The sequence below is a fragment of the Peromyscus leucopus genome, chromosome 17, assembly GCF_004664715.2.
Source record: "Peromyscus leucopus breed LL Stock chromosome 17, UCI_PerLeu_2.1, whole genome shotgun sequence".
In the NCBI taxonomy this organism is placed as follows: Eukaryota; Metazoa; Chordata; class Mammalia; order Rodentia; family Cricetidae; genus Peromyscus; species Peromyscus leucopus.
Genome location: NC_051077.1, coordinates 55,951,354 through 56,012,301, shown reverse-complemented (window position 1 = coordinate 56,012,301; position 60,948 = coordinate 55,951,354). Strand labels below are relative to the sequence as shown.

Here is a 60,948-nt window from a genome sequence, read left to right as displayed (position 1 = left end):
GTTTATATGGTGGATTACATTTACTAACATTTATATGATAAACCATCCCTGCATCTCTGGGATGAAATCTACTTGATCATGGTGGATGATATTTTTGATGTGTTCTTGGATTCTGTTTGCAATTATTTTATTTACTATTTTTTATATCTATGTTCATAAGGGAAATTGGTCTGTAATTCTCTTTCTTTATTGAGTCTTTATGTGCTTTGGTCATCAGGGTAACTGTGGCTTCATAAAATGAATTGGTTAATGTTCCTTCTGTTTGTATATTGTAAAATCCTTTGAGGAATATTGGTGTTAACTCTTCTTTGAAAGTCTGGTCAATATGGGACTGAGGTCTTCATTTTCTTACTTAGCTAAGGGACTACTCTCTCTTTACATGTGGCTTCACGCATCTTCAAATCTAGAAGTGACACCTTAAGTTCTTGTTCCACTTAGTCTGTTCTAATTTCTGATGCCACCCACAAGAGAAAATTCTTTCATGTATATATAAGATTCACAACACAAACTCTTCAGCCTACAACATAACACAGTTGCAAAGTGTGCTATCCCATCATATTCTCTTCCAGGAACCAGTATAGAAAACTATGGGGACAACTTTTGGAGTCCTCCTGCCTGCAGCCCTACCCCCAACAGTTTTCACCCTCTGAAAAGCTTCTCTGTCTCCTCCAGCACCCTTGGGTGACACTAGTTTTGTGAAGTACCCCCATGCCATTTCTCCTATGTGTTCTGTCCTGCCTCCTTCCTCAAGAAAGTCCCCAAGACGGCCCACAGCCCTGACACAGCTGAACACACTGCAGGACAATGCCATTCTCAACCCTCCCAGGTATTTACCTGGGGTCTTCTCTATATCATGTCCTTCCATGTCTTTACCTGGGGTCTTCTCTATAGCATGTCCCCCCCTGGACTGTGCTCTTAAACCTCAGAGACTGCAGATAATTGCCCTTCTTACTTTTACAGGTGATGCCATATCTATCTTCCATAACTCAGGATGAGATGTCTCCTATGCCCTGCAGCATAGAGAGTATGGGTGCCAATGAGAAATGGAAGCTATTGCTGTGAGGACAGGGAGAGCACTAATTTCTGCAGGAAGCATAAAGATAGCTGCACAGTTTCACACCAGCTTTGCTGGACCTTGGAGATCTTGGGAACATGGTTTGTTTTCAAGAAAATAACCAGGAGAATGGAGCCTGTAAGGGGAGAGGACAGGAACAGAGCAAGTAAGGCACATGTGTGGTTCAGGATAGGTACTCCCAAGCTGTCAGATGGTGAGTGACTTTCAAGGAATTACACAGCCCTAGCTACTGACATGCCTCAGGAACCCTGTGAACCCTGAGATAGAGACAATGGGTGCATACTAAGGATGAGTCATCTTGTAAATGGTAGCCAGAGAGCAGGTAATACTAGTCACACTCTCTTCTGTGGCTTCTTAGTTTGTGGTCATTTTATTATCCAAGGTTCCCTGTTCTGTAACTGTAGACAGCAAGATGTGGTTTTGTGTGCCCTTCCTATTCACACAAATACTCTGAGCAAATTCAATTGAATGGAAAGCTGCACCCAGAAATGTTTCCTGGTGTAGAAAACTTGTCAGCAAACAGTCTTGTAAGTCATAAGATGGTTCTTCCAAGATGACACCCCAAAATTAAAAAGTTTTGAGGACAAAAAAAATGTCTGGTCAAATTTTGAGTTGGAGTTGGAACCTTCTGGTCCTGGGCTTTTTTTTTTTTTTTTAATTTATTTATTTATTTATTTATTTATTTATTTATTTATTTATTTTTGCTGACAGACTTGTAATGACTTCTCTTTCACTAGTGATTATAAGTCTATTTAAATTTTTTTATCTGATTTTCATTTATCTATGGAGAAAATTATCCATTTCTTTTAGAATTTCCAGTTCAGTGGAGTATAGGTTTTGAAAGTATGTCCTTGTCATTCTCTGGTTTTCTTCATTATCTCTTGTTATGAACCCCTGTAGATGTAAACAACCTTCTTATTATAAAAGAAACACAGAACCAATGCAAAGAAGAAAGCCAAGAGGTCAGAGCTAAGAGCTAAAACCTTACCCTTCCTCCTGCGGTGGTCCTACTTCTCCAAACCAGAGCTACTTCCTGTGTGTCTGTCTTTTTAGAGTGTTTCTGTTCTGCCTTCCCATTGGTTGTAAACCCAACCACATGACTGCCTCGTCATGGCCTGTCTGTATAGACCTCCAGGTTTTCTATGATTGGTATTGAGATTAAAGGCATGTGTATCCAATACTGGCTGTATCCCTGAACACACAGAGACTTACCTAGCTCTGCCTACCAAGTGCTGGGATTACAAGCGTACACCACCACTGCCCTGCTTTCCTATGGCTTGCTAATAGCTCTGACCCCTGGGCAACTTTATTTATTAACATACAAATAACATTTTAACACAAATAAAATATCACCATATTTCCCTTTTTCTATTTTAATAAAAAGGAAAAAGCTTATAACTAACATAAGAATAACTATATACAAAAGTACAATAACTATATACAATATATACAAGTAATAAATACCTAAACAATGTCTAGTTCATTTGTATTTGACAAATTTAGAGAAAATAATTCCATTATCTATCCTATTGTATCTAATTCACTTTCCATCCTAATTAATCTTCAACTATAACTAACTAATCTTCAATTCCCTTAGAGACCCAAGAAGGAAATAATATTAGCTAACAAAAATAAAAACACAAAGTACATGCAAGCAACTTCCAAAAAATTGTGAGTTGACAGAAACAGCCAGCTGCCTGGACAGTCATCTGAGGTTTCTCGAGACGTGTTGGGGCATCATCTTCAGCCTATAGGCTTAGCATATCTGACAGACTCATTTGTAAAGTAGGATGTACACAAGGTCAACAGTTCAACCTCACATTGAGTGAGAGCAGTCTATATACCAGAAACACCTGAATTCCACTAGTGTCATGTCATGATTCAGGATTTTAAATTCTGGAAATTGTTGATGTTTTTTTAATTCAGCTGTCTATTCTTCTTGGCTATGTGTGTATGTGGCTTCATCTCAGCATCCCTATCTTCTCCACATCCCTCTATTAAATGCCATTCTACTATTGAGAGGCATGAGCTTAATTACTCTTCAAGAATAACTGTTTCAGCTGCTGTCCCATTGCACAATAGAAGCCATCAGCCCACTGCCTATTAAGCTGCCTTCGAAGAAAAGGGCACTGTACCTTTTCCGGATTGTGAAGGCCATTTCAGGGATGGTGCCATATTGTCCTGGCCTCAGAAGATGCCTTTTGATAAAGCCATAACCACACTTGTTTTGGCAAGAATCAGTAGTCCTTTATTTTGTGTCCTGTCTGTACTGTTTGTCAGCAGTTGATTTGAGGATGCTTTGTTGTCCAGTGGCTAACTTTTGCCACAATGAAAGTTAACTCCAATTGCAGTTTTTTCAATGCCCATATTTTCTCTAAAGTAGATTGGTACTGCCAGGACCCGACATGTCTCATAGTCATGACAAAAAAGAAAAATTTTCTAAGTTATTAAAACATTTTAAATGCCATATTCTGTAGACAAGAATTTGAAGATAACCCGTCTATCTAAAATATATCTATTCAATATTGAAAACATACCTAATATGACTACAAGTTCTATTATAATGTCTAACTGCTAACTTTCATTTCTTTATATCCTAACAGTTGGTAATAACAACATTCAAGGATCAGAAAATTGCATTACATTGTTAAATGAATGGTATAAGTACAATTAGAAATACACATATAGCATTTTCTAATACCAATTTCAATATATATAATTTGTATACAATATAAAACAATCCAATCCAATGTAAAGTATTTACATTTTTCTTTTCTTTTCTTTCTCTCTTTTTTCTAACAAGAACCTTAAATCTAATCTCCTTTGCTTAGCCCTTTTCCTAACTCTTGACAACAACTTGTAACCAACCCCCCTAATCAACAAAAATTATCCTAGACCCAAAACCCATTAAACGACCAAAAAAAACCACCCACCCCACACGACCTCTTTGGGAATGTGGGTGTCGTATTCTTAAAATTGCTTCCTGCTGGGTATGGGTGAAGGTATGTTTATCCTGAAAAGAAAAATTTTAGGTTAATTGTCAAATTCTAGGAAAGGTAACTATATCCTTCATTATTCAGTCTGTGTATAATGCCAAAGTTCAGGGTTTATCTCAAATCCTTATTCAAGTAGTCTTTGAGACTGGATCATCTCAACTAGTCATCTCAAAATTGCTCTGAGCACTTTGTAGTTCAAAGCTGTCTGTAGATGATGTTTGTCAGCTTAGTGATGTTATTATTGTCCACGTGGCAGTGTTGTTGTTGTTGTGGGACCCCATCTTCTTCCTGGAGACTTCAGTTGATGTTAGGCTTGGCCGTGATTTCCTGCAAAAAACTGATAAGAGACTCGAACACAAAGACCTATATATGCAGCTAATTGAAGCATTTTTTCTTTTTAGAATTAGTTAGTACTCTGTATGACCACTCATATCTTAACAAAGTTTAAAATGTATATATTAATCTTGTAAATTTTGATATAAAATTCATACTTTAAGAAAAGTTTAAAGAATCAGAATAGAATCAAAGAGTTAAGATTAGTAATAGAATACTCCCTTAATTAGTTTGGCTTTTCTCCTGTCCCATTACAGAAAATGTCTCTTTTCTTCTGACATGATACAGGGAGTTTGCATTTTCCTTTTAACAACATGCTTGAGTTTAAAGAAGGAGAGAGCCATTCTCCAACTCCAAAGTCAGCTTTAAATTTTAATTGAACTGGGACTATTAGAAGACCAATAGTGTTAAATCTTTAAAGAAAAGCAGAAACAAACATTTAGGAAGACATAAAACTTTTTTTATTTTTAGAAAGGCAGTTTATTAATTTCCAATATATTCATGTCAAAAATTACTTAGGATGGTTCAAAGTAGATATTCCAAGCCCATATGAGGCAAACTCACATGTTCTGACTTATATAAACAAGATAAAAGTTGGTAGTCTAAAGCTGAAAAATCATTAATATAACTCTTCAAGCCATTTAGGTATTTTTCTTAAATATGCACTGTTTTCATAAAATAACTATTTTAATTATCCAAGTTGCATCATTCTATTTCTTTTATTCATATATATATATATATATATATATATATTATAAATTTTATTTTATTTTACAATACCATTCAGTTCTACATATCAGCCACGGAATCCCTTGTTCTCCCCCTCCTGCCCCCTCCCCTTCCCCCAGCCCACCCCCATTCCTACCTCCTCCAGGGCAAAGCCTCCCCGAGGACTGAGATCGACCTGGTAGACTCAGTCCAGGCAGGTCCAGTCCCCTCCTCCCAGATTGAGCCAAGCAGACCTGCATAAGCCCCAGGTTTCAAACAGCCAACTCATGCAATGAGCACAGGACCTGGTACCACTGCCTAGATGCCTCCCAAACAGATCAAGCCAATCAACTGTCTCACCTATTCAGAGAGCCTGATCCAGTTGGGGGCCCCTCAGCCTTTGGTTCATATTTCATGTGTTTCCATTTATTTGGCTATTTGTCCCTGTGCTTTATCCAACCTTGGTTTCAACAATTCTCGCTCATATAAACCCTCCTCTTTCTCACTAATTAGACTCCCGGCACTCCACCCAGGACCTAGCCGTGGATCTCTGCATCCAGATTCCTCAGTCCTTGGATGGGGTTTCTGGCATGACTATTAGGGTGTTTGGCCATCCCATCACCAGAGTAGGTCAGTTCCGGCTGTCTCTCGACCATTGCCAGCAGTCTATTGTGGGGGTATCCTTGTGGATTTCTGTGGGCCTCTTTAGCACTTTGTTTCTTCCTTTTCTCATGTGGTCTTCATTTACCATGGTCTCCTATTCCTTGTTCTCCCTCTCTGTTCTTGATCCAGCTGGGATCTCCCGCTCCCACAGGCTCTCTTTCCCTCGACCCTTGCCCTTCATTACTCCCACTCATGTCCAGGTTGTTCATGTAGATCTCAGCCATTTCTCCGTCATTGGGCAATCCCCGTGTCTTTCTCGGGGTCCTGTTTTCTAGGTAGCCTCCCTGGTGATGTGAGTAGCAGTCCAGTCATCCTTGTTCCACCTCTAGTATCCTCCTATGAGTGAGTACATACCATATTTGTCTTTCTGAGTCTGGATTACCTCACTCAGGATGATTTTTTCTAGATCCATCCATTTGCCTGCAAACCTCATGATGTCATTGTTTTTCTCTGCTGAGTAGTATTCCATTGTGTATATATGCCACAATTTATTTATCCATTCTTCAGTTGAAGGGCATCTAGGTTGTTTCCAGGTTTTGGCTATTACAAACAGTGCTGATATGAACATAGCTGAGCAAGTGCTCTTGTGGTATGATTGAGCATTTCTTGGGTATATGCCCAAGAGTGGTATAGCTGGATCTTGGGGGAGATTGATTCCCAATTTTCTAAGAAAGTGCCATATTGATTTCCAAAGTGGTTGTACAAGCTTGCATTCCCACCAGCAGTGGAGGAGAGTTCCCCTAGTTCCACATCCTCTCTAGCATAAAGTATCTTCAGTGTTTTTGTTTGTTTGTTTGTTTGTTTGTTTTTTTTTTTTTTTTTTTTCCGAGACAGGGTTTCTCTGTGTAGCTTTGCGCCTTTCCTGGAACTCACTTGGTAGACCAAGCTGGCCTCGAACTCACAGAGATCCGCCTGCCTCTGCCTCCGGAGTGCTGGGATTAAAGGCGTGCGCCACCACCGCCCGGCATCTTCAGTGTTTTTGATCTTAGCCATTCTGACAGGCGTAAGGTGGTATCTCAGAGTTGTTTTGATTTGCATTTCCCTGATGATTAGGGATGTTGAGCAATTCCTTAAATGTCTTTCAGCCATTTGAATTTCCTCTGTTGAGAATTCTCTCTTTAGTTCTATAGCCCATTTCTTAATTGGACTGTTGGTCGTTTTGATGTCTAATTTCTTGAGTTCCTTATATATTCTGGATATCAGTCCTCTGTCAGATGTGGGATTGGTGAAGACCTTTTCCCATTCTGTAGGCTGTCGCTTTGCCTTGTTGACCGTATCCTTTGCTCTACAAAAGCTTCTCAGTTTCAAGAGGTCCCACTGATTGATTGTTTCTCTCAGTGTCTGTGCTACTGGTGTTATATTTAGGAAGTGATCTCCTATGCCAATGCATTCAAGACTACTTCCTACTTTCTCTTCTAGCAGGTTCAGAGTAGCTGGATTTGTGTTGAGGTCCTTGATCCACTTGGACTTAAGTTTTGTGCACGGTGACAGATATGGATCTATTTGCGGCCTTCTACACATTGATATCCAGTTATGCCAGTACCATTTGTTGAAGATGCTTTCTTTTTTCCATTGTACACTTTTGGCTTCTTTGTCAAAAAATTATATGTTCATAGGTGTGCTGGTTTCAGGGTCTTCAATTCAATTCCATTGGTCCACATGTCGGTTTTTATGCCAATACCAAGCTGTTTTTATTACTGTCGCTCTATAGTAGAGCTTAAAGTCAGGGATCGTGATGCCTCCAGAGGTTGTTTTATTGTACAGGATTCTTTTGGCTATCCTGGGTTTTTTGTTTTTCCATATGAAGTTCAGTATTATTCTTTCCACGTCTGTGAAGAATTGTGTTGGTATTTTGAAGGGGATTTCATTGAATCTGTAGATTGCTTTTGGTAAAATTGCCATTTTTACAATGTTGGGCCTGCCTATCCATGAGCATGGGAGATCTTTCCATTTTCTGACATCTTCTTCAATTTCTTTTTTCAGGGACTTAAAGTTCTTGTCATATAGGTCCTTCACTTGCTTGCTTAGTGTTACCCCAAGGTATTTTATGTCATTTGTGGCTATTGTAAAGAGTGATGTATCTCTGATTTCCTTCTCAGCTTCTTTGTCCATTGTACATAGGAGGGCTACTGAATTTTTTGAGTTGATCTTGTAACCTGCTATGTTACTGAAGGTGTTTATAAGCTTTATCAGTTCCTTGGTGGAATCTTTGGGGTCACTCAAGTATACTATCATGTCATCTGCAAATAGGGAAAGCTTGACTTCTTCCTTTCCAATTTGTATCCCCTTAATCTCCTTATGTTGTCTTATTGATCTGGCTAGAACTTTCAAGTACTATATTGAATAAGTATGGGAAGAGCAGACAGCCTTGCCTCATTCCTGATTTTAGTGGAATTGCTTTGAGTTTCTCTCCATTTAATTTGATGTTGGCTGTTGGCTTGCTGTAAATTGCCTTTATTATGTTTAGGTATGTTCCCAGTATTCCTGATCACTTCAAGACTTTTATCATGAAGGGGTGTTGGATTTTGTCAAATGCCTTTTCTGCATCTAGTGAGATGATCATGTGGTTTTTTTTTTCTTAGAGTTTGTTTATATGGTGTATTACATTGACGGACTTTCATATGTTGAACCACCCTTGCATCCCTGGGATGAAGCCTACTTGATCATGGTGGATAATTGTTTTGATGTGTTCTTGGAGTCTGTTTCCCAGTATTTTATTGAGTATTTTTGCATCAATGTTCATGAGGGAGATCGATCTGTAGTTCTCTTTCTTTGTTGTATCCTTGTTTGGTTTAGGAATCAGGGTAATTGTAGCCTCATAAAAAGAGTTTGGTAGTGTTCCTTCTGTTTCTATTGTGTGGAACAATTTAGAGAGTATTGGTATTAACTCTTCTTTGAAGATCTGGTAGAATTCTACGCTAAAGCCATCTGGTCCTGGCCTTTTTTTGTTGGGAGACTTTTAATGACTGTTTCTATTTCCTTAGGGGTTATTGGACTATTTAAATAGTTTATCTGGCCTTGATTTAACTTAGGCATGTGGTACCTATCCAGAAAATTGTCCATTTCTTTTAGGTTTTCCAGTTTTGTGGAGTAGGGGTTTTTGAAATATGACCTGATAATTCTCTGGATTTCCTCAATATATGTTGTTATGTCCCCCTTTTCATTTCTGATTTTGTTGATTTGGATTCTCTCTCTGAGTGTCTTTTGGTTAGTTTGGATAAGGGCTTGTCTATCTTGTTGATTTTCTCAAAGAACCAACTTTGTTTCATTAATTTTTTGTATTGTTCTCTTAGTTTCTATTTTATTGATTTCACCTCTCACTTTGATAATTTCCTGGTGTCTATTCTTCCTGGGAGACTTTCCTTCTTCTTGTTCTAGAGCTTTCAGGTGTGCTGTTAAGTCACTAGTGTGAGATTTCTCCAGCTTCTTTATGTGGGCATTTAGTGCTATGAATTTCCCTCTTAGCACTGCTTTCATAGTGTCCCATAAGTCTGGGTATGTGGTATCTTCATTTTCGTTGATCTCTAGGAAGTCTTTAATTTCTTTCTTTATTTCCTCCTTAACCCATTGGTGATTCAGTTGAGCATTATTCAGTTTCCATGAGATTGTAGGTTTTCTGTAGGTTTTGTTGTTGTTGAAATCTAACTTTAAACCATAGTGGTCTGATAGAACACAGGAAGTTATTCCAATTGTTTTGTATCTGTTGAGATTTGCTTTGTGGCCAAGTATGTGGTCAATTTTAGAGAAGGTTCCATGGGGTGCTGAGAAGAAGGTATATTCTTTTTTGTTAGGATGGAATGTTCTGTAGATATCTGTTAGGTCCATTTGGGTCATGACATCAGTTAAGTCCTTTATTTCTCTGTTAAGTTTTGATTTGGGAGATCTGTCCAGTGGTGAAAGTGGTGTGTTGAGATCTCCTACTATTAATGTGTGGGGTTTTATATGTGGTTTAAGCTTTAGTAATGTTTCTTTTACATATGTGGGCGCCCTTGTGTTTGAGGCATAAATGTTCAGAATTGAAACTTCATCTTGGTGGATCTTTCCTGTGATGAGTATGTAATGCCCTTCTTGATCTCTTTTGGTTGATTTTAGTTTGAAGTCTATTTTGTTGGATATCAGGATGGCTACATTGCTTATTTCTTTTTTTTTATGGGTCACTGAGGCTTTTATTTTGCATGTAGAACTGCTGGGGCAGGGATCTTAACCTGCGGCCACCCTAAAGATTACAGTGGGCTCCAGACACTTAGCTTGGAAGTGAGGTGACAGAAACAATGATTCAGACCAATCACATGATTACAAGGCTGGGGTTTCCAACAGGCTCAAGGTGGTCAGGTGTGACTGTCTAAGGACGTCTAAGGAAGCAGTGCCATGGGAGGGACATGCGCTGGGCCAGCTTTGAGCCGCCTCGTTGACATCAGGGACAGGATCGAAGCAACTGGTGGCTCCAGGGATCTCCACACGCACTTTACTTGGCCAGGAGGTTCCTGAAGCACCTGCGGGCAAACTTGACCTTGCAGCCCAGCTCTTCCTCGATTCTAAGGATCTGATTGTACTTGGCCAGGAGCTCAGATCGGCATGGGGCACCGGTCTTGATCTGCCCAGTGCAGAGTCCCACCACCAGGTCAGCGATGAAAGTATCCTCAGTCTCCCCAGAGCAATGGGACACCATGACGCCCCAACCATTGGACTGGGCCAGCTTACATGCCTGCAGAGACTCAGTCACAGAGCCAATCTGGTTCACTTTGAGCAGGAGGCAGTTGCAGGACTTCTCACTCACAGCCTTGGCAATCCTCTTAGGGTTGGTTACTGTGAGATCATCCCCAACCACCTGGATGCCTGCACTGGCTGTGAACTTCTTTCAGGCCTCCCAGTCATCCTGGTCGAAGGGGTCTTCAATGGACACCACTGGATAGTCCCAGATGAAAAACTTATACAGGTCAGCCAGCTGGTCAGGTGTGATGTACCTGCTGGCATCATCAGGAGATTTGAAGTCCAGGTCGTACTTGCCAGACCGGAAGAACTCGGAGGCGGCCACATCCATGCAGATGACAACCTGGTTGGTGTAGCCGGCCTTCCCAATTGTGTTCTTCAGCAGCTCCAGGACTTCTTTGTTCTCCAGGATGTTGGGTGCGAACCCGCCCTCATCACCCACATTGGTGGCATCCTTCCCGTATTTCTCCTTGATGACATTCTTCAGTTGTGATAAACTTCTGCCCCAATGCGCATGGCTTCCCGGAAACTAGACGACCCCACGGGGAGGATCATGAACTCCTGCATGGCCAGCTTGTTGCCAGCATGAGAACCGCCGTTGATCACATTGAAAGCTGGAACCTGCAGGATGACCTCAGGGTTGCCAGCCAAGTCGGCGATGTGACGGTAAAGGGGTACTCCCTTTTCTGCGGCACCCGCTTTGCAGACAGCCAGGGATACTCCCAGGATGGCGTTGGCACCAAATTTGGATTTATTTTCAGTGCCGTCCATCTCAATCATGAGTTTGTCGATCTTCTCTTGTTCCACAACACTCAGTTTCTTGCTAACCAGAGCAGGTGTGATAGTTTTATTGATGTGCTCAACAGCCTTTGAGACACCCTTCCCCATGTAGCGAGTCTTATCATTGTCACGGAGTTCTAGGGCCTCATAGATGCCTGTGGAAGCACCACTGGGCACGGCAGCTCAGAAGAGACCTTTTGAGGTGCAGAGGTCAACCTCAACAGTGGGGTTCCCACGGGAGTCAAAGATCTCTCGGGCATGGATCTTGAGGATAGACATGGTTTGTTTCTTGTAGCTGGGTTGCTGTGCAGGAAATGAACAGATGTTTCTGCAAACACCCTGGAGAGCATTTAGGAGAGACGTGCGCGTGACCCTGTTCCCGAGCTCCATTGCTTGTTTCTTAAAATCGTTTGATTGGAAAGTCTTTTCCCAGCCTTTTATTCTTAGGTAGTGTCTGTCTTTGATTTTGAGATGTGTTTCTTGTATGCAGCAGAAAGATGGGTCCTGCTTTCGTATCCATTCTGTAAGCCTATGTCTTTTTATAGGTTGAATTAAGTCCATTGATATTAAGGGATATTAATGACCAGTGATTGTTCATCCCTGTTATTTTTGGTGATAGTGTGTGTGTGTACTTCTCTTCTTTGGGGTTTACTGCTGTGGCTTTATTTATTGCCTGTGTTTTCGAGGGTGTATCTGACTTCCTTCAGTTGGAATTTTCCTTCTAGTGCTTTCTGTAGGGCTGGGTTTATGGATAAGTATTGTTTAAATCTGACTTTGTCTTGGAATGTCTTGTTCCTTCCATCTATGATGATTGAAAGTTTTGCTGGGTATATTAGTCTGGGCTGACATCCATGGTCTCTTAGTGTCTGCATTACATCTGTCCAGGTCCTTCTGGCTTTCAAAGTCTCCATTGAGAAATCGGATGTTATTCTGATAGATTTGCCTTTATAGGTCACTTGGCCTTTTTCCTTTGCTGCTCTTAATATTCTTTCTTTATTCTGTACATTTAGTTGTTTAATTATTATGTGGCAAGGGGACTTTTTGGGGGGTCTAGTCTGTTTGGTGTTCTATAGGCTTCATATCTTCATAGGCATTTCCTTCTTTAAGTTGGGAAAGTTTTCTTCTATGATTTTGTTGAATATATTTTCTGTGCCTTTGAGTTGGTATTCTCCTTCTTCTATCCCTATTATTCGTAGGTTTGGTCTTTTCATGGTGTCCCAAATTTCTTGAACATTTTGGTTCATGACTTTGTTGGCTTTAGTGTTTTCTTTCTTTTTTTTTTTTTTTTTTTTTTTTTTTTTTGGTTTTTCGAGACAGGGTTTCTCTGTGTAGCTTTGCGCCTTTCCTGGAACTCGCTTTGGAGACCAGACTGGCCTCGAACTCACAGAGATCCGCCTGGCTCTGCCTCCCGAGTGCTGGGATTAAAGGCGTGCGCCACCACCGCCCGGCTGGCTTTAGTGTTTTCTTCGACTGATGAATCTATTTCTTCTACTGTATCTTCAACGCCAGAGATCCTCTCTTCCATCTCTTGCATTCTGTTGGTTATACTTGCATCTGAAGTTCCCGATCTTTTACTCAAATTTTCTATTTCCAGCATTCCCTCTGTTTGTGTCTTCTTCATTTTTTCTATTTCCCTTTTCAGGTCTTGGACTGTTTCCTTTATTTGTTTCATTGATTTTTCATGATTTTCTTTCAGAACTTTATTGTTTTCTTCCAGGACTTTATTGTTTTCTTCTAATTTGTTTGCCCTTTCCTCTAGTTGTCTATAGCATTCTTCCCATTTTTTTGTCTTTTCCTCTACACAAGCCTCTACCTTCTTCATGATGTTATTCATAAGGCTGTTTTCTTCTGCTTCTTCCAATTTTTGATGTTCAGATCTAGATGTTGGAGGCGGCCTAGGTTCTGGTGATGCTGTATTACTCTTCATTTTATTGTATGTACTTCTTCCTTGATGTCTGCCCATCTCCTTGTGGTTTGTTCTTGGTCTTATCAGCGCACATAGTTCAGACAGAGCTGACAGATTCAGAAAGTCCCTCTCTCTTGTCCAGATGGGAGCAATTTTGTCCAAATGGGAACTCCAGGGCAGGATGGAAGCTCTTATCTAGACAGGAAGTCTGGGGCAGGATGGGCACTCTTATCCAGAAGGGAAGTCTGGGTCAGGATGGGAGCTCTTGTCCAGAAGGGAAGTCCAGGGCAGGATGGGAGCCCTCTCTGGTCCAGAAGGGAAGTCCAGGGCAGGATGGGAGCTCTTTCTCTCTCTGGTCCAGAAGGGAAGTCCGGGCAGGATGGGAGCTGGGGGCCTGTCTCTAACTCTCAGGAAGTGGCTGGGGTCTCGGGCGGATGGGCGTGGGGGCAGAGGATGGAGATTGCATGGTCTGCCGGGGGTCTTGGAGAAGGGGATTCTTCCCGGTGGGGCTAGAAGGGAGCCTGCCTGGTGGCCAGAACCTGGGGCCAAGTTGGGCAGGTCTTCCCTGGAGTGACTGGTGCCCAGGGATGGGGTCCAGGTTGAGCCAGGACACTCACCTCTGGTCCTGAAGGGAAGTCTGGGCAGGATCGACATAAAACTTTTTAGATGATATACCATACGCCATTTTCACTCTGTTTCTTGGGATAGATGATTTGTCCCTTTTCTTCAGTTGTCTCATTTGTCCAGTGTTCTTCAAATTCCTTAACCTTCATTCTCCTAAAAGACGAAAACAAAAACCTTTTCCCAAGACTAATTTTGGGGATGTTCCTTTTTGGCAAGTTATTATCTGATTAAATGAAAAGGCATGTGTTACTGGTATGTTAGTTTAAATTGGATGTTCATGCTAGTTGATGAACTATCACCTCCTCTAATTAAGAGGTCTCTCTTGTTCAAATTGAACCTTTATCAATTTTGATGGTACCCACAGCTTATCTTCTCCTGTAGAAACAAAAGCAAAACCTTGTCACAAATGTAACACATATCCTGGTTTCCATTCTGAGGTCAGCACATCCTTAAAGTATATAGGCTGATTTAATTCTGTAGTTTTTTCTATTATCCAATGTCTCTCTGCTGTTGTTGTTCTTTTCTCATTGGCATTGAGAAAATTCAAAGTTAATAGAGCATTATGTAATCTATTTCTGGGGGGTTTTGTTACCCCTTTCTGTTTATTTAGCATATCCTTTAGAGTTCTGTTTAATCTTTCTATAACTGCTTGACCTGTAGGATTATGTGGTATACCTGTAATATGGTTTATATTATAATAAGCAAAAAACTGCTTCATTTTAACAGAGACATATGATGGAGCATTGTCAGATTTAATTTGTGCAGGTATACCCATGATGGCCATAACTTCTAACAAATGAGTGATTACAGAATCAGCTTTTTCAGAACTCAAAACAGTTGCCCATTGAAATCCTGAATAAGTATCAATGGTGCGGTGTACATATTTCAATTTTCCAAATTCTGCAAAGTGAAACACATCCATCTGCCAGATTTCAGTCCTCTGAGTACCCTTTGGGTTACATCCTGCTGGTAATGGCATTTGATTGTAGAAGGAACAAGTAGGACATTTCTTTACTATTTCTTTGGCTTGTTGCCAGGTTATGGAAAAATCCTTTTTTAAACCTTTACTATTGACATGATGTTTTTTATGAAATTCTGAGGCCTCCAGAACATTTCCTATCAATAATTTATCAATCTCATCATTGCCTTGTGTTAGAGGGCTTGGCAGATCAGTATGGGATCGGGTGTGAGTTATATATAAAGGATGACTCCTTTTCCTGATTGTATCTTGTAATTGAATGAATAGTGAAGTTAATTCTGAAGCATCAGGGATAAATTCTGCAGTCTCAATATGTAATACTACTCTTTCAGCATACTGAGAGTCAGTTACTATGTTGAGAGGTTCTGAAAAATCCATTAATACCAACAGAATAGCATACAATTCTGATTTTTGCACTGAATTATAAGGACTTTGAACCACTTTACTTAAATTTTTTGATTTGTAACCTGCCTTTCCTTGTTTGTTGGCATCTGTATAAAATGTACAAACTCCAGATATGGGTTTTTTCTGCACAATTTGAGGCAAGATCCAATCAGCTCTCTTTATAAGATCAATTCTATCGCTTTTGGGATATTTGCTGTTAATTTCTCCCAAAAAATTACTACAAGCTTTTTGCCAAGGTTCACTTTCTGTCCATAATTTTTCAATGTCCTCCTTAGTTAAAGGTACGACAATTTCTGCTGGGTCTATTCCTGCTAATTGATGAAGTCTCAATTTTCCTTTGCAAATCAAGTCAGAGATTTTTTTCCACATAAGTTTTTAATTTTTTATTTGGTTTATTTGGTAAAAATATCCATTCTAATATCATATCTTCCCTCTGCATTAATATTCCTATTGGGGAATGCCTAGAAGGTAAAATAACCAAAATGCAATCTAGCTTTGGATCAATATGATCTACAAGCCCTTCATGTACTTACACCCGGATTCTCTACATGTGGCTCTCAGCTGGCTCTGTCCACTTCTCTGGTTGTGAACGCCAATCCTAAAGCTCATCACCCTGGTCAGAAGTTGGTGACTGAAAACTACATTCAGCCATACTAGCTATGGAATTTGGGGATCTGCCCCACCGGGAACTTAGGTCACATGTGAAGAGGTGGCCTAGAACCGAGGAAAGGCAAGTGCACGCTGCTCGTCCATTTCCCAGCCTCCCTCTTACCCAAAGATAATCAGACGCAGCGAGGAGTCAAGTCAAGCAAGAACTCATTTATTGATAGGCAGTAAGCTTCTTTTATACCAGAAAACCTCCAAACCCTAGGAGGGGGTAAAGGAACAAACCAGTCATTTTAAAGGGCACCCTATTTACAAGTTGTTTATGTCCTGACACCATCTCCTGTTTTTTAGTATCTTATATTAGCATAAATAACTTGAGCTAACTTCCTTCCTCACCATTTGTATCCACTCTCTGCATAAACACCTGAAAGCATAAGCTCTATTTATCTGAATTTCTCTCAGCACCCTCTTTGCAGCCCATGTATGCCCCACAATGGAAGCCAGTACCTGTATTGTCATAGGTGGTTTTTACTTAGCTTGTGGTTTTTATTTAGTGCTGCCAGCTGAACAGTGGCACCTCTTAAAGGAGTCACATCATTTTTGTTTGTTTGTTTGTTTGTTTGTTTGTTTCCAGCTATCTCAGGCCTTATGGAAATATGAGCCACACATTGGATGCCAAATTATTGTTATTTTTGCTCATATGAAGGCCCTGCCACCCAGCTCCCAAATAAATCTCACACAGAGGCTTATCTCTAGTTATAAACACCTGGCCTTAGATTGACTTAGTTTCTAGCCTGCTTTCCTTAATTTTAATAATCCCATCTACCTTTTGCCTCTGGGCTCTTCCTGTTCTCTTACTTCTGTAAATCTTACTCTTACTCCTCAGCTTGCAGTGTAGCTGGGTGGCTCATCCCTGGAATCTTCCTTCTTCTCTGGCTCCTAGCGCCTTTCTTCACTCATCTATCTCTTTTCTTTTTCTCTATATATACTCTCTATCTGCCAGCCCCACTTATCCTTTCTCCTGCCTTGCTATTGGCCGTTCAGTTATTTATTAGACCATCAGGTGTTTAACACAGGCACAGTAGCACAGCTTCACAGAGTTAAACAAATGCAACATAAACGAAAGTGACACACCTTAAAATAATATTCTACAACAATTAAAAGGCAAAAAAGGCAAAGATAAGCAGAATCTCTTGTTTTTTTTTAAATAAAATAGCTAAGTATGGTGACACAGGCCTTTAATCTCAGAACTCAGGAGGCAGGGACAGGTGGATCTCTGTGAGTCTGAGTCCAGTCTGGTCTATATAGTGAGTTCCAGCAGATAGAGTGGCACAGTAAAACTCAGTTTCAAAACAAAACAATAAAAATAAAATATCTGTACATGAATCATATGCATCATTGGCTATAATTACATTGTGATTACATAAATGTAAAATTATATTTAATTAATTACATTGCCTTATATTTTTATAATTGTCTACATATAAATATCAGTCCTTATACTTCAAATTCATTGAACACATTTTAAAATTTTTACTTTATGTATATGGGTGTTTTGCCTGTATGAATGCCTGAATGCCTGATGCCTGCAGAAGTCAAAAGAGAGTGTCAGATCCCTTGGAACCTAAAAACCAGATGGTTGTGAGCTGCCATGTGAGTGCTGGAAATCAAACTCAGGGCCAGCCAGTGCTTTTAACCACTGAGCCATCTCTCCATCCTCCATAGAATACATTTTATAAAAATGGGATTTTGTCCTTCTGCAGCACACAATTTCTATATTATAATCACTGGCTGAAATTGCCATATGAAGAGATCTTTCTTTAGACACACCATTCTGACTCATTGGTTAATCAAAAGACAGATATTAAATGCAGTGCATTTGAACTTGGTGGCAAATATCTTTTGTTTTTACTTTATTTAATTAACACTTTTTTCATTTATTTTACATACCAACCACAGTTTCCCCTCCCTCCTCTTCTTCCACCTCCCATCTACCCCTCCCCATTCACTCTTCCTCCTCCTCCATTCAGAAAGCAGGAGGCCTCCCATGGGCTTGAACAAACCACAGCACATCAAGCTGAGGCAGGACAGAGCTCCTCCTCCTGCATCAAGGCTGGGCAAAGTAATTCCAGCATGAAGAACAGGTTCCCAAAAGCCAGGTAAGCACCAGGGATAAGTCCTGATCTCACTGCTAGAAGCCTTACAAATAAACCAAGCTACACAACTGTCACATGTACAGGGTCTAAGTCGGTTCCATGCAGACTCCCTAAAGGTTGGCCCAGAGTCAATGAGCTCCCATGAGCTCAAGTCAGCTGTCTCTATGGGTTCTCCTATCATGACCTTGACGTCCCTGGCTCATACAGGTGGCAAATATTTTTAAATACAGCATTTGGTTGAAATCAGGAGAATCAGGAGCTTAAGGTCATGTTCAACCACTTAGCAGGTTTGAGGCCATGTGGTGATATATTGTGTACCCTAATAAAATTTGCCTGAAGATCAGAGAACAGAACAAGCCACTAGATTAAACAGATACCAGGCAGTGGTGGCACACACCTTTAATCTCAGCACTTGAGACCTCATGTGTAGATTCAGATAAAACAAGACTTTAAATGCTTTATAATGTGTGTAAATATGTATGTAGACTTTATATATATATATATATATATATATACAGATAGTTTTTAAAAAATAAAGTCTTTAAAAAACAGTAAAGGTAATATAAAAATAAGCCACATAAAAATGGATATTACACAGAAAATCTAGATTGTGTTGTCTTTGAGATTTTTAACTAAAAAAAAATTTGATCATAAAATCTGTTAAGTTAAACCAATATGTATATTTTAAAGATACCTTAACTTCAAAATTTGGATCTAAGGATATGTTGCTTTGGAAATGAGGCTCTGCTTTGTTTCCACAAAAAGCAAGAGGCTATGGATTTGTTCCAGATTAAGATACATCAGGTTTGACCAGCCAAGACCCCCTGAAAGGTCTCCAGTGAAACTATGGCCCAGATGATCCAACATCCAAAACCGTTTCAAGGCAACTGGCTCAGATGATACACCCTCATGGACTACTCCACAATCCTAAAATTTTCTTTGTGTCCCCATAAGATACAGCGCCCCCTCCAACAAAAAGTAAGAAAAGCTATGCCCAAATTCCCAAATTTACCAAACTGGCTTTAGAGATGAAATTGGCTCACTCCTTCTCTAAACCCAAACATATTCCTAAAACAAAAGGTTGAGAGATTCTTGTGTCCCATACCAAAAGAGCCCCCTGGTGTAGGACAAAAAAACAATATTTTTATTTAAAACAGGTTGATTATAAATATAATCTCTTTAAAAAAAAGATGTAGATATGATAAGATAAATAGTAACAACTTGTTTAAAATATTTTACATTGCTATAGATTTTAGTTTATTGATACAAGTTTAAACTTGATTTTGTTATACTATATATATAATATATATATTTCTATTTTCATTTGAGATATTATGTTTATGTAACTCATTAAAATTGTAATAGATAATTAAAATAGATTAATAATTAGTCATCTATGATAATCATACTCGTAGCCATGTTAGTTAAGTTTTCTATGTATACATAGACACAATTCAGTTAGGTAAATACTCTTCAAATACTTCAAAGACCTACAAAATATGACATTTAAAATGTTTTAAAATTTTAGACTTTCTAGACAGTGAGACATGTCTGCTCCTGGTAGCACTGATTTACTTCAGAGAGGGGAATAGACATCAAAGACACTCTATATGGAGTTTATCTTCACCTTGACAAAAATAGCCATTTGAACAAGAAACTGTTCTTGCCTGGACTGCTTGATCAACTGGACATACAGGACCCATAAGAAGGTGACCAGTAAACTTTGCTTGGAAAAATGGTCCTTCAGGTTCCTGCTTTGCAGAGAAAACTGCCAAACATTCTACAGAACACACACACAAAAATAAAATAAAAATAAAAATAAAAATAACTAAAAAACTCTAGGCCTGTGGGCTAAAGACAGATGCCCCAACTTTACAAAGAAACATTAGGTGACTGTCCAGGCTGCCAGCTGTCTCTGCCTACTCTTACAAGACTCCCAAAAGTTGCTTACATCCTTCTCCCATTTCTCAGGTAACATTATATCCTTTTGAGGTCTTTAATGTAGTTAGAGACTACATAGTTATAATTTTCTTTAGTTATGATAAAAGATAAGTTAGATATAAAACCTTAAACTCACAAATATAAGATAGATAGGATATCTTCTTTAATTTTGCCAAATTCAAATAGACTGGTTATTATAAATAAACTAGATATGGTAACTGTAATTCTTGCTTGATAATTGTTTTGTTATCTGTAATTTTACTATATAAAAGTTAAAACCTTCCTTTTAAAAAAAAAGGAAAAGTACTGTAAGATGTTCTGTATGTTAAATGTGTTGCTCTGATAGGTTAATAAATAAAACACTGATTGGTCAGTAGCCAAACAAAAAGTAAGGGCAGGACAAAAAATATTTCTAAAAAATAAAAGGCTAAAGCAAAAAGATGCTGCCAGCCACCACCATAAAAAGATGTTAAGATACTGGTAAGCCATGAGCCACATGAAAACTTATAAATTAATAAAAATGGGTTAATTTAAAATATAAAAACTAAGTAACAAAAAGCCTGCTGTGGCCATACAGTTTGTAAACAGTATAAGTCTCTGTGTGTTTATTCTGTTGGGTCTGAGTGACTGGGGGACTGGTGGGTGAGAGAGATTTGTCCTGGCCATGGGCCAGGCAGGACCAGGAAAACTCTAGCTACACTCATGCCTTTGCTACTAAGAGTATTTGGGAAGCACATATGCCTTTAATCCCAGCACTAAGAAGGAAGTGATGGCGGGTGGAGAAAGGTACATAAGGTGTGAGGAGACAGGAACTGAAGGCTTTTCAGGCTGAGGAGTCCTAGAGGTAAGACATGGCAGTGGCTTGTTCTTTTGCCTCTCTGATCTTTCAGCAAATTTTATTAGGGTACACAATATATCACCATAAGGCCAGTCTGGGCTATATGCGATCTTCACCAAAACAATAAAAAAAATCTAGTTTATTAAATCTAGCACATATGTACATAAATCTTCATTAATTACCTATCATACAAAAGTCAAACAATGTCTAAATTTATAACACTCTAGTGTTATAATTAGATCCTGGGGAAAAAAATCAAAACAATATTTAGAAAACCATAGCCAGGAGACCTGAGTAAAGAGGAGAAAAGATGAGTAGAAGGATCTGCTCTGGTAGAAATGTGTATTGCTGCATTCCTTGAAAGAAAATAAAAATGGACACATTTGCATATGGTGTGAATCTTTACCTCAGCTGGTGAAGAGAAAACACACATGATCATATAGAAACAGAGACTAGAAATTACAGTAAGAATGAAAAAAATCTCCTAAAATTCCAAAGATCCTGCCAAGGATCCACAAAACGTCAGGGAAGAGTTTATTCTGTAAGGGAAATAAACACTATATCATACCAAGAAAAAGATAAAATGAAGAAAAAAATCACATTCAAGATAAAACTAGGATGTTGCTTAAAGAAATGCTGTCAGCTGCTAGTGTATGTGGAAAGTGAACACAGGCCCTCCACCCAGGATGTGCACCATCTCCACCCTTCAACCAACATGACCACCAACATAAACACTTGCTGCACTGGGAGCTTCATGCATTGAGGATGGAAATCCTCACAGAAACAGGAGTGTTCCTGTGCTGGCTGTTCTTGGCTGTCAACTTGACTGACTACATCTGGAATTAACTAAAGCCCAAACAGTTAGACATTCCTCTGAGGGATTTTTCTTAATTGAATCATTTACAGTGGGAAAACCAACCTTTAATCTGGATCTTTTAAGGTGGGAAGGTCCACCTTTAATCTGGGTCACACCTCCTGGTGGCACCCTATATATAGGACATGGAAAGAAGCTTCATTCTTTTCCTGCTTGCCCTCACTCCTGCTAGTAAGTCCATTCCTTCACTGGCATTAGAACCTACTTCTTCAGGATTCCAGCATACTGAAGACCAGCTGAGATAGTCATCATCACAGACTGAACAACTATTAGATTCTTGGACTGTTGGCTAACAACCATTGTTGGATTACCTAGACCATAGCCTATGAGCCACTCTAATAAATCCCATAAAAAGATAGATGATAGATAGATACATAGATAGATAGATAGATAGATAGATAGATACATACATACATACATACATACACATATGCATGCATGCATATATATATACATGATAGATACACAAATACATAATAGATGATAGATAGATACATACATACATACATGCATGCATGCATATATATACATGATAGATACATAAATACATGATAGATGATAGATAGATAGATAGATAGATAGATGATAGAAAGATAGATAGATAGATGATAGATAGATAAATAGATAGATAGATAGAAGATAGATAGAGAGATAGAGAGATAGAGAGATAGAGAGATAGAGAGATAGAGAGATAGATAGATAGATAGATAGATAGATAGATAGATAGATAGATAGATGATAGATGACAGATAGAAGATAGATGTTGCTGTATATTGCGACACGGTTGTGTGGGTTCACATGGATCCGTGGAATAAAGACTCAGAGGCACCTTAAGAATGTCTTTAGCCTCTTGACAGCTGCAGGGGTTCCAGCCTCGAAGGACCGAAGCCCCCTTTCCTTTGCCTAGGGCATATTTATTTACTCCATTTTACAGTTTAGATAGTTAATATCTGTACCTTCAAAAGGAGCTCCCAGAGACCAAATGCCAGGTGCAAATTACTTGGTTTATCAGGTACCACGGTTTTCCAGGTTTCCTGGACCAAGTTTTATATAGGCCTTTGATCCTTAGGGGACTCTCTGACCCTTGACTCTCTAACAAGATTCACATAGTGTGATAAGAGTAACAAAAGGTAAGAGAAACAAAAGGTGTGGTTAAACAAAGGAAGGATTAGGGCTAGGGGCTGCTCTCTGGAGCCAGGCCAGGAGCACAGCAGGAATGCCACCACAGATGCCCCTTTTATATATATCAACTATATTGAAGGTTATGCAGCCTTACAGTAAATATAGCCTTCTTTCTATCTGTCTTATAATCTTACGCAAGTATACTAAAACACATTTTAAAGCCAATAGAGTCACTATAGCTAATACAAGGACAACACCTGCTATGATAAGGAATCTACTAAAGTGATTTGTAGGATTGAATGGGGCTATAGTATCTGCTAGATTTTCCATAATATCCATTCCTGTTGTATCAGGTAACCTTTTTACAAAAGTTTCTTTGATTTCTTCCTGTAAATCAAAAAACACTTAAGAAGCATTAGGGTGACCCAACAAATGCATTCTAACCTTTTCCCAATCATATTTGCTCTCACTAAATCTTAAGGGTGTGATACAATAACAAGAAACATTCCAATCACATTTTAATTTTATCTGCTCCTTTTAAAATCTCTAACTGATCACCTAACAATACAACAGCTTGCCTTAGTTCAGCTAACTCATTTACTATCTCATTATCAATTTTACTTTGTTCAGTCCAAAGTTCTTCTGAATGCCTATGCCAGTCTCTGATGAATTCACGGTTTGGATTTCTTTATGGAGTGCTACTCCAGCCGTCGCTACGGTAGCTGTCAATGCAATGATTCCCATAGTAACTGCAACCACCAGTCCAGCCATACGACGTGGTTTTTTTTTTTTTTTTGGTTTTTTTTTTTTTTTTTTTTTTTTTGGTTTTTCGAGACAGGGTTTCTCTGTGTAGCTTTGCGCCTTTTCCTGGAACTCACTTGGTAGCCCAGGCTGGCCTCGAACTCACAGAAATCCGCCTGGCTCTGCCTCCTGAGTGCTGGGATTAAAGGCATGCGCCACCACCGCCCGGCTACAATGTGTTCTTTTTAATATTCTTTCAATGAGCTTCTGTACCAGGATCATCACAGGAGAGTCTTGCCATGGCCTCGACAACTTCACCGGTATCCAGATTGCTGGCCTTGCTCTAGGAATATATAAACTTTCAAAAGGTCAAATTTTAAAACATGCTAGAATTAACACAGGTATGAAGGGTACACCATTCACAAGTGATAGTGTAATTATTTGGGTGCCATTGTACAGGTCCCTTTAATAGCAAACAAGGCAATGGTACACAAGCCAGAAAAGGATGGCTTTAATTTAGTTTAAAAGATAGGGTGTACATATCATCCTTAATGTTTAATTTTCCTTCCCATGCCTTAAGAGGGTGGAAAGCACTAGCTGATTTCCACAAATTAGTCTGAATTGAATTACCAAATTGTAGGAGAGGACTTGCCATTCCAACTCCATGCCACCGAATAGGTTCATTAATAGAAGCCATTGATTTCCACAGATCCATTTATATGATACCATTTCCATCTTAACTCTGAGTGAGAATATTTTCCTTGAGGGGAGCCATAAGGGCTCCAATCAATAACATCTCCTTGGGAGATATTAATTAGCACTCGAGGTTTCTCACTCTTACACTGTTGCCAATCTATCCAGTCAGATTCCTTGTTGGTAACCCTCATCTCACAGACCAGTAGATTTACGGAATTAGTAGCATTAAGCTCTTGTCCTTTAAATCCATATGCATGAAGCATATAAAACTTATTACAATAATCTCGGGTAGTATTGACTATTGATATCCATACCTGAGAGGTTATTTTTAGGCACTGAATTCCATTCCCCATGCAAATAGGAATTCCTTTTACTCCAACAGTGTAATTGTCAATCACTCTACCCTCCTCCATTGGCTGAGCAGGACCTCAGTTGTCATAAGGACCAGGTAGCCAAGAAGATTCATTAACCACTACAGGGATATTCTTGTCTCCCCAACTTACTGCTATATTAATTGGAGGATTGGGGATATAAGCCCAATAGTTATGACCCATCCCTTTTACCTATACCATTACCACAGAAAGCATGGCAAGAAATAAGTTTGTAGCATTCAGAGGCTTGTGAGTCATGTGAAGTATCATCTCTCCTTTGTCACACAACCTCTTAAACTGTCCCTAGGTGGAAGGATTAGTTGTTTGTCTTAATGGTCTCCTGTGTCTCAACTTCGTCAGAGGCATTCCTGCATCTGCAGCATCTTGGAGATGTCTCTTGCTCATGGCGGATTTTTGTCAATTTCGATGGGACCCACAATTTATTATCTCCTGTGGAAACATAAGCACAACCCCAGCCCCATCGCAACACCTCCCCTTTTTGCCAACTAGAAGTCATGGCATCCTTGTAGTACACAGGCTGATTTAAATCAGCAGTTTTTACTGTGGTCCAATGTCTTTCTGCTGCTGTTGTCTCTGTAGCATTAATATTTAGAAAATTTAAGGTTAATAAGGCATTATGTAACCTATCACTGGGGGTCCTCATATCCCCCTTCTGTTTAGTAAGCATCTCCTTTAAGGTGCGGTTAGATCTCTCAATAATTGCTTGTCCTGTAGGATTGTATGGTATTCCTGTAACATGTTTTATGTTGTAACGTGCAAAAAAATGTTTCATTTTACTGGAAACATAAGCTGGGGCATTATCAGTCTTAATTTGTGCTGGTATGCCCATCACAGCCATTGCTTCTAATAGATGTGTCTAATAGATGTGTCTAATAGATGTGCTTCTAATAGAGTCTGCCTTTTCAGAACTTAAAGCAGATGCCCACTGGGATCCAGAATAAGTGTCAATAGTAAGATGAACATATTTTAATTTCCCAAAATCTACTAAATGAAATACATCCATTTACCAGATCTCATTCTTTTCTGTACCTTTAGGATTGGTCCCTTCAGGTAAAGGGACTTGATTAAAGAAAGAACAAGCAGGACAATTTTTTATAATTTCCTTAGCTTGTTGCCAAATAATGCAAATTTTTTAAGCCTCTACTATTAACATAATGTTTTTTATGAAATTCTGAAGCTTCCAACACAGATCCTATCAATAATTGATTGATTTCCTCATTTCCCTCTGCTAATGGCCCAGGCAATCCAGTATGGGATCGAATATGGGTAATATAAAGTGGGCAATCTCTTTCTCAGATAGTCTGTTGTAGTTGTATAAATAATAAAGTTAGTTCTGAATTATCAGGGATAAATTCAGCAGTCTCTATATGCAATACAACCCTTTTAGCATATTGAGAATCAGTAATTATGTTGAGAGATTCCTTAAAGGCTAATAAAACCATCAGAATAGCATACAGTTCAGATTTTTGAACTGAGTCATATGGGCTTTGAATAATTTTACTGATGTACCCCGCTTTGTAACCAAACTTTCCTAGTTTATTTGCATCTGTATAGAATGTAAGAGCCCCAGAGATAGGTACCCTTTTTTATTATACAAGGGAGAATCCATTCAGTTCTTTTTATAAATTGAATCCATTTACTTTTTGGATATTTGTTGCTAATTTCCCCTAGGAAATTACTACAAGCTCTTTGCCAATCATCATTAATCTCCCACAACTGCCTAATTTCTGTATTGGTATAAGGTACCACAATCTCAGCTGGGTCCCTACCTGACAATTGACGAAGTCTTAGTCTTCCTTTTATGGTTAATTCAGAAATCTTTTCTATATAAGTTTTTAATTTTTTACTCTGTTTGTGAGCTAAGAAAATCCATTCTATAATATAGTCCTCTCTGTGCATAATGATTCCAGTAGGGGAATAATTTGAAGGTAGAATTACTAAAATACACCTCTTTGTAAGGTCTAATCTGTTCACATAGGCATTTTGTAATTTTCGTTCTACCAGAGCTAATTCTTTTTCCAGCCTCAGCTGTTAATTGTCTTGGACTGTTTAAATCTGAGTCACCTTGCAGATTTTGAAACAAATTAGTTAATTCTTGAGTGGACAATCCAATTGTGGGTCACAACCAGTTAATATCACCCAATAATTTTTGAAAATCATTGAGAGTATGCAGTCGATCTCTCCTAATCTGTACTTTCTGTGGCTGGACTCTCAGTTTACTTAGTTTATAGCCTAAATAGCTAAGAGAATCTCCTCTTTGTGTTTTTTCAGGAGATATATGTAATTCCCAACAGGGCAATCTTTCTGTACTACATTAAACATTTTTTATAAGGTATCTGTATCAGATGCAGCCAATAAGATATCATCCATATAATGGTAAATAATAGATTGAGGAAATTGTTTACATACCACTTCCAGTGGTTGATTTACAAAATACTGACACAATACTGGGCTATTTAGCATTCCCTGTGGGAGGACATTCCAATGAAATCTCCTTACCGGTTGAGCATTATTGTAAGTAGGAATTGTAAAAGCAAACTTTTCTCTATCCTGTTCTTGTAAAGGGATGGTAAAGAAGCAATTTTGTAAATCAATAACTATAATAGGCCAATTTTTAGGTAATAAAGAAGGTAATGGAATCCTAGACTGTAAGGGTCCCATAGGTTGAATTATCTTATTAATAGCTCTTAGGTCAGTTAACATTCTCCACTTTCCAGACTTCTTTCTTATTACAAATACAGGAGAATTCCAAGGGCTAGTAGTCTCTTCAATGTGCTGAGCTTCTAACTGCTCTTTTACAAGTTCTTCAAGTGCCTGCAATTACTCTTTAGTTAAGGGCCACTGCTCTACCCATACAGGTTTCTGAGATAGCCATTTTAAAGGGAGAGCAGTTGGGCTGTCAGCAGTGGCCCCTATTCTAAATTTGGATAGCCAGTTCCTGTCCTACCTTGCCTTTGTACAACCTGCATAGCCTGTGAGCTTCCCTTATAGTTTTTCCCGAGGCCTCTTCCAGGAATATATCCTAATTTAAACATCAATTTACGAGCTGTTTCTGAAATTGTGGGAATATTAATCTGAGCTCCCCATTGTTGCAATAAATCTCTTCCCCACAAATTCATGGCTATATCAGCCACATAAGGCTTTAAAATTCCTTCCTGTCCTTCAGGCCCTATACAATTTACCCATTTTGTGCTCTGTTTTACTTGAGACAATGTTCCAATGCCAACAAACTGAGTGGAGACTTCTTGTAGAGGCCAGTTGAGGTCCCAGGATTCTTGTGAGATTATAGAAACATCAGCACCAGAATCCAATAATCCTTCAATCTCAACCCCATTTAATTTTACTTTTAATTTCGGTCTTTCATCGTTAATGACTATTTGCCAAAACACCTTTTTTCCAGTACTTCCAAAACCTCCTGTTCTGCTCACTGGAGCTGCTTTTCCTTTTAGATATGGAAGTAATAACAATTGAGCAATTCTATCACCAGCCTTTATCTGCATATTCTTTTTTACATAAGCCATGATTTTAATTTCTCCCTGATAATCTTCATCTACTTCATCTACTGTTATTGTTCATACATTCCTATATGAACAATAAATCCCTGAGATGTTAGACTACTTCTACCAAAAATTATTCCTACTGTTCCTGGAGGAAGGGGACCATACACTCCAGTGGCTATCTTGTAGTAAGGAATTTCTGGGGATAAAGTTAGACGTCTGCCCACTGCCAATTCTAGAGCAGCGCTTCCTGAAGTAGCATGCATTAAATCTCCAATGCTGAGCCTAGGCTCCCCTGATGGATCTGTTGATGAGCCTCTCCATTGCTGACAGGAAATTGTTGTTTGTTACTGGGCCCCAAGCTAGGCCCTTCAGCCAGTTTCCTGAAGGCAAAGGATTACCATGCATATCTCTCTTTGATCTACATCCATTAGCCCAATGTTTACCCTTACCACATCTCTTACAAATTCCTGAGGGCTGGGGTTTTCTATTCTGATTATTCTCTAAAGAGGTATTTATTTTAGTAGCAGAGCAATAGCAATTTTTCCTTACATGTCCTGATTTCCCACAATTAAAGCATCTTGTAATCTGAGCTTTAAGGCCTTTTGCTATAGCTTGTCCAACTATATTAGCATTATATTCTGTGGATCCAACATCAGCAGTAGCTTTAATCCATTCCTCTAAAGGAGCCCTCTGAGCCTTCAAGGGTCTTATGGCCTTTTGGCATTCAGTATTAGCATTCTCAAAAGCCAGAGACTCAATTAGAACCCTTCTAGCATCTGGATCAGCTATTGCTCTATGTACTGCCGAAGTTAATCTTTGCAAAAAAATCAGTGTAGCCTTCTCCTGTACTTTGTGTAATTTTTGTGAAGGATATGGATCTTTTTCCTGGTTCCTCAACCTTATCCCAGGCCCTTAAAGCCACTAGATGACACTGTGTTATAGTAGCATCATCAAACTGCATTTGTCTTTGTAAATTAGCATATTGACCTTCTCCTAATAATTAGTGTCTTACTATATTCACTCCTCTAGTCTGATTATACTGTTCCATGGCTGTTGCTTCCTCTTTCCACCAAGTAAGCCACTGTAATTGAGGGCTGGCTTCTAGTAAAGCTGCCATGAGGTCCTTCCAATCTTGTGGAATAATTCTATTCTGAGTAGCCCAGTTGTTTAAAATCTGTCTTACATATGGCTAATGCATCCCATATGCTACCACTGCTTCTTTTAATCCTTTCAGATCTTTCATTTCTGTAGGTCTCCAATCAATCTGAACATAACCTTGAGGATGTTGATTATTTGCAGGCATTTGCTGCATAATAACTGGGAACACCTGTGGAGGAGTCCTTATGACCCTAGGCAACCATTCCTCGAATGCATCATAAGGTGGAGCCATAGGTCCATAACTAAACATTTCCCTTTCTTCTATTGGGAAATTTTTTCTTTCTATTCTTTCTTCTTCCCTTTTTACTACTGGGAAGAATTTCTTACTTTCCCCTTTCTTTACTGGGAAGTTTCCTTTTTCTTTTTTTAATTTTTGTCTCAGGAGCTCTTGTATTTTTAAATGTGCAGTTAACTTTTCAGCCTTTCTAACTTCTGAATCTGTTTCATCTGATGAAGAGACATCTCCAGTTTCCTGGCTTTCCTCACTTTTGTCATCCTCTGAAACAGTATTCCTATCAATCTGTGAAGGAACACTCTTCTTTGCTAACTGACAATTTCTAGTCTGAGTGTCTTTCTTTTTATTCTCCTGTTCAACTTCAGATGCAGCTTTCTGCGATTCCTCACTCTGTAACAGCTCCAGGGCATTTTAGATTAAAGTACATAAAGACCAAATTTTTTTTGTTTGTTTGTTTTTTGTTTTTTGTTTTTCAAGACAGGGTTTCTCTATGTAGCTTTGCGCCTTTCCTGGAACTCACTTGGTAGCCCAGGCTGGCCTCGAACTCACAGAGATCCACCTGCCTCTGCCTCCCGAGTGCTGGGATTAAAGGCGTGCGCCACCACCACCCGGCAAGACCAAATTTTTAATGGTATGTGTTCTCCTTTCTGATGAGCTCTCCTCAAAGCTCTAATAACTTGCTTCCATACCTTCAGTTTCAACTGAACATGAGGAGTTGTCTGAAACCAATGGCAATGTCGTTTAATTAATACCAAAAGCTTGTAAGCTGTGTTTCCTTCACTTATACTCCATTTCCTTTTAATAGGCATTTTAATAACTGCACATACTGTTGCTCCTGAGATGGGAAGTTTCCCACTATTGTGCTCAGATCGTGACCCCCAGAGAGATCACCAAAGATGAACATGCCAGAATGCAAAAGCAAGGTTTAATTCTGGATATCCAAAAGCAATACAAGCCTAGGCAGGGACTTCGTCCAATACATCCAATGCAGTGAAGGCTGGAGGAAGCACCTGCCTGTCTGCAAAATCAGTTTTTAAAGGGAAAAATAACAAGGTTATATCATTTAGAGGTGCTAGTATGGGTACAATTTTGATTGGCTCGCTTCTAGGGGCTTTCTAGAAATCATGGCTTAATCTTACTTCTAAGGGAGTGGTTGCCCATCACCATTTCTCATTGGCTGCCCTCAGGTGGGGGCATTTTTATGGTCAGTTACCCTGGAAACCAGGGAGAGTGTTAGTTTTCTGGCTGCGTTGTGTTCTTACCCCTGCAAGGAAACGTCACGAAACACGACAGAATCCGCTTATAGAGTTTATTGGAAAACAAAGGACAGAAAGTGTGCAGGCCTGTGGGAGAGACACGTGCGTGGAGAAGAGAATGGGGAATATCGCGCCGGACTTTTAAAACTGGCTGGGGGCGTGACCAGGTCACGTCACTACTCTACGCGTGTGCGTAGATCACATGGTCATGTTGTGCGCTTACATAACCATGTAATGCCACGGACTCTTGATCACGGGAGACCCCTTGGCCCGGAACTTGCTAGGCGGAGATATCCGGGCCCATCAGGTATCCTAGCTATGGGACGCTCTTGATGCGGAAATGGCTAGGCGGAAGTGTCCGCCTGGTAAATGTAACCGTGTTGTGAACCCTTCAGAGAGGACATTCCATAGTCTGGCAGGCATTACCTCGTGACTATCTTGTGACTCTGTACTTTTACACTTCCTGGTTTCTGGGATCTGAACTGACTAGTTTCAGTAATTAATGGCCTATTCCCAAAAGGAGAAATCTTAGGCCTTAATTTTAAGGTGAAAGCATTTTGGTCTTATTTCTAAGATGGCTTATTTTGGTCTCACACCATGACCCTGCTGATCCTGGAGTACTCTTACCCTGAGAGCGGTCCCTCCTGGTCGACTCCTCTGTTCTTCAATGGATTCTTTGTTCTTTTTCAGGCCACAAGCATTGTGTTGGGTGCCAGATGTTGCTGTATATCGCGACACAGTTGTGTGGGTTCACATGGATCCGTGGAATAAAGACTCAGAGGCACCTTAAGAATGTCTTTAGCCTCTTGACAGCTGCAGGGGTTCCAGCCTCAAAGGACTGAAGCCCCCTTCCCTTTGCCTAGGGCATATTTATTTACTCCATTTTACAGTTTGGATAGTTAATATCCGTACCTTCAAAGCAAACCAAAAGGAGCTCCCAGAGACCAAATGCCAGGTGCAAATTACTTGGTTTATCAGGTTTCCTGGACCAAGTTTTGCATAGGCCTTTGATCCTTAGGGGACTCTCAGATCCTTGACTCTCTAACAGGATTCACATAGGGTGATAAGGGTAACAAAAGGTAAGAGAAACAAAAGGTGTGGTTAAACAAAGGAAGGACTAGGGCTAGGGGCTGCTCTCTGGAGCCAGGCCAAGAGCTCAGCAGGAATGTCACCACAGATAGATAGATAGATAGATAGATGGTAGATAGATAGATGATAGATAGATAGATGATAGATAGATAGATAGATAGATAGATAGATAGATAGATAGATAGATGATAGATAGATGATAGATAGATAGGTGGTAGATAGATAGGTGGTAGATAGGTGATAGATAGGTGATAGACAGATAGATAATCATTCTATCAGTTCTGTCCCTCTAAAGCAAGTATATGAATGAGCATGACCATATTAAGGACAGCAATGGCTCAGACCCATGGGAATGGTAAGGTTTTACTCCAGTCAAGCTGAGAGGATTAGCAAGGCCTTACCCTGCTCCAAGGACAGATGCTGACAGTATTGCAGAAAGTATGCTACCAGTGACTGTAGTCTGAGACTGCTCCCCTACAGAGACCCTTGCAGAGATTAGCTAACCTGACTCTTCATTCAGCTGTATATAAGCCCACTGAGTCTCCAGGCTGATGGTGCACCTTTATCCGAGCACATCCCCACCTGATCCCAGCTTTTCTGTACCTGTGTCTATCACACTCCCTATCACCTCAGCCATGTCACTCTCAAAGCTGTGCAGGTTGCAGCAGAAGTTTTGATATCTGAAATTGTGTTTGAATACATGATTCAGCAAGAGAAAATAAATACTTATATGGAGACAGTGAGATGGCTCCATAAACAGGTGAAGGACCTTGCCACCTAGTCTAATAACCTAAGTTTGATCACCAAAACCAACATGGTGGAAAGAGAGAACCAACAGTAGTCCTCTGACCTCTACATGCATGCTGTAGCATAAGCATATGTAGCTAGAATTTTCCTGCCTTGCCCACAGTCAGGACAAATCTCTGTCACCACCAGTCCCACAGCCGCTCAGACCCAACCAAGTAAACCCAGAGACTTACATTGCTTACAAACTGTATGGCCGTGGCAGGCTTCTTGCTAACTGTTGTTATAGCTTAAATCAATCCATTTCCATAAATCTATACCTTGCCATGTGGCTCGTGGCTTACCGGCATCTTCACATGCTGCTGGTCATGGTGGCAGCTGGCAGTGTCTCCCTCATTCCACCTTCCACTTCCCAGCATTCTCCTCTCTCCTTGTCCTGCCTATACTTCCTGCCTGGCCACTGGCCAATCAGTGTTTTATTTATTAACATATTTGCCATACAGAACATCCCACAGCAGCCATATCCTCCCAAATAATTTTACAAGAAGAAAAGAACAAATATCAGCTTAATATGTATGTAAATTATTTCATATATGTGCATGGATGTGTGTTGCCGAGGACAATTTTAAGAACCATGCCATATTGCCTGCCTGAGTTAAGTTTCTGTTGTCCAGTATTGAGCCACTAACTAGAAACTTTTGACATGTCTGGACAAGTTCTGAGTTATTAGAAAATAACTTAACATTTCCTTATCTTTCTGCTACACTGACCATTAGTAACAGTGTTTTGTGGTTAGGTTGCTTGGCAACTCAACAGTCCCCTAATCTTTTCCCAAAGAAAGTTTCCTGATCTGCTTACTATAAAACCCATCTGAAAAAAATAAAATTTTGAAGCTTGATCAGAATACTGTCTTGCTGTCAGTTCTTTGTGTCTCTTGTCCCTTTCATTTGCCATTCTCCCTTCTAGGGTCTCTGCTGAAGATCCTGCTGGTCAGGACAGTATGTGGTGATATTTTGTGTATGCTCCAACAAATAAAGCTTGCCTGAAGATCAGAGGGCAAAACCAGCCACTAGTTAGCCATAGGGGCCAGGCAGTGGTGGCACACAGCCTTTAATCCCACACTAGGGAGGTTGAGACAGGAAGTGATATGGCTGGGTGGGGAAAAGGAATATAAGGTGGGAGGAGATAGGAGCTCAGTCATTTCTACTGAGGAAGTGGTGAGGTGAGAAGTGGCTGTGGCTTCTTCCTTTGTCTCTCTAATCTTTCAGCATTTACCCTGGTGTCTGACTCTGGGTTTTTATTATTGGACCAATTAGGATTCATGCTACAGATGTGTATGTTCATGTAGAGTATGTGTACAGGTACACATAGACAACCTTAGGTCTCAGCCTCAGGAATTAGGCTAGCTGCCTAGGGAGCTATCAGGATCCACCTGCTTCCATCTCCCTAGCCCTGAAAGCTCATACTACCATGCTCAATTATTTTTTGTTTGTTTATTGTTTTGGTTTTCATTTTATGTGTATGAGTTTTTTGCCTGCATGTATGTATGTGCATGGTGCATGAAAAGGCCAGAAGAGGGCACTGGATCCTATGCAACTAGAGTCACAGATGGCTATGAGCCACCATGTGTGTGCTGGAAACTGAACCTGAGTCCTCTGCAAGAGCAAGTATTCTTAATCTCTGAGCCATCTCTCCAGCCCCCTAGCCATTTTTAATGAGGATTATAGGGATCACGCTCTAATTATACAAAAGCCTTTTCCTGGAGAGAGACAACATATGTGTCCACTTGCTCCAGAAAGGGAACTTAGGATAGGCCAAAGGGAAGATTACACTAAAGTCCAACTTGATGAGTCAGTGAGTTTTTGTCAGAATTACTAACAGGAGTATAGATGAGGGATCACTTATAGGAGCAGGGATGACTCAAAATCAGCTACCTCCAGAAACGCCCACACTAACCGAGTGTTGTGGTGCACATCGGGAGACAGAGGCAGATAGATCTCTATGAATTTGAGGCCAGACTGGTCTACATAGTGAGTTCCAGGACAGTCATGGCTACATAGACCCTATCAAAAAAAAAATTGAAAAAGGGAAGAAAGAAAAAAAAGCCTACACTGATCAGGCTGGTGACTTGGAGCTCTCAGTGAAGCTCCACAGGTCTGACATCTCTCTGCTCCTGGGCTGGTCAGTCTTCTCACCCAGCAGCTGTGACGTTTGTTTACTTCCTGAGTCTCATGAGCCTCCCCTCCCTCAGGAAGAACATGTCAATCCTGAGGAAACTGCTATACCAACAGTCCTCCAGCTCTTTTTCCCGTTCTGACAGACCTTCCCACCCCCTCTTCAGCAGAGCTCCCTGAGCCTTAGGGGATGATAGAGATGTCTGTCTGCAGCTAAGTATGGGGACACTGCCACATGAACAGTCACTTGTTCTCAGGAGCTTCATTAACAGTTGTGAGTTTTACTGTACACCATCCACTGCAAAAGGAGTTTCCTTCCATGACTGAGGCTGATGCAATAGTGATCTATGGGCAAGAGCTCAAATGTTTAGAAGGCAGTTTAACAAACACATGGTAAAATAGCAGTGTCTTCACCCTCTAGGCCCTAGGACTTTCTCTGTCATGTATTTTGTCCAGATGTGGCCTCCCTCCTGTATAGTAAGCATTAAATACAATTGAAAAGCTGGTAGTTGTAGCTACATCGATGCCACTATTGCACAAGCAAGCACATCCTGCCTGACATGATGGCACTGTATCACACAAAGTCCAGCCGGACTCTGGTGACAAGTGTACCTCATCAGCCGAGACAGCATCTCCAGGCTTTGCTAGGAGACTTGGTTTTGCTGAGAAATGGAAACCTGAAGTGTTTCTTAGAAAGTCCCTAACAGGTGGCTGAGCACTCCTGATAGCAGCAGTCATGGCTGAACAGTCCAGGCACACTGCACTTAGCACCAGAATGCTTCTAACCACAACAGAAGTGTCTCCAGAGTCCCCACGGTAACCCACCTGGCTATTCTAGCATGTGCACCACTCCTGTCCCCTACCTTTCTGCTACCATAATAACCCAAAAAACTTCCCCAGCTGGGCTGCTGTCCTCTATTATCCAAGGTGTCCTCGCAGCTTTTCATTAAAGCTGCTATTTTCCATCGGGTTTGACTGTGTTCTGTGGTTTCTTGCTGTGCCTACTTATATTCATGTCCTGCAACTAAAGTATGTAGTGTCTTCATCAACCAGTAGGATCATACTGCCTAGATCTGTTATTTAACCACCAGCAATGGCAATAATGGTTTGTGCCAATAATTCATAGGGAAGTAGTCTCTGGCTCTAAGATTTTTATTTTACAACCTTATGACCTCTGGGGGTTTCCTTTTCCACTGCCACAGGTTGTCTCCTATTCTAAAGGTCTTCAACTGCTTTTTAATGGTCTCTAGATGCTTCTCTACATCTGAAAAAACACTCAGCTTAGCATTAAAACACCCAGGTGAATAAACCTTTCACGGAGGAAAGCTCTCCAAAGGCCAGCTGTAGTCCATCCCAAGTCAGCTGATCTCAGAAGTCAGAAGCTGAAGAAGCTTAAGTAAAATGTTTAGCAAGGTCCATTATAGCTTGAAAAGATTCCACCATTTGTTTCCTTAAAAGAGCAATGTGAACAGAGTTGTAAGGTGACATACACCACCTCAACTATTCTACTAACTATCCTCCTGAGCTATCCTGAATTTTAATCTTGGGGTGCTTCTATGTGGCCATCGTGCATCTCACTCACTCCTGATTTATGCTGGTTTATTAAGGCTGGCAAAAATTGCTTGGCCTGACCCAGGTTTAAGGGTAAGCAGTGCCATGTTTCCACTACTCGGGTCTGATAGGACATAGGCTGAAGGCAATGTCCATGACTCTTTCTCAGCCATTTCTGACTGCTGTGAGATCCCTGAGAGTCTGGCAGGCTCTTGAAGGACACTACAAATGTAACCACTCTCATGGCCTCTTCCTTAAGTCATATATTGCTGCTGTGAGAGTCCAAAAAATTCCACCCCCAGCACACTTTCCTGCTGGAGAGAAGTGTATAACTTACTTTTGACATGACTGCTTGGCCCTGGGACCACCTGAGTCTTTATTTGTACTATTTAATCATTTGTGCCTTCTAGGAACTGTTAAAGCTCAGGCTTTAAAACCTTTCAGAAGCTCACCAGCACAGCATTTGGCTTCCTCTCAACTTTTTCCTTAGGATCTCTAATGTAACACAAATTTCACCACATTTGCCTGCCAGTGGCCAGGACAGATTTAAGACATTTGAATACTTGGTCCCCAATTGGTGACACTGTTTGGAAAGATTTAGGAGGTGAGGCCTTGCTGCAGAAAGTACATCACTGGGGGTGGGATTTGAGATTAAAAGACATGTCATATTTTAGTTTCACGGTCTGCTTTGCACTTGTGATTCAAAATGTGAGCTTCCAGCTTTCTGCTCCTGCCACCATGCCTGTCATTTGCTGCCAGACTTCCCCACCATGGTAGAGTCTTATCTCTCTGGAATTGTAAACCCAAATAAACTCTTCCTGCTATAGATGGCCTTGATCATTGCATTTTATCATAGCAACAGAAATTACTTTGTCCTTTTATCTCATCTAGGTTGGCTTGCCACTTTACAACATCAATACAAATACCAATTTAGGATTTTCTGATCTACCAAAGCTTCTTCCACTTCATAAATATCAACATGGGATTCAACAAAGACATTAGAGCTCCATGTCTATCTTGAAATCCATGTTGAATTATCCTATTTTAAAAAAACCTACTTCCCAGACTGGTAGTAGGGTGCATGCTGTTAGGGTCCTGGAGAAGTCCCACAAAAGGCCACCACCCATGTATGCAATCAACAAGAGTGTTTATTATTCCAGCATGCTGGGGTATGCCATCCCACATAAAGGCAAGATGGTGAAGACTCAAGAGGGATGTGTGGGTTCCTTTGAAGCCTAAATATGGAGAGTGTCCAAGGAACTTAGCTCATCTTAGATATGATTGACTTATGCAAGTGGCAATCATGTTAGTAACTTCTAATTGGCTAGGGTTAGTTAGAGGCTGGTCAAAGTACAGCTTCCATTTTTGGGGAAGGCCTGGATAAGTCCCTGGCTTTGTCCCAGAGCTGCTGTGGAGCCTGGCTGGTCTAGTATGCACTGACTATGGAGGCTGGCTCAGTGGTCCAGGCTTGGTGCATCCTATCTCCCTTGTCCTTGTGGTCAGGGCACCAGTGGTTGATTGTCCTTTGTGGTTCTTCCTCAGAAACTGCTTGTTCAATCTCAGGAAACTGAAATTAAGGCCTGATCTCTAAAAGAAGACCAAGCAACCTGTTATGGCATCTGCTAAGTCCTCTCACACACCTTTAAGCCCAGCTCTCATGAGGCATAGGTAGGAGGATATCTGTGAATTTGGGGCCAACCTGATTTACAGACCAAGTTCCAGGACAGCCAGGGCTACACAGAGAAACTATGTTGAGGGGAGGTGGGGGAGGAACTTCTAAGTGAACAGTCTGATAAGGTCTAGAAAACTGAAATCAGTATCCTGCAAGCCCAGTGCTCTCATCAAAACTTATGCTTTATTGTGTGCCACTCCCTCATACACACTGCAAGCTCAGATGGTGTCCTTAATGGATCAAAGAACCCAACCTGTGAGAAGATGGTTTTCCTCATACTGCCTCAGGCTATGCAGCCTATGCCGTCACAGCAGTCAGACGCATCTCGTCTTCCCCCATGTCCTACAGCCTCATGAACCAGTCTGTGGCAGCCTCTTGATTGTTTAAAAGTCTTCACCAATGGGGCTAGAGAGATGGTTCAGTGGTTTAGAGGACTTGCTGCCCTTGCAATAGACCAAGGTTCTACTCCCAAAATCCACATGGTGGCTCACAACCATCCATGCCTCCAGTTCTAAGAAATTTGGTGCCCTTTTCTAGCCTCCATGGGCACCAAGCAAGCAGGTATAATCCTCTGAATTGTAGCATCCCCTCAAAATGGAAACATTTGTCCCAGGAAGTAGGGGGAGATAATAAATAAGAGATAAAAAGGTCACATGTCTGGGAAGAAAATGAAATTGAAAGTATCCTGAAGTCTGTACCAATATCACAGGAGACAGCAAATAGTTGTTGGTGTGAAGACTGACCAGCCAAACTGCAGAAAAGATCTTCAGACTGTGGAACTGCCTACAAGCTGTGGCAAGAATTTCAGAGAGTGGTCTCCCATACACATGTGGAATTTCTGGTGATACAACTGTTTTTGAGTTTTCCCTGCTCTTTATAAGCAACCCCTAACCCATGTCCCTGTTAGTAACCCCAATAAAAAAATTCACTGGTTAACAAATTGGACATTGGTGCAGTCATTACTTTGGTTGGTCATGGACTCCTTTTCTGGGATGAATAGACATGTATGTATTGCATCTCCTCAAGAAATATGTCACATAATAGTGCACATACATACCCATGCAAGAAAAACATTCATACACATAAAATAAATAAATGGGAAAAATCCATCAATTTAAGTAGTCAAGGTGCTGAGTATCCTCTCATTATAGTTTCTTGTACCAGACTTTATGGTTGGTGCTTCTGGCTTGCCCCTGCATAAGCTGGAAAACCCTATCTGCCCTACTTCTCCCAACCTGCCTGCACTGAAAACACTCTGAACAAAGGAATGGCACTCAAGTACCTGCCCAGGGACCTAGCTTTTGACCATATTTAGGCACAGTCCCAACTCCTGGCTGGCATTTTATCACCCCCATCTATAAAATCTCCCTGCCTTGGCTTGGGAGCTCAACTTCTCTGGCCTTGCTCTCTGAGACCTGTGAACCTGCCCTGAGGGTTGCTTTGTTTTTAATAGGCCTTTTGTTCTACTTGTAATTTGGCTTGATCCCACTTACTGCATCAGCAGGTAATTATTATCTGGGAAAAAACATATCACAGACCATTGCTAAGGCTGTATGCTGAATCAGACTTTCTCTTCTTCTGTATTAATGGTCAGACCTGAAGGACATCCTCTGTCACTTTCACCATGTTCTTTTCTTCCTCACCCTCCAATTCTTTCTCTGGGTTCCAAGTTCTCAGACCCCAGAAAGAACTTTATAGAACATACCTAACTTGTTTTCTTTTCCTTTCAATCCTGAACCATAAGAAATTCTAAGCCAACACCTCCAAATCACAGGCTAACAGCTAGCATCGAGGATGCTAGCCACATTGTTCCTTATCGTAGTTCCTCCTTTATACAAGAAACTTTGCCTCAAATGTACATCTTATTACACATAATAGCAGCTAGGCAACCCCTATGACCACATTCCTATGTTCTCAGTCATTACATGCTACTCACAAAAGATTTCTAAATTTGCTCTAAATCTTCAATCATTTTAAGGGCATCTTTATGCTCACATGGTGGACCTCACTCATCAAGCAGTGCCATGCCATACCACTTGGAAGAAGACTACCATCCAGGGATTTACCCCATAGACACTCCAAATCCTGGTGATTCATCCTGAGTTACTACTCAAAGCTAATAATCATTCAACCACTGCCATAGTGAGAAGACACTACCACATACTACATGGGAAAGGTTAGTTGTATGAGAATTCACACTATGAATGTTCCACCTTCAGATGGTTCAGCCTTAGTTATATGTCTTGCTTCCCAAAGCCAGGACCATGCAGTAATTCCTCCAAAACTCATCTATGGTTCTGTCAGGTCCCTATTCAGGCATGAAGTGTTGTGTGAGAGATTTTCTGGGGACACATAAGACACACACATCTGCTCACCTCAGAAAGTGAACCCATGATAGATCAAAGTGATGATTCACCAAAATCCAACTTGATTGTGAAGGGACTCTAGCCAGCACAAGCTTGGCAAAAATGACTGGCAAGCCTTGCCCTTCTTACTCATTCCCTCTGCCTTACTAAAAACTATTAAGATTACATTCCTAAAGCTAACCACAAAGGTCTATTCTCTTAGCCACTTCCTCTTCCTGAGGCTGACTACTAAGGTGTAGCAGGAATATTAAAGAGTCTTATTAATAAAATCAAACCTGGGGCCAGTTATTGAGGTGAAATGCTGGATGGTCAGAGAGACAGAACAAGCCACAGCTATCTCACCTCACTGGATCCTCAACTGGTCCTGTTTCCTCAGACTAGAAGCCTCTGTGTCCTCACATCCAAATGGCTCTCAGCTGAACTGTGCTCCAAAGCTTAAAAGCTTAACCAGCCAAATGCTTCTAGTTTCTGATCTCCACATCTTATATATCTTTCTGCTTTCTACCACCACTTCTTGGGATTAAAGGCTCGCTTTCTGGGATTAAAGGCATGAGTCACCATGCTTGGATGTATCCTTGAACACATGGATTTCTGCCTCTGGAATGCTAGGATTAAAGGCGTGTGCTACCACTGCCTAACTTCTATGTTTAATAATGTGGCTGTTCTGCCTCTGATCCCAGATAAGTTTATTATCATGCACAAAATTTTGGGGAACACAATACCACACCAAGATCCAGCTACCAAAGTACTGAAGTCCAGCAATTAAAAGCTCCCTTTTGCTCACCTAATTAGCATGCCCAATCAAAATTAAACAACTCATCCTAACATGGGGTTTCTCCTTTTACCTTTATGTGGTAGTGTGTCTTCTCACTATGGCAGTAGTTGCATGATTCTTGGCTTTGAGTAGTGTGTAACTCAGGCTGAGCCATCAGGATTTAGAGTGTCTATGAGGCAAATCCCTGGATGGTGATCTTCATCTCAATGATAGAACTACCATTTTCCTATAGGCCACATCTGTCTCCTTTCTATCCAGAAACAGTCCTTTGTCCCATTCCCCTCCTTTATTCTTCTTCCCTTTTCCTTCATCCTCTATCTCCTGTCTTTGTCTCTTATTCCCTGACCTTTGTCCCTCTGGGGCAAATAAATCTTCTTTGTGCTAAGGGCTTGGTCTTGGGCAGTCCTAAGCTGATATTGGGCCTTTCAGATTGAACCAATGACTTCTTAAATATAGTTAATATTTCACCTTTAAATTTTTCTATATATGTGCCTGAGTATATATATGTGATTCTTGTGCATGAATTAATTCACAGAGATCAAGAAAGTGTGTCGGATTCCCTGCTACTGGAGGTATAGGCGCTTATGAACCACCATGTGGGTGCTGGGAAACAAACCCAGGTCCTCTATAGGAACAGTAAGTGTTCTTAACCACTAAGCCACCTCTTCAGGTCCTTCATTTATTTTAAGATTTGTTTTGTGTTGGGGTGGAAATGTACCATATCTGTGCAGGTAATCATGAAGGTCAGAAGATGGCACTGAATGCCCAGGAGCTGGGGTTACAGGTGGTTGGGAGCTGCCAGATGTGGTTGCTGGTAACCAAACTTGGGTCCTTTGCTAAGAGTTATACATGTTCTTACTTAGTGAGCCATCTCTTGACCCTAACCAATGAGTTTTATGATGGTTACTAATTGTAACAAGTCTTTCTGTCCCACCAGCCAGCTCCCAAATATTAACATGCATGGAGACTTATTAAATATGAAAGCTCAGCCTATAGCTTAAGCTTGTTCCTAACTAGCTCTTATAACTTAAATTAACCCACTTATATTAATCTATGTTCTATCATGTGGCATTTCTTCTCTGTGTCTCCTGGCTTCTGCTGCATGCCTAGATTCCTCCTCCTCTTCCTTTCTCTCCCCAGAAATCCCACCTATATCTCCTGTCTAGCTTTCTATTACACGAATCACAGCAATACACCTTCACACAGTGTAAAATATCCCACATTTCTCCCTTTTGTCTAAATAAAAAGGAGAGATTTTAACACTAACATAGTAAAACTATATACAATAAAAACAACTATCAAGTAATAATTATATTCACAGTTTGGTCTATTTTTATTTGACAAATTCATTGAAAGTACTGTATCATCTATCTTATCTTAGTGAGTCCAAAGTTTTATATCTGAACCATTTTCTATAATAACCTGTATCACCATCCTAAAAATGTCTTTTTAAACCTAAAACCATCTTCTTAGATAAACAACTTAAGTTTTTGTTTCTCAACCTTATAAATTTTGAATCTCTGATATTTTTTTTTTCTGAATTTGATAACAAGAAAAATTGTATACTGTCTTGTAGCAGGAATCTTAAAAGTTCTTATTAATAAAATCAAACATGAGGCCAGTTATTGGGATGAACTGGAATGTCAGAGAACCAGAACAAGCCACAGCTACCTCACCTTGCTGGATCCTCGGCTGGTCTTGTTTCCTCAGATTGGATGCCTCTCAGCTGAACTGTGCTGCTCAAAAGCCTGAATGTTTAATCAGCCAAATGCTTAACCAGCCAATGCCTTTAGTTTCTGGTCCTCACACCTTATATACCTTTCTGCTTTCTACCACCACTCCTTGGGATTAAAGGCTCACTTTCTGGGATTAAAGTCGTGAGTCACCATGCTTAGCTGTATCCTTGAACACATGGATTTCTGCCTCTGGAATGCTAGGATTAAAGGCGTGTACTACCACTGCCTAACTTCTATGTTTAATATTGTGGCTGTTCCATCTCTAACCCCAAATAAGTCTATTAGGGTTCACAATATTTTGGGGAACACAATACCACCACACTATCTAGTCTTTAATACTCATCAGAGACTCAAGAAGGATATAATATTACCTGAGTAAACAGGAAGTGCAGAGCAAGCAACTTCCAAAACTATAGAAGTGGCAGAGGCATCTGGCTGTCTGAACCGTCAGTCATGGCTCCACTGTAATGCTGGGCATTCATCTTCAGTCTATAGACCTAGAATATCTGACAGACTTTTCTGTGAAAAAGAAATTTTGAAGGACTATCATGTCTTGTTTTGGCAAAGTTCAGCAGTTGTCTTTTGTGTGTGTGTGTGTGTCCTGTTTGTCCAGTATGGACAGCATAGTGTCAGCAGTCAAGGCAAGGGTAGTTTCTTTGCCCAGTGGCCAACTTTGCACAATCAAATCAAACTCCATGTGGAGGTTCTTTGTGCTTTTTTTGAAGTAAATTGGTGCTGCCAGGAGCAGACATGTCTCACTGTCATAAAAAGCCTTATGTTGTTTTAAATGTCATATTCTGTGAGTCTTTGAAATGTTTAAAGACCATCTATCTGTTTAACCTTGAAAACATACCTAATAATACCATAAATTTGATTGCTACAGATGACTAACTACTAACCTGTCTTTCTTTATTATCCTAAATAGTTTTCAAGGACTAAAATTTTACATTACATTTTTTAAATTAACTGCATAGGTACAATATCTTAAACATGAGTAGAAACATATATATTATATATACATATATAATAACAAAAATACCTTTAAATTTGTATCAATATACAAAAATCCATGCCAATGTAAAATATTTGAGACTAGTGGTTGTTCAAAAGTAGACTCAACAATCTACCCTTTTATCCCATCATTTCTATACTATATCTCCCTTTTCCCTTTAGAGAGATTGTTGAATCTAATCTCCTTTGTTTTGTTTTGTTTTGTTTTGTTTTGTTTTGTTTTGTTACCATTGTCAATAACAACTTGTAACCAACCACCTAAACAATGATAAATACACACAAACCACTGAATGACCAAAAACCATCCACCCCACCTCTTGGGAAATGTGGGTGTTGTGTTTTGGGGACTGTTTTCTGTTGTCTGGGGCAATGGCATCTTTAGGGAAACCTAAGAAAATTAAGATAATGGTCAAATCCTGGGAAAGCTAGCTGTATTATTTTTTATTTAGTCTCTGCATGATAAAAAGTATAGGGTGGAGGCAGAGCCTGCCAGAGCTAATTGGACTAAGAGTTGAGTCTTTGTTCTCATAGCTGAACACTCCAGCCTCTAGGCTTTGGGCCCAGGGGCAAAACTCTGTCCTCTCATACCACCATCCATTGAAGTCTCAGTTTCAAGCCAGCAGACAGTCTCCTGAAGAGAGGTTGGAATACCAACACCCCCCACCAGACCCTGGAGCCCAAAAACCCAACCTCCCCCAAACCCACCCACCCTCTGAGTCTGCAGCTGTTCCCTGAGACAAAGGCCACCAACACCAAATGGACTTAGAGATGAATCTTTGTTCTCATAGCCTAACACCCCAGTCTCTAGGCTTTGGACCCAGGGGCACAACCCTGTGCCCCCACACCACCACCCATTGCAGTCCCAGTTTCAGACCAGCAGGCAGTTATTCTGTAGGCAGATCAGACTACCACTACCCCCCACTAGACTGTACCCTACAAGCCCCACCACTCCCAAATCCACCCCATGAGATTGCAGCTGCTCCCTGAGACAAAGCCTGTCAGTACTGACTGGACTAAGAGCTGGTCACTGAGACACAGAGCACATCAGCACTAATTGGAACAAGAGCCCCAATTAGACCAAGAGCTCCCATTGGAATAAGAGTATTCTTGGAACCAAGAGAGGCTCCCTCAGGCACAGACACTGCTTGCACTGAGTGGAGAAAGAGATGGGTAGATGCCAGTGCAAAAATGCAGTCAACAACATAAAGACCAATATGGCACCATCAGAACTTAGTGGTTCTACATCAGCAAGACCAGATCATCCCAATACAGAAGAAGCAGAAGAAATCGACCTTAAAAATACTTTAAGAAGATGAGATACAGGCCCGGCGGCGGCCCGCAGAAGTAGACGGGCCCCGAAAGCATCAACAAGCAGAGGCAGGTAGGCCCGTGGTGGCAGCCAGCAGAGACATACAGGCCTGGCGGGGGCCTTCAGAGGTAGACAAGCCCAGCAGCAGCGACAAGCAGAGGCAGGGACACCTCTAATCCCAACACCCAGGGAAGAAGCTATCTCAGTGGGACGCAACTAGAGCGAATCTGAACACTCCCTCTGAGGACAACCCAGGGCCCAGCTGCTGATCCTACAAAACCCAACAACTTGGAGGAGTTGGTGAGACTACCCCACTCAGCTGAAATCCATCCGGAACAGGATTCAGATCCCTACAGTTTGAAGTCTGAAGAAACAAGATCACCTGAGGAGTTGATGAACGAACAAAACATGACCTGGGAACACAGAAGAAGGAGCTGCCCAGCCACTAAATCACATCACCAGAATCATAAGTATATACTTCACCGACTGAGATTAGCTGCCCCTGAAGAAACAGCCCAATAGCACCAATTTAACCAAGAACTCCTACTGAACCAAGACTAAAAATTAGAACAAGGGAGGCACTCTCAGACACAGACACCACTGCACCGAGCAGAGGAAGAGATGAGTAGACGCCAGTGCAAAAATACAGGCAACAACATAAAGACCTATATGGCAACATCAGAACCTAGTGATTCTACACCTGCAAGATCTGAACATACCAAGACAGAAGAAACAGAATAAATCAACCCTAAAAACGACTTTAAGAAGATGATAGAGGCCCTTAAAGAAGAAATAAAACATTCCATTAAAGAAGAAATAAAAAATTCCCTTAAAGAGGTAATGAAAAACTCCATTAAAGAGGAAATAAAAAAACTCCCTTAAAGAAATGGAAGAAAAAACGAATAAAAAATCGGAAGAAATCAAAGAAAGCCAAGAAAAAGCAATTAAACACATGAAAGAAACATTCCAAGATCTGAAAAATGAATTTGAGACAATAAGAAAACACATGCTGACGGAATGCTGGAAATAGAAATCCTGACTAAACGAACAGGAACTACAGAAATAAGCATAACCAACCGATTGCAAGAGATGGAACAGAGAATCTCTGACACTGAAGACACAATGGAGAAAATAGATTCGTCAGTCAAAGAAAACACTAAAGACAAAAAAGTCGTAACACAAAACGTCCAGGAAATTTGGGACACCATGAAAAGACCAAACCTAAGAATAATAGGGATAGAAGAAGGAGAAGAATACCAACTCAAAGGCACAGAAAATATATTCAACAAAATCATAGAGGAAAACTTTCCTAACCTAAAGAAAGAAATACCTATGAAGATACAAGAGGCTTACAGAACACCAAATAGGCTGGATCCAAAAAAAAAAAAAAAGTCCCCTCGCCACATAATAATCAAAACACTAAACACACAGAACAAAGAAAAAATATTAAGAGCTGCAAAGGAAAAAGACCAAGTAACATATAAAGGCAAACCCATCAGAATAACACCAGACTTCTCAATAGAGACTATGAAAGCTAGAAGATCATGGACAAATCTTATGCAGACTAAGAGACCAGGGATGCCAACCCAGACTACTATACCCAGCAAAACTCTCAATTACCATAGGCAGAGTAAACAAAATATTCCAGGATAAAACCAGATTTAATCAATACCTGTCCACAAACCCAGCCCTACAGAAAGCACTAGAAGGGAAAATCCAACCCAAAGAAGCTAAACACATCCATGAAAAATCAAGCAATAGATAATCCCACACCAACATACACCAAAGAAGGACAACACAACACAACCACAAAAAATAACAGGAATTAACAATCACTGGTCATTAATATCCATCAACATCAATGGTCTCAACTCACCTATAAAAAGACACAGGCTAACGAATGGATAAGAAAACAGGACCCATCCATCTGCTGCATACAAGAAACACACCTTAATTTCAAAGACAGACACTACCTCAGAGTAAAGGGCTGGGAAAAGGCTATCCAAGCAAATGGACCTAAGAAACAAGCTGGTATAGCTATCCTAATATCTAATAAAATAGACTTCAAACTAAAATCAATCAAAAGAGACCAGGATGGATATTACATATTTATCATGAGAAAAATCCACCAAGATGAAGTCTCGATTCTAAACATTTATGCTCCAAATACAAAAGCACCCACATTCGGAAAAGAAACACTACTAAAGTTTAAAATGCACATCAAACCCCACACATTAGTAGTGGGAGATTTTAACACACCACTCTCACCAAAAGACAGATCTACCAGACTGAAACTTAACAAAGAAATAAAGGACCTAGCAGATGGTATGACTCAAATGGACTTAACAGATATCTACAGAACATTCCATCCTAACACAAAAGAATATATCTTCTTCTCAGCACCCCATGGAACCTTCTCAAAAATTGATCACATGCTTGGACACAAAACAAATCTCAACAGATACAAAAAAAATGGAATAACCTCCTGTGTCTTATCAGACCACCATGCCTTAAAGTTAGACCTCAACAACAACAAAAATTATAGAAAACCCACAAACTCATGGAAACTGAATAATGCCCAGTGAAACATCAATGGGTCAAGGAAGAAATAAAAACAGAAATTAAAGAGTTCCTAAAATTCAATGAAAATGAAAATACAACATACCCAAACTTATGGGACACTATGAAAGCAGTGATAAGAGGAAAATTCATAGCTCTAAATGCACACATAAAGAAGATGGAGCAATCCCATACCAATGAATTAACAGCACAACTGAAAGCTCTAGAACAAAAAGAAACAAACTCACCCAGGAGAAATAGACGCAAGGAAATAATCAAATTGAGGACTGAAATCAACGAAATAGAAAACAAGAGAACAATACAAAAAATCAATGAAACAAAGAGTTGGTTCTTTGAAAAAATCAACAAGATAGACAAACCACTAGCCAAATTAACCAAAAGGCAAAGAGAGAGCACCCAAATTCACAAAATCAGAAATGAAAAGGAGACATAACAACAGACAATGAGGAAATCCAGAGAATCATCAGATCATACTTCAAAAACCTGTAGTCCACAAAAATGGAAAACCAGGAAGAAATGGACAATTTTCTGGATAAATACAACATACCAAAATTAAATCAAGACCAGATAAACCATTTAAATAGACCAATAACCCCTAAAGAAATAGAAACAGTCATCAAAAGTCTCCCAACCACAAAAAGCCCAGGACCAGATGGTTTCAGTGCAGAATTCTACCAGACTTTCAAAGAAGAACTAATACCAATACTCTTCAAAGTGTTCCACACAATAGAAACAGAAGGAACACTACCAAACTCTTTTTATGAGGTTACAATTACCCTGATACCCAAACCACACAAAGATGCAACAAAGAAAGAGAACTACAGACCAATCTCCCTCATGAACATTGATGCAAAAATACTCAACAAAATATTGGCAAACCGAATCCAAGAATACCTCAAAACAATTATCCATCACAACCAAGTAAGATTCATCCCAGGGATGCAAGGATGGTTCAACATACGGAAATCAGTCAATGTAATACACCATATAAACAAACTGAAAGAAAAAAACCATATGATCATCTCCTTAGATGCTGAAAAAGCCTTTGACAAAATCCAACATCCCCTCATAATAAAGGTCTTAAAAAGATCAGGAATACAAGGAACATTTCTAAACATAATAAAAGCAATTTATAGCAAGCCAACAGCAAACATCAAATTAAACAGAGAGAAACTCAAAGCAATACCACTAAATTCAGGAACAAGACAATGCTGTCCACTCTCCCCATATTTATTCAATATAGTACTAGAAGTTCTAGCTAGAGCAATAAGACAACAAAAGGAGATTAAAGGGATACAAATTGGCAAGGAAGAAGTCAAGCTTTCACTATTTGCAGATGATATGATAGTATACATAAGTGACCCCAAAAACTCTACCAGGGAACTTCTACAGCTGATAAACTCCTTCAGTAAAGTGGCAGGATACAAGATCAACTCAAAAAAATCAGTAGCCCTCCTATACACAAATGATAAAAGGGCTGAGAAAGAAGTCAGAGAAACATCACCCTTTACAATAGCCACAAATAATATAAAATACCTTGGGATAACACTAACTAAACAAGTGAAGGACCTTTTTGACAAGAACTTTAAATCTCTAAAGAAAGAAATTGAAGAAGATATCAGAAAATGGAAGGATCTCCCATGCTCATGGATAGGTAGGATTAACATAGTAAAAATGGCAATCTTACCAAAAGCAATCTACAGATTCAATGCAATCCCCATCAAAATCCCAACACAATTCTTCACAGACTTGGAAAGAAAAATACTCAACTTCATATGGAAAAACAAAAGACCCAGGATAGCTAAAAGAATCCTATATGATACAGCAACCTTTGGAGGCATCACCATCCCTGACCTCAAACTCTACTATAGAGCTATAGTAATAAAAACAGCTTGGTACTGGAATAAAAACCGACATACGGACCAATGGAATCAAATTGAAGACCCTGACATTAATCCATGCACATATGAACACCTTGTTTTTGACAAAGGAGCCAAAACTATACAATGGAACAAAGAAAGTATCTTCAACAAATGGTGCTGGCATAGCTGGATGTCAATATGTAAAAGATTACAAATAGATCCATTTCTGTCACCATGCAAAAAACACAAGTCCAAGTGGATCAAAGACCTGAACATAAATCCAGTTACACTAAACTTAATAGAAAAGAAAGTAGGAAGCACTCTTGAACGCATTGGCACGGAGACCATTTCCTAAATAAAACACCGAACAGCACAGACCCTGAGCACAACCATTAATAAATGGGACCTCTCAAAACTGAGAAGCTTTTGCAGGGCAAAAGACACAGTCAGTAAGACAAAAAGACAGCCAACAGAATGGGAAAAGATCTTCACCAACCCCACAACTGACAGAGGATTGATCTCCACAGTATATAAAGAACTCAAGAAACTAGACATCAAAATACTGAACAGTCCAATTAAAAAATGGGCTAAAGAGCTAAACAGAGAATTCACAGAACAAGAACTACAAATGGCTGAAAGACATTTAAAGAAATGCTCAACATCCTTAATCATCAGAGAAATGCAAATCAAAATGACTCTGAGATACCACCTTACACCTGTCAGAATGGCTACGATCAAAAACACCAATGACAGTCAATGTTGGAGAGGATGTGGAGCAAAGGGAACACTCCTCCACTGTTGGTGGGAATGTAAACTTGTACAACCACTGTGGAAATCAGTATGGTGGTTTCTCAGAAAATTAGGAATCGAACTACCTCAAGACCCAGCCATCCCACTCTTGGGCATATACCCAAGGAATGCTGATTCATACCATAAAGATACATGCTCAGCTATGTTCATAGCAGCACTATTTGTAATAGCCAGTACCTGGAAACAACCTAGATGCCCATCAACGGAAGAATGGATGAAAAAAAAATGTGGTACATATACACAATGGAGTACTACTCAGCAGAGAGAAACAATGAAAGCATGAAATTTGCAGGTAAATGGATGGAACTAGAAAAAATCATCCTGAGTGAGGTAACCCAAACCCAGAAAGACAGTCATGGTATGTACTCACTCATAAGTGGATTCTAGATATTAAATAAAGAACAATCAGACCACAACCCATAGAACCATGGAGGCTATATATATAGCATGGAGGTTCCCTAGGACGACTGTGGCTTATAATAAATTTTGGTTTTAGTCAATTATTGAAAAAAAATAGCCAAATGAATGGAAACACATGAACTATGAACCAAAGGCTGAGGGGCCCCAGCTGGATCAGGCCCTCTGAATAGGTGTGACAGTTGATTGGCTTGATCAGTTTGGGAGGCAACTAGGCAGTGGGACCAAGTCCTGTGCTCATTGCATGAGTTGGCTGTTTGAAACCTGGAGCTTATGCAGGGACACTTGGCTCAGTCTGGGAGGAAGGGACTGGACCTGCCTGGACTGAGTCTACCAGGTTGATCGCAGTTCTCGGGGGAGGATTTGCCCTGGAGGAGGTGGGAATGGGGGGTGGGCTGGGGCAAGGGGAGGGTGTGGGAGGGGGGAGAATAGGGGAACCCATGGCTGATTTGTAGAACTGAATGGTATTGTAAAATAAAATAAATAAAAATTTAAAAAAAAAAGAAGATGATAAAGATCTTTAAAGAGGAAATGAAAAATTCCCTTAAAGAAATCAAGGAAAAGACCAACAAAAAAGTAGAAGAAATAAATAAATCCCTTAAAGATTGCCAAGAAAAAGCAATTAAACAGGTGAAGGAAACAGTCCAAATTTTAAAACTGAACTAAAGACAATAAAGAAGACAAAAACTGAGGGAATGCTAGAAATGGAAATTATGAGTAAACAAACAGGAACTACAGATGCAAACATAAACAACAGACTTCAAGAGATGGAAGAGAGAATCTCTGTCAATGAAGATACCATAGAAGAAATAGATTGGTCAGTCAAAGAAAACACTAAAGCCAACAAAGTCATAAAAGAAAATGTCCAAGAAATTTGGTGTTGGGCCCTGACCTCCATTCCTTGTGTGGCTGTGGCCTTGCTTGCTGACCTTGATTAGATGTCCTCCCTATGCTAATTCCCTGGTTTCCTTCCTCCTAAACAGCTTACAGGAGGTTCTTTGTTTGTGTATCCTGCATATTGGTGTAAACAGCTAGGATGCAAGAATGTAAAACATTTGTAGCAAACTTCTGCCCTCCAGGGTTCTCCCACTGTGCTGTAAGCCTGTATTTAAGGCCTCCTCCCTCCTTTAATAAACGGCATTCTACTGAGACAAATGACCCGCTGTCTTGTCTCTGCTTTAATCCTCAGCCCCTCGCTCAGACATGGTGAATAGGTAATAGTATGGGCGCTACAAGTGGAGCTTCCACCAAGATATAAGAAAAAAGGAATGCACTGAAGGACACCCAAAGAAAGGCTGGCCAGTATTTTTTAAAAAGGTAAGAGCGGGTGAATTGTTATGGGTGCAGCTAGTTCGCAGTCGCTCCTGGAGGAACAGTTAATTGGACTGCTGAAGCAACAGGACACCACCATTACGAGCAGGATGACTAAAGATTTCATTCAGATCCCCCAGAATGTTAGCACCTGGTTTCTGGTCTCTGGGGGATTTAATATACCAGATTGGGAATAGGTTAAGATTGACTTACAAAAATGCTTTCAGGGGCAGGGAGGCGTGGGGGAGTGATCAGGTCGGTTAAGATCGAAGGGGGCAGCGGTGGGACCGCTCACTCGTGGCAGCTGTCTAGGGGCCGTAGTCACCAAGCCGCTCCTGCTGGGGGCTGCCCACGCCAACCACCTGCCTCTGTCGCCGCCTCTTCCAGCGCCCAGCTCCCCCTGGCTAGAACATCCCCCAAGATGGCAGAGGAGGGCAGCAGTACCAGGGACTGTGAGTCCCTCAGCGTGCTCAACTGGGACCAGGTTAGCCGGCTGCATGAGGTTCTGACAGAGGTCGTACCCGTCCACGGACGAGGCAACTTTCCAACCTTGGAGATAACCCTTAAGGACATCGTCCAGACTGTCCGCAGCCGGCTGAAGGAGGCAGGCATCAAAGTTCAGGACGTCCGATTGAACAGCTCTGCAGCTGGCCATGTTTTGGTCAAAGACAACGGCTTGGGTTGCAAAGATCTGGATCTCATCTTTCACGTGGCTCTTCCCACGGAGACAGAATTTCAGCTGGTGAGAGATGTAGTTCTGTGTTCCCTTCTGAACTTTCGGCCAGAGGGCGTGAATAAGCTCAAAATCAGCCCTGTCACCCTGAAGGAGGCATATGTGCAGAAGCTGGTGAAGGTCTGCACAGAGGCAGACCACTGGAGCCTGATTTCCCTCTCCAACAAGAACGGGAGGAACGTGGAGCTCAAGTTTGTTGACTCCACCCGGCGTCAGTTTGAGTTCAGTGTGGACTCCTTCCAAATCATTCTAGACTCTTTGCTGTTTTTCTATGACTGCTCCAGTAATCCCATCTCTGAGCATTTCCACCCCACAGTGATCGGGGAGAGTGTGTACGGGGATTTTGAGGAAGCCTTTGACCGTCTTCAGAACAGGCTGATCGCCACCAAGAACCCTGAAGAAATCCGAGGCAGGGGTCTTCTTAAGTACAGCAACCTTCTGGTGCGGGACTTCAGGCCTGCGGACCAGGAGGAAATCAAGACTCTAGAGCGTTACATGTGCTCCAGGTTTTTCATCGACTTCCCAGACATCCTGGAACAGCAGAGGAAGCTGGAGACCTACCTTCAAAACCACTTCGCTGAAGAAGAGAGAAGCAAGTACGACTACCTCTTGATTCTTCGCAGGGTAGTGAACGAAAGCACCGTGTGCCTTATGGGGCACGAACACAGGCAGACCCTGAACCTCATCTCTCTCCTGGCCTTGCGAGTGCTGGCAGAGCAAAACATCATCCCTAGTGCCACCAATGTCACCTGTTACTACCAGCCAGCTCCTTATGTCAGCGATGGCAACTTCAACAACTATTACATCGCCCATCCTCCAGTTACCTACAGCCAGCCTTATCCAACATGGCTGCCCTGTAACTAACCTCGAGACCTGAGGGTTTCCACAGTGGGAACCCATTTAGGGCAGGGGCTTTCAGGTAGGAGAGCCTCCTCCTAGATGTAGGTGTTTGACTTTTAAAGGGGAACTCAGCTCTGACTCTGCTTTTCTTTGTGAACCCATTGGAATAGGTCCACAAGACTATCAGGAGCCAACCCTAAAAGGACCCATATTACAGTGCCACTCTGGAAGATGCAATAGGAAGTGTGACCTCTCTACATCTTTCTAAGATAGTCACTAACTTGTCACTTCCCAGACATTAGCACACGGGATTTGAACTCTACACAGTCTCTGAGATTGGGAGAGTTGGGCAGCATGTGAGAAGCGTTAAAGGCACTCTTCTCGACTAATAGCCTCCAGTCCTCTGCAGGCTCTCATTCAGGAGTCTCAGCAGTTTCGGGAAAAGCTGTGCTGGTAGTCTCCTATTGTGTCAGCTTTAGTCAGCCCCCAAACTGGTAAACACAAGGGTGCTCTTTGTGACTGAATTTTCATTCACGGGACTGAGTTGTGTGTGTCTAGTCCCTGTAGCAGAGCTGAAAATTTCATTCATCAATAAACCAAAGCCAATAGCTGCAGACTTGAGATCTGGTTGGAAGTGGTTTATGGTAGATGCTGGGCTGTTTCAAGGAATTATGAGATATTGTGGAGAAAAAAAAAATGACCTTTTCTTGAAATGTAACTTGAAAACAAAATAAAATGTGAAACATAATGTTCAAGTAGAATTGTGGTGGCGGGTGGTGATTGTCAATAGGGAACATGAATGTTTTGTTTTGTTTTCTGTAAGGAATTCTTATTGAATGACATGTTCCCCCCCCCCCCCATTGGCTCTCTGATGACTGACTCTTGTTCGCTCTTCCTGAGAGTAAGGACTATGTTGTGACCAGAGTCATGGTCATAGCTGACATGAGGTTCTTCCCATGTTTTAATTGGAAACCCATTTTTGGACATCAATCCCAGTATGACAGCTATTTTGCTGGAGTACGTTGGACCCTTCTTCTCCAATCCCTTAAAAAATAGTGATTGCATTCCCCAAATATTTTTCACAGCAGGAGAATTCAGGAATTTCAGGAGAAAAGAGTGACCAGTGAACCCACTTTTGAATTTCACTTCCAATCTCCAAGCTGCAGGGAAGGAGGGGTTTAGTGTTGTCTGGCCTTGTGTGTTCTAGCTACCAGGGCACTTTGATATTACTCTGCTGTATTCGGGGAAGAGTTGAGTGAGTGAAGAATGACCTTTCTTATTCTGTAGATTTAAGCATTATGTTTATATTCTGCACTTTAGCAGGAAAACAGTATTAATTGCTGGCCCAAAGCAAGCAGTCTACGGGGAGAGATCCAGGCGACTGCTGCCTTACCTAGTAGATTCAGATGAGAGATTTCACCTTTTGAAACTTTCTCTGGGGTATTTTAGAATGCATCATTTTAGGATATCAAGGGGAAAGGCATTCAGTATTGCCAGGAAGCTTGATTTCTAAAGTGATTCCATCAGATCCAAGAGCTCAATTTTTACTTTGTCCAGCGACCATAAAAATCCAAAGATCTGAGTGATTGCTTTGTATTTGCTTTATTGAACTAGTTATCTTCATGCAAAAAGGCCCAGTACAAAGTAATTGGCTGGCCTTTTTCTAGTAATGTGTTTTCAAGTTTCTTCTGGAATGTGCTACATTGGTCCCCTTAACAGCTGATTGACGTGCGTCTTCACTGGCCTCCATATTAAGTTAGGTCACCAGAAGCCACTTAGTATCACCAGTTTCTACTGCTCTGTGAATCTTAGTTATGTTTGAATTCACTGACTTTTGAGTCCTGTGAGGGGACCCGAGCTGTTTCAGTGTTGGAGGGAAGGTAAAGAAAAGGGAACCCAACTTTGAAAACCATCGGTCATCCATGACCTTAAAATGCTGCCATTGTAGTGCAGTGAGGACAGGTTGGCACAGAAATAGATTTGTAGAGTCAGAGCTTTTGAAGTGGGTTGGAGCCTCCCTCAATATAAGGACTTGCTAATAGAAGCAGAAATCAGGATTGCTTTGACTGAGAAAGCTTGGGAACCAGTGAGGCACTGGAAAAACATCTGGCTTCTTTTTGAAATTCTTTCTGATATATATATATATTTCCAGTCAGGCCATAGTCTCCTGAGGATGGAGAGAGAGACAGAAGTTGTAAACCACCGCTGTATGATGACCCTCTTGGTAGTTTCTTTGCCTGTCCAGCTGTTTTGTAGTTTGAGAATTGATGTGTGTTCTAGAACCATCACAGTAAAAAGTTGCGTTGACCAGAGCTCCATTTTTAAGACACAATTCCTGGATTGTGGATGTCTGGACTAGAGGTGTATTTACCTGCTCTGTGAACTTTCTGCCAGACCAGAAACAGGCCAGGGAAGTTTTCTATCTGAAACCTGCCTTTTGTGTTGCTTACCTATGCACCAGACACCCTAACTTTTAGTGACTCCAGTGGCTCCCTGTGTGTGTGTGTGTGTGTGTGTGTGTGTGTGTGTGTGTGTGTGTGATGGGTAACGTGCAACTTGGCCTTGGCAGAGGGCACTGAAGTGCAAGTACGTCCTCTGAGCCTGCTCTCCCAGTCTGCTCTTCAGAGTCAGCAGCAGCTAGGTTGAAAACAATGCCTTCGCCATTGAGTACACAGATACACACGTACTTGGTTCTTGGCCTTGAGCTCCAGGCACACCCTCTGCCTTAAACCTTGGCAGGAAGATGCTGCTGCTTGGTCAGTCATTGCATTAAGATGAGACTCTGGTTACTAAATCAAATTCCTGGTGACTGCTTGTGGGCTGAGGGAGGCCTGGCCTACACCTGGGAGCTGGCAGATGAGTGGAGTTGGGTAGGGAAAATTCTTGTCGTGGTTCTTGACTTTTTTTTTTTTTGGCTTTCTAGTGTTTTCCCCCTCCTGTTTGACTTAACTTGGAACTCGTGTCATAGTGAGCTGTGTGTGGATCTGTGCTTTGTGGAAATATGGTAATAATCACCTTGCTCAGCCTACAGTCTGCAGGCCTTCTAGCTGACCTGGTGGTAGCCCCTTGGTGATGGGTTATGATTTTACCCAGTACTGCTTTTGTTTTGGGAAATGGCACCATTCAGAACCAACTCTGATCTTTCTTCTAGTGCTCTTTCTTGTCCTGGGGTCCTGTTTCAGGACCCTGCTAATCTTAGTTCAAATGCTTTCTCCCAGAGGCTGGATTATAGTTATCCAAGCATGAGGCAGTCCTGATGCTTCCTGGGCATCACTTCCTGCGTGTCTAATGGGGCCCACGCTGGGGATAACCCTTGGAGGTGATTCTATAAATTGAAGTTTTCCTAATTTTCAAAGTTGGATTTACATCATTAATCTGAGACAGAATTTCACAGCTGATTTTGCAATGTAGTTGAATTTAACCAATTGAATCCAGAGGGTAGAGGAAGAGGCTCTTGAAAAATCCTGGCAACCTATCAGGATGATTTGTGGAACTCTCTGAGGACACAAAATTACCTTTTTTTTTTTTTTTTTTTTTTTTTGTGAATTCAAGTGCCTTCATCTTGTTTACCTATCACTTAAAAAAAAAAAAAAAACTTTAAGTATAAGCTTAAAGAGTTCTGGAGTTTTGCCTGGGCTATTGAGATTTGGTGCAAATTCTCATGTGTGTTTGCATAGGAAGGTGAGGTGACCACCCACTAAAGAGGAAGGAGCCAACTAACATCATTCTTGGTCTTTACAAAAGAGAACCAGCTGCCTGGCCTTTTGGTGTGTATGAGTGAAAACTTGATTTTCTGGAAGCATCTATTTATTTCCAAATTAATATGGATAAAAATAAAAGTGCCCATTGGACTACATCGGAAGCTCTTATTTCTGTCCTTGCATAGGCTTGAAGCATTCCTTAGCAGTGCCTAGAAGCACGGACTTCCTCCTTGGTACTGGTCACTCACCTTCTTACTTAATGCCGATGAGATTTCTTATCAGTGCAAATGTATTAGAACTTGATGAAATAAAGCTTTGAGTTTGAGAAATAAAGGTATATTTAAAAGTGTAAAAAAAAAAAATGCTTTCATAAAGAAGGGCCTGATTCCATACCCTTAGCTACTTTCTCTTTGTGGCACTTGGTTAAAGATGTATTGCTTAATGATTATGTCAAAGTTCAAGAACAATTGACTGAAGCTAAAGCTGTATTGGAAGAGGCTCAAGTAGAGGAAGCTCTCAGATCCCTTCAAACTTCCAATGTTTCTGACTCTGTAGAGTTGTCTTCAGAGGGTGATGATGTAGAAGTCAGATTTAAAAAGGATACTAGATGCTTAAGAGGAAGATTACAGAAGATTTCTTACAAGGATAGACCTCCAGCCTGTAACCTTGACTTTTGCAGCACAGAGGTCCTTCCTTCCACACCCATAGAGGGGTTAATGGGGGGAGTTGCTTACCCAGTTATAGAGACTCAAAATGTTCAAGGTCAGAGGCAAAGGGAACACAATCCCCTAGATTTTAAAAGCATCAAACAGCTTAAGGAAGCTGTAATGTCATATGGGTCCCATGCTCCTTTTACCACAGTCATACTTGAATCTTTTTCTGCCTTAAATTGTACCCCTAACAATTGGATGCAGTTGTGTCACACTGCTCTCTCTGCGGGGGGTGGGGGGGATTATTTAATTTGGAGGAGTGAGTCAAACTACAGTTAATAGAAATGCTGCTGCGGGCTCTCTGGCTTGCAGTCTTGAGATGCTCACGGGTACAGGGCAGTATGCCATTTTACAAGCACAGATTTTGTATGATCCCGCAGTTTATGCACAGAATAGCTTAGCTGCTACCAGAGCATGGAAAGGGTTGCCTAATAAAGCTGCTGGCTAACAACTATCTAAAGTCATTCATGGGCCATCAGAAACATTTGTAGATCATCTGCTTCAATTAGCAGGTAGAATATTTGGGGGATTTTGATCAAGCCATGCCTATAGTAAAGAAATTGGCCTTTGAAAATGCCAACAAATATTGCAAGGAGGCCATAAAAATAAGAGCTTAAATGATTATCTTAAGCTATGTGGAGATATAGATGGGCATCATGAGACAGGTAATGGCTTCAGCCATGAGAGGGAAATATTCTGAAGAAGCCCGCCAAAAAACCTGCTTTGGATGTGTCCAACAAGGTCATTTTAAGAAAAGTTGTCCTCGAGCCCAAGCAGTGGCAAAGACACCAGGACCCTGCCCCTGATGTCAAAAGGGTCATCACTGGAGTAATGAGTGTCGATCTAATGTTGAAGCTCAAGGAAATCTGTTACTGCCTTTGGGAAATGGACAGCAGGGTCCGCTCCGTACCCGCCACAGCCAGGTGTACGGAGCCCTGGATATACCTGTCCCAACCCCAGTCTCCCACCATCCCATCCAGTTAATTCCTCACAGAAATCCCTTTCTGCCCAAGACCTTATCAGAGGTACCCCTGGAAGTGCAGGATTGGACCTCTGCGCCTCCGCCAGAGCAGTATTAACACCTCAGATGGGTCCCCAGGTTCTCAGTACTGGAGTTATGGGCCCACTACCTGCAGGATCTTTAGGTCTGATTCTGGGCAAGAGCAGTGCTCTTATGCATAGTATTAGAGTAATTCCAGGAGTGATAGATGAAGACTTTGAAGGAAATTAAGAATCATGGTTGAGGCTGGTAAAGGGGTGACAGCAATTCCCCAGGGTGCTTGCATAGCACAATGGCTTTTAATGCCTCACTTTCAAACTAACAATCCTTTTCTTTTTCCTTTGCGGCTCTTAATATTTTTTCTTTGTTCTGTGTATTTAGTGTTTTGATTATTATGTGGCGAGGGGACTTTTCTTTTGGATCCAGTCTATTCGGTGTTCTGTAAGCCTCTTGTATCTTCATAGGTATTTCTTTCTTTAGGTTAGGAAAGTTTTCCTCTATGATTTTGTTGAATATATTTTCTGTGCCTTTGAGTTGGTATTCTTCTCCTTCTTCTATCCCTATTATTCTTAGGTTTGGTCTTTTCATGGTGTCCCAAATTTCTTGGACGTTTTGTGTTACAACTTTTTTTTTTTTTCAAATTAGTCCAGGTTTTAATCTGAGCAAAGCATTCCCAGGTGGTCTCAGGGGAGGAGGGGAAATCATGAGGCTGCTCCCAAGGGAGGGGGCCTTAAGTGCCCTCCAGAGGAGTTGCTACTTGGTAGGCTTTCTTTCTTTCTTTTTTTTCTTTCTTATTTTTTGTGATATATATTTTTTATTTTACAATATCATTCAGTTCTACATATCAGCCATGGGTTCCCCTATTCTCCCCCCTCCCACGCCCTCCCCTTACCCCCAGCCCACCCTCCATTCCCACCTCCTCCAGGACAAGTCCTCCCCGAGGACTGTGATCAACTTGGTAGACTCAGTCCAGGCAGGTCCAGTCCCTTCCTCCCAGACTAAGCCAAGTGTCCCTGCATAAGTTCCAGGTTTCAGACAGCCAACTCATGCAATGAGCACAGGACTTGGTCCCACTGCCTAGCTGCCTCCCAAACTGATCAAGCCAATCAACTGTCTCACCTATTCAGAGGGCCTGATCCAGCTGGGAGCCCCTCAGCCTTTGGTTCATAGTTCGTGTGTTTCCATTCATTTGGCTATTTTTTTTTCAATAATTGACTAAAACCAAAATTTATTATATGCCACAGTCATCCTAGGGACCTCCATGCTATATATATAGCCTCTATGGTTCTATGGGTTGTGGTCTGATTGTACTTTATTTTATATCTAGAATCCACCTATGAGTGAGTACATACCATGACTGTCTTTCTGGGTTTGGGTTACCTCACTCAGGATGATTTTTTCTAGTTCCATCCATTTGCCTGCAAATTTCATGCTTTCATTGTTTCTCTCTGCTGAGTAGTACTCCATTGTGTATATGTACCACATTTTTTTCATCCATTCTTCCGTTGATGGGCATCTAGGTTGTTTCCAGGTTCTGGCTATTACAAATAGTGCTGCTATGAACATAGCTGAGCATGTATCTTTATGGTATAAATCAGCATTCCTTGGGTAGATGCCCAAGAGTGGGATGGCTGGGTCTTGAGGTAGTTCGATTCCTAATTTTCTGAGAAACCGCCATACTGATTTCCACAGTGGTTGTACAAGTTTACATTCCCACCAACAGTGGAGGAGTGTTCCCTTTGCTCCACATCCTCTCCAACATTGGTTGTCATTGATGTTTTTGATCGTAGCCATTCTAACAGGTGTAAGGTGGTATCTCAGAGTCATTTTGATTTGCATTTCTCTGATGATTAAGGATGTTGA

General features: G+C 40.8%; 1 protein-coding gene and 1 pseudogene across 1 annotated transcript; one reads left to right on the top strand and one right to left on the bottom strand.

Moving 5' to 3' along the window:
* Nucleotides 1-10,102: 10,102 nt before the first annotated feature.
* Nucleotides 10,103-11,590, bottom strand: LOC114686967 (annotated as a pseudogene).
* Nucleotides 11,591-52,406: 40,816 nt separating this feature from the next.
* On the top strand, nucleotides 52,407-54,110 carry LOC114686966 (terminal nucleotidyltransferase 5C-like). The gene has a single exon (XM_028861669.2). It carries the CDS (start codon nucleotides 52,523-52,525, stop codon nucleotides 53,696-53,698), a length of 1,176 nt encoding a protein of 391 aa, XP_028717502.1. The 5' UTR covers nucleotides 52,407-52,522; the 3' UTR covers nucleotides 53,699-54,110.
* The last annotated feature ends 6,838 nt before the right edge of the window (nucleotides 54,111-60,948 follow it).

What these genes read in the sequence shown, in the direction of transcription:
- LOC114686966 (XM_028861669.2), top strand. Translation starts at nt 52,523, where the DNA reads ATGGCAGAGGAGGGCAGCAGTACCAGGGACTGTGAGTCCCTCAGCGTG.